This window comes from Lemur catta, chromosome 15 (genome assembly GCF_020740605.2).
Source record: "Lemur catta isolate mLemCat1 chromosome 15, mLemCat1.pri, whole genome shotgun sequence".
In the NCBI taxonomy this organism is placed as follows: Eukaryota; Metazoa; Chordata; class Mammalia; order Primates; family Lemuridae; genus Lemur; species Lemur catta.
This window is the reverse complement of record NC_059142.1, coordinates 56,579,740-56,643,326: the sequence shown is the minus strand read 5'-3', so window position 1 is coordinate 56,643,326 and position 63,587 is coordinate 56,579,740. Positions and strand designations below refer to the sequence as shown.

Genomic DNA, 63,587 nt, shown 5'->3' with positions numbered 1-63,587 from the left:
CAGGTCTGGAGGGTAAGAGGCAGGAGCCTCGTGGACACTGGGGAGGCAGAGCAGAGCGACTGCTCAGGCCCTGAGGTGGGAATGCACTTGGGGAGCTCAGGAGCAAGCCAGGACCCCAGCGTGGCGCGGGTGAGGGACAGGCTACCTGGAGCCTTTGTCTCTGGCCTCTGCAGGGCCGTGAAGGAGGGAACCTGCTGGCACAGCAGCCGGAGGTGCGTCTGCCCTGGGAAAGAGCAGCAAGGGAGGGAGGCAGGGCCCGGGGCAGAGGATGGCCAGGGCCCAGCATGAGGGGCTTGGTTGTAGGTGACAGTCACATAGTGGCCAAAACAGGCAGAGCCGTGGAGTAGACTGTATTTTGTTTTAATACAGTGTATGGAATATGAAGTGCTTTTTAAAGAAAGTAGGTTTTTTTTAGTAGGAAAAGTAACAATCAGCTGGAAAGGGTGAGGATACAGACCAGATCGCCCTCCCAGCACCCTCCAGGGGGCCCTTGTTCCTTACTCACTGCAGGGTTGTCTGGAATAAGAGCTTTACTGAGATGTTCTGACATAAAAGAAAGTTCGCCCGCTTAGCGGAAGTGCACGGTTCAGGGGCTTTCTGTGTATTGGCAGAGTCACACATCTGCCACCACTGTCAGTTTCCAGAGCATTTCCATCACCAGAAAGAAACCTGTACCCACTGGCAGTCGCCCTCTAGCCCTGGCACCCGCTGATGTGCATTCTGTCTCTGTGGTCTGCACATGTCCTATGGGACTGGCTGGCTCCTGTGACTTAGCATAACGTTTCCGAGGTTCATCTGTGTGGCGGCGCGTCAGAGCTTCGTTCTGTGTGTGGATACTCGGGTGGTTTCTACTTTGTGACTATTAGAATGGTGGTACTGTCAGCTTTTATGTATACATTTCTGCATGAACGTAGTTTTCACTTCTCGTGGAGTAGATTTGCTGGGTCCCAGGGTAACTATGCTTAACTTTTTGAGGAACTGCCAAACTTCTCCGAAGCAGCTGCGGCATTTTACATTCCCACCGGCAACGTGTGGGGTCACAATTTCTCCACATTCTCGACAACCTTGTTATTAACATCTGTCTTTTTTAGTTGGCTGCCCTCCTGGGTGTGAAGTGCGCTCTCGTGGTTTTGCCTGCGGTTTCTTCTTTATAATCTTTTATCTATGTCTGAATCCAATAGAAGTTGTCAAGGATAAGACTTTCTTCATGATCCAACTACACTTAGAGGCGTGTTTTTCCTCGTCCATGTCCACCCTGCTGCTTTAGTCATCTTTGACTCCTAGTGCATCAGCCTTTCTTGGTCTTTCGTGACCTTGATCCTTTTGAAGGGCACTGTCAGCTGTTTTGTGGGATGTCCCCCAGTGGGGAGTGTCTGACCTTTTATTATTTTTTTCACAAACAAGTTGTGAAAGATGACCTTTCTTACGATTAGACTAGGGTCGTATGTTTTAGGCGTGGATGCCACAGCTAGGATGTTCCCTCCTTGGTGCATTGTGCCGGGACACCTGCTGTCATTCCGTCTGCCTCCTGGTCCTGCTGCCTTGCTCACGCAGTGCAGGTGGTGGCTGCCTGGTTTCGTCATTGTAAAGTTGCTGTTTTCCCCTTTGTAATCTATAAATATCTTGGGGAGATACTTAGGTACTAAGAGAATATCTTTTCAAAGTTACACCCACCAGTTTTAGCGTCTGTTGGTAGATCCAGTAATTATTACTGTGGTATTATTCAATGGTGATTTTTGCATTTCCCTTATTTATTTCGAGTTTTTTGTTTTCTTTTTCAGAGACAGAGTCTCGCTCTGTCTCCCAGGCTGGAGTGCTGTGTGGTGCAGTCATAGCTCACTGCAGCCTCCAACTCCTGGGCTCAAGTGATCCTCCTGCCTGAGCCTCCTGAGTCGCTGGGACTACAGGTGCCACCATGCCCAGCTCTTTGACATTTATTAATTTGAATTCTTTAAAAAAACGCAGTCCCTTCTCCACCATTTATTTAGTTGTTTGTATCAGTATGGACTCGGGAATTTATTCTATAAATTATAATCTGATGCTGTTATTGTTTTGTTGCTCAATTCTTTGAGCTTTGACCTCGGAAGCTCTGCAAGGTGGTGTCCTGTACCCTTGCGTGCCCATCCTTCCTTTTTGAGACAGAGTCTCACTTTGTTGCTCGGGCTAGAGTGAGTGCCATGGCATCAGCCTCGCTCACAGCAACCTCAAACTCCTGGGCTCAAGCGATCCTCTTGCCTCAGCCTCCCGAGTAGCTGGGACTACAGGCATACGCCACCATGCCTGGCTAATTTTTTCTATATATTTTTAGTTGTCCAGCTAATTTCTTTCTTTCTTTCTTTCTTTTTTTTTTTTTAGTAGAGACAGGATCTTGCTCTTGCTCAGGCTGGTCTCGAACTCCTGAGCTCAAATGATCCTCCTGCCTCGGCCTCCCAGAGTGCTAGGATTATAGGAGTGAGCCACCGAGCCTGGCCTCATCTTTCCTTAAGCACCAACTTCATTTCCAGCTCCATGAAAGGCTCTAGGTTTGCTTCTGTTGTCCCTGCCCTGACTCTGGAATCCCCCAGTTCTCCAAGGAGCCCTCCCTTTCACTGGAGACTGGTATGCTGGTGGCTTCTGGGCCCCCTCGGGACAGCGCTAGGAAGTACATACGTGTGCACTAGCTCACGCACACACACTTACATGTTTATATCTGTAGCTATCTAGCTGTATATATACTTCTGAAAAACCATGAGTTCAAACTGTCATCTCTGACTCCAGCCCAACAGCTGGGTTCATTCTCCCCCTTCTCTCCTTGTTTGTAGTATCTTCCTGTAACAGGGAGAGAACCCGGCCCTCGAGTAACTGCTGTGACGTCGGGGCTTTAGGTAGACACCTAAACCTGCTCCAGGATTGCTGGCCCTGTACCCTTGTGAGAAACATTTGCTAACTAGGTGCAGTATTTGTGTCCTGCTGTTTTTGTGTTTAGCCCTGTCAGAGCTGCCCGGGTGAGCAGTCTGTGTTAGGTCCCCCTGTCCACCGTGTTCCCTGTGGCCTCCCCACATGCTAGTTGATTTTTCCTTGTTTTTTTCTGTAAGTTACATATGTTGTTATGGAATTATATAAGGTTGTATGATTTTCATAAATTATGTTTATATGATTTAAATTCTTTCTTTGGCTGTTAGTTATTAACAAGTCACCCTGGGATTGACTGGCCAGCCATTTGGTGGAAAATAGCAATAAATAATACATCATTAAAGATTTTAATGTAAAAATAAAGCCATGAGAATACCAAGAGGTAAATCTCTTTCATTTTAAATACATCAGCTTGTCTGTGATCGTGTAGCCTAAGCTAGGCCAAAGTTAATCTTGATGTTATCTCTGCAGGCTGTAGAAACATAAAACGTTCTATCATGTTAATTTCTTATAAATTAATATCTATATACAAAAATGTTAGCATACGAGTTTTATTTGTATATAAATCCTTCATAAATAAGTCATTCAAGTTAATTTTGATGATATCATAGACTTAATATCTGTTTTTTAAAAGAAATTTATGTTGAATTGTATAAACACCCAAGAGTTCATAATGATGCTTAAGAAGAAACATCTAATGTTTACTTTTGGAGGTTGCCAGGACACTAACACATTCAAAAAACTGGCAAATAAAAGGAAAGAATCAGGCGTTTAATTTGTCTTTTCTGTCCAAACTGATTTGGGGGGAATTAAGTGGTGACAGGAGGTTGGAGAGTCTTTCCTTCTTTCAAAGAATTCCAGCTAATTAATGGAAAAATAATTAGAAAATCACTGTTTTCCAATGCCTGCTAAATTGACGCAAGTTGGAAACGATAACAATTGAGGGCCATCGATAATGGATGGAGCGGCCCAACTTCCTGGAACCTACTGCACCTGAGTACAGGTAGAAGCAGAAGACATGTCCCTGAGGTGACACTGTAGGAAGCCCATGGCACCACCTCTGAAACTGGAGCTGGAGCTCATCCTGTCTGAGGAGCTCGGGGATGGATGGAAGGGGCGACCACGGGACACCTGCAGGATTCAGCTGGCAAGTCCAGAACCCAGGACGTTCTCCCCAGGCTGCCTGGACTCGTGGGCACCTAAGTGGCACGAGGCACAGAAAAGGAGATGAAGGTGGGCACCAGGGATCGTCCATGTGGACTCTGCCCAGGCCTCGGTGTGGGCAAACAACCAGAACAAGACAGCTTTGAGACTGGGGAGAAGGGGTACTAAGAAAGCACTGTCGGTTCTGTAGGTGTGTTGATGGTATCATTAGATGAAAAATAAGAGCCCCTGTCTTTGCAGAGCAGGAAGAGCTTTTAACAACTTCTGTAAATCCAGCAGTACCAAGAAAATCAAGACAAACAGAACACTGGGAAACATTTACATACAAGGATATGAATGGGCAGTTCACAAAAATACTTCCAGCTCTAATCCTAGCTACTCAAGAACGTTGCTTGAGCTTAGGAGTTTGAGTCCAGCCTGGGCAAAAGTCAACAACATCCTATCTGAGAAAGGGTGAAGCCGGTTGTTTTTCATCCTGATGAAATAATTCTACATGTAGAAAACCTTAAGGAATCCCACAAACTAGTAAATGAATTTTCAGAGTTGTAGAATACAAGATCAATACACAAAAATCCGATATATTTTGTATATTAGGAATCAATAACCCAAAATGACATGAAGAAAATTCCATTCACGTTAGCATCAAAAACAATAAAATACTTAGGAACAAATTTAACAATAAAGTGCCAGACCCATACACTAAAAAGTATAAAATACTGAGAAACTAAGAAGATCAAATAAATGCACAAAAATTCTTTGATGTATTAGAAGACTCAAGATGGCAATTTCTCCCCAAATTGTTCTATAGATTCAACATAATCCTTATCAAATCCCCAGCAGGACTTTTTGTAGGAATTTAGAGCTGATCTCAAAATTTATATGGAAATTCACAGGACCTAGGGTAGGCAAGACAATTTTGAAAAAGAATTTAAGACTTATACTAGCTGATTTCAAATTTTCCTGCAAAACTACAGTAATTGAGAAATTACAATATTAAGGACAAGCGTGTCAATGGAACAGAAGAATCCAGCAATAAACTCTTAAATTTATGGTGAAAAATTTTCAAGAAAGGTGCCAAGACATCTCAATGGGGGAAATTACTATCTTTTCAACAGGTGGTGCGGAGACAAATGGATGTCCTTACACAGCAAAGATCTTTGACTTAACTCCTGCCATACACAAAGATCAACCCAAATGGATTGTAGACCTGAATGTAAGCTGAAATTGTAATACGCCATTAAGAAAATGAAAGACAAGTCACAGAATATTTAGAAATCATATAGGGCCGGGCGCGGTGACTCACGCCTGTAATCCTAGCACTCTGGGAGGCCGAAGCGGGTGGATTGCTCGAGGTCAGGAGTTTGAGACCAGCCTCAGCAAGAGCGAGACCCCGTCTCTACTAAAAATAGAAACAAATTATCTGGCCAACTAAAAAATATATATAGAAAAAATTAGCCAGGCATGGTGGCGCATGCCTGTAGTCCCAGCTACCTGGGAGGCTGAGGCAGGAGGATCACTTAAGCCCAGGAGTTTGAGGTTGCTGTGAGCTAGGCTGACGCCACGGCACTCACTCTAGCCCGGGCAACACAGCGAGACTCTCTCCAAAAAAAAAAAAAAAAAAAAAAATCATATATCTGATAAAGGGCTTGTGTACAGGATATATAAGTACTCATAATAAGACAATCCAATTAAAGATAGGCAAAAGACTTAAATAGGTTTTTTCTTTTTGAGACAGGGTCTTGCTCCATCACCCAGACTGGAGTACGGTGATGAGATCACAGCTCACTGCAGCCTCCAACTCCTGGGCTCAAGTGATCCTCCTGCCTCAGCCTCCTGAGTAGCTGGGACTACAGGCACCTGCCACCACACCTGGGTCATTTTTAAATTTTTTGTAGTGATGGAGTCTCAGCTGTGTTGCCCAGGCTGAACTTTATCCTGAGCTCAAGTTATGCTCCTGCCTTGGCCTCCCATAGTGCTGAGATTACAGGTGTGAGCCACTGCGCCTGACCTTAAATAGGTTTTTGGTTTTTTTTTTTTTTGACACAGAGTCTCACTGTTGCCCAAGTCTCGCTCTGTTGCCCAGGCTACAGTGCTGTGGCGTCAGCCTAGCTCACAGCAACCTCAAACTCCTGGGCTTAAGCGATCCTTACTGCCTCAGCCTCCCGAGTAGCTGGGACAACAGGCATGTGGCATCATGCTTGGCTAATTTTTTCTACATATATATTTTAGTTGGCCAGATAATTTGTTTCTATTTTTAGTAGAGACGAGGTCTCGCTCTTGCTTAGGCTGTTCTCGAACTCCTGACCTTGAGCAATCCTCCCCCCTCGGCCTCCCAGAGTGCTAGGATTACCACACCCAGCCCTTAAATAGGTTTTTACCAAGGAAAAATCTTCATCAGGGAAATGCCAATTGAACCCACAATGAGATACAGTTGTGTTAATTTTTGTGCATAGAGTGAGTTGAAGATTTTTTGTGTGTAAGGATATCCATTTGTCCCAGCATCACATGTGGAAAAGATGCTTACTAGGATAGCACGAATCAAAAAGACAGACAATAGCAAGTGTTGGCAAGAGTGTTGCCAACAGGAATGTTCACATAGGTTGCATCCTGTTGGAAACGTAAAATGGCACGTGCATTTTGGAAAACATTTGGGGAGTTCCACTCTGGAATCTACCCAAGAGAAATTAAAACATACATTCCCATAAAGGCTAAGTACAATGTTTATAATGGTCATAAATATTTATAGAACCATTACTCATAATGGACTAAAGGGAACCATCCAATGTCCATTAACTGGTGATTAGATACATGTGGTATACTCACACAATACAATACAATAAAGGACAAAATTCTCTACAACATGGATGAACCTCAGCAACATTCCGCTAGGTGACATCAGCAAACATGAAAGGCTAAGTGTTGTGCAATTCCACTCACGTGAACCATTCAGAAAAGGCAAATTTCTAGGCATAGAAGGCAGGTCTCTGGTTGCCTGAGCCTGGGGTGGAGGGGTGGGTGGAAGGAGTAGGCGTCACTACAAACCACTCAAAAGAAAATCTGGGGTGATGACTGCACAACTCCACCATTTTACTAGAAATAATGGTAAACTTTCAGCAAGTGAATTTTGTAAATTATTCCTCAAAAAACTTTAAAAAATTGTCTTTCTAAAAACAGAAAATTGTCCTTTTATGTCATTAAATATTTCTATTGAATAGGTCGGGTACAGGGTACAGTGGCTCACGGCTGTAATCCCAGCATTTTGGAGAACAAGACCCTATCTCTAAAAGGGAAAAAAAAAAAAAAAAAGGATAATGTGACAAGTTTTCATTAAACAAAGGGTTGTTTTTTGTTTGTTTGTTTTTGAGACAGAGTCTGACTCTCACCCTGGGTATAGTGCAGTGGCATGATCATAGCTCACAGCAACCTCAAACTCCTGGGCTCAAGGGATCCTCCTGCCTCAGCCTCCCGAGTAGCTGGGACTACAGGCATGCGCCACCACACTCGGCTAATTTTTTTTTCTATTTTTAGTAGTGACAGGGTCTCGCTCTTGGTCAGGCTGGTCTCGAACTCGTGAGCTCAACGATCTTCCCGCCTCGGCCTTCCAGAGTGCTAGGATTACAGGTGTGAGCCACCGCGCCCAGCCAACATTTTTGATATTATAAAAATGCTGCAATAAACATGTTCCTGTGACCAAACCTTTACACATATCCAAGGTTATTTCCACAGCATACAGTCCTAAAAGTGACCTCACTGAGCCAAAATGTCTGAATACTGTGAGGTGTGGTTCTCATGGTTTTCTCTCTTCTGCTGGGCTGCTCCTGGGTTCAGTATGGCCGTTCCTGTGTCCTGCACTCACATCTCTAGAGCTGTTTTTCTGTTTTGATAAAGAGTTCAGAATAACATTAACCTTCCCTTGCCATGGTACAAAAAAACTAAAGGAAGCCAACCTCTGGGGAGGCTGAGGCGGGAGGATTGCTTGAGCTGGGATTTCGAGGCTGCAGTGAGCAACGACCGCGCCACTGCCCTCCAGCCGGGGCAACAGAGAGACCCTGTCTCTGAAATTAAATAAACAGGCAAGAGTCCATCATGACGTTACTACCATCCCAACAAATGCTGCAGGGCACGGACTGGGGCAGGCACAGCACCCTCATATCTCGTGTGGAGCCTTTAGGGACTGGGACCCCAGCAGGGGAGAGGAGCGGCAGTATGGCTGGGCCCGGCCACCCATGTTTCTTGTGGCCTCTCCTGATGCTCCACAATGCTCTTTGCTTTGGACGAATGTCTGAAATCTCATCAACTGGAGCAAAGGAGGTGGGAATTCTGGGGGCCTGGGGTGACCCGCAGGCTGAAGCAGCCCCGTCATCTGCTCATGGTGGCAGGAGCACCCTCCATATTGAAAGCGCCCAGGATGGCACAGGGACAGGAGTTTCTCTGGCGTGGTTCTTGTGTGGCGTGTCCACGCGGGCTGCTCCCCACGAATCCTGGGACTCCGTCTGGAAGGAGAAGCCCTGGCTGTGCCCCCAGCCGGCCTGAGGCAGGGGCCAGGTTCCCAGGACCGCCGGAGTGAGAGGCTCCGCCCCACCATACACGACCTGTCCACATGCGGGGACACTCGGGACGGCAATGTGCTGGGGGACAGGCACTGAGGAGGACAGCCATGGGGGGCACATCCGTGGGGGACAGTCATTGGGGAGCACAGCCGCGCAGGGAGGGGCCGCCCGCGCACCCCCGCCGGTCTCCACAGCCCCCGCGGGCCTGGAGCGGGCGCGCGCGGACGACCCGCGGCGAGAGGCCTGACCAAGAGGCCCGGCGGGACGGAGGGGCGCGGCGGGCTCGAGTGACGGGATGTCTCATTTACAAAGACGACGGCTAAAGGTATTTCCAAGTGAAGTGCGACGACGTCACTCCCCACGGGGAACGCGCCCACCGGCCTCAGCCCCGCAAGATGGCGGCGGCGCGCCCTCGCCCGCCGCGCATGCGCGCCGGCCGGCCCCTCCCGGCCAGCGGAAGTCGCGTGACCCCGGAAGTGACAGGCCGGCGGGCGGCGGCCGACGACGTTCGTCACTCGGTGCGGGAGGGAGGGAGTGAGAGCCGCGCGGCCGACCCTCCGGTGAGCGGTTCTGCGGGGCGGGGGCCGCGGCGCGGCGGGGGCGGGGGCCGCGCGGGAGGGCTGCGGGGCCGCCTTTGTCCGCGCCCCGCCTGCGCCCGCGGCCGGGTCTCGCGGGCGGGGCGGGGACGGCGGCGCCGCGGCCGGGGCGGGGCGCGGGCGGGCGGCGGCCCCACGTGCGGGCCCGGGGCGGACGGCGCGCCGCGGGCGGGGGCTGCGGAGCGCGGGCGGCCCGCGGCGGGCGTCTCGCGTGGCGCCGCGGGGCCGGGGCCTGGCCGGGCGCGCCCTTCTCGGGGATGGAGGCGCCGGGTGGGGCCGCCGCGGTCATCGCGCCCCGGGCGGACAGGGGTGGGGCGCCATCCGCCCAGCATTCGGATTTCGGGCCCTGCGGAAGTGTGGGCCGCGCCCCGAGTTGGGTCGCCTGCGGCCGTTTTCGGGGGCGTCGGGGCGGCAGCGCCCGGAGGAAGCAGCGGAGCTTGGGCGGGTGGCGGAGGAAGGTCTGGGGCGTAGGCGGGTTCCTCCGCTGGGGTGGGCTGCGCCCCGACCCACCTCCCACGCCGCCCAGAAGGATCAGGGCGTGAAGAAGCCCCGCCGCTGCGTTGCGCCGAGGTCTCTGCTGGGTCAGTGCTGCCCTGGGCACTTTTGGGTCTACAAAGAGGGTCCTGAGAATACTGAGTGGGTGCAGTATTGCTAGGGTCTGGGTGACAGACTCTCACAACTCGAGGGAACCTCAAAACACTTAGGGTCCCTGTGTCTCTTTGGACCTTTTTGGGACCCTGGCTGGCCCCTGACTTCTGAGCTCTAGGAGCATCCTGTGTTTGCAGGTTGAGCCAGAACAGACTTGTGTTCCTGACTGGCCCAAGGAGCATCCCTTGTCTGGGACACCCTACTCTGGTACCCACTAGGGGGGTCCCTTGGGGCAAGGGGACTAGAGCAGCTCAGAGCAGCAGGGCTCTAGAGACCAAGGGACCTGCCAATTGGGTCTGGGGCCAGGTATCCACCGCCCCCCCTGCACGCCTTCTGCTTGGTGGAGGAGGTGTGACCTGTATTTTTGGTGATGGGCTGCAGTTCCCACATAGTTCTGGATGCCATAGCTGGGCTGGGGCCCTCAGACTGCCCCAAGGGCACCCGCAAGGTAGGCGGGCGTGGAGGGAGGCAAGTGTAGCCCCCTAAGTCGCAGGAAACTGTCCTCTGGGCCCTTTGTGAAGCTCTCCCCAAGCCAACCTTCCTGCACCTCCCTTTGGGGCCCAGGTTCCAAGGCCTGCCTGCCACCTGCTGAAGCTCTGCTAGCATAACCTGCCCCCTCAGGCTGCCATAGCCCCGCCTCGCCCGCAGGTGTCACAGACCCAGGCTAGAGGTGAGCATGGCGGAGCAGGAGCCCACTGCAGAGCAGCTGGCGCAGATTGCCGCTGAGAACGAGGAGGATGAGCACTCGGTCAACTACAAGCCCCCAGCCCAGAAGAGCATCCAGGAGATCCAGGAGCTGGACAAGGACGACGAGAGCCTGCGCAAGTACAAGGAGGCCCTGCTGGGCCGCGTGGCCGTCTCTGCAGGTGAGCCTGGGGCAGCAGGAAGCGCTGTGGCTGGTCCCTGCCCTTCCCCCACTGGTGGCAGAGGGCAGAGCAAGGGGTGGGCTCTCACTTGCTGTTACTCCCCAGACCCCAACGTCCCCAACGTCATCGTGACCCGCCTGACCCTGGTGTGCAGCTCAGCCCCAGGCCCCCTGGAGCTGGACCTGACAGGTGAGTGGGGGGAGGCCCTGGGTGGGGCTCGCTGCCCCTAAAAATAACTTCCTGGAGCACCTGCGCCCTCTGGTGGGCAGCACTGGAGGTGCGGCCAAGCGTTGTTTGGAGGCTCTGGCTTTGTGTGGGACTGGGGGCGTCCCTGGAGGCAGCTGGGTGACCCTGAGCCTCCTCCCTAACACAGGTGATCTGGAGAGCTTCAAGAAGCAGTCTTTTGTGCTGAAGGAGGGTGTGGAATACCGGATAAAAATTTCCTTCCGGGTAAGGTGGTGGCTTTTGGAGGCAGTGTGGGGCTGGGGCTGGAGACCGTGGCTGACTCTAACTTCGGGTCCCCCCAGGTGAACAGAGAGATCGTGTCGGGCATGAAGTACATCCAGCACACGTACAGGAAAGGCGTCAAGAGTAAGTGAGGCCCCAGGAGGTGGGGCAGGGGCAGCCCAGGTGTGCCTGCTCTAGGGCCGATGAGCAGCGCTGGTGACCTTCCCTTCCCTGTGGCCCGCAGTCGACAAGACCGACTACATGGTGGGGAGCTACGGGCCCCGGGCCGAGGAGTATGAGTTCCTGACCCCCATGGAGGAGGCGCCCAAGGGCATGCTGGCTCGCGGCAGCTACAACATCAAGTCCCGCTTCACAGACGATGACAAGACTGACCACCTGTCCTGGGAGTGGAATCTCACCATCAAAAAGGAGTGGAAGGACTGAGCCCCAGCCTGGGAGGCGGGCAGGGCGGACGGACAGGCAGACGGACGGACGTGCCCCATCTCTACCCCAGCCCCTACCCACCCCATACCAAAGTGCTGACAGGGCCCCTCCCCGGCCGTCACCTCACCCTGGTCTGCCTCTGGGTCTGGCTCAGCCGGAGCTCCTCCACCTGCCCCTCCTCAGCCCTCCAGCCCGCAGGCCCCCAGCCTCCTCGGTGGTCTCGTGTCTTGTTGCTGCTTTTGCCTGTGCTGTGGGGGAGAGAGGCTCCGGCCCCAGCCTCTGCTGCCCTTTCTGTGTCCCTCTGGGTCCCCTCTACCTGTCATGCCTGAGGCCCTGGCGCTCAGAGGGAGCAGAGCATCGTGCGGGGTCTCACAGGCACACACCCTTCCACCCGGTGTGGAGCTGGGCAGCCAGGGCAGGGCCCCCGGGCGGTGCTCTCCAGCCCCACACTCCGCCAGTTCATCCATCGCTGTCAGTTCTGTCTAACCATGATGCCTTAACACGTGGAACGTGCCGTGGGGGCCGCACTAACCTCTAACCCTGTGTCTGCATGAGCATGTGGTCTCCCTGTCCTTGCCTTGTCCACGACTCCGGTGGCCTGGGGAGGTGGGGTGGGGTGCGCTGCCTTGGCTTCCCAGCCTGCTGGGCCTGGCCAGCCCCCCCCCTCCCCCAGCCAGGGCTGTCGGGAGGGCTCCAGCCACTTGGGGAAAGCCAAATTGCCAAAACTCAAATAGCCTCCAGTCCCACCTGGGAGGCCGCGTGTCCTCACACCTCTGCCTTCTCTGTGCCAGTGGGGTGCTCAGAGCCACCTCCCCCACAGAGAGCCCAGACAAAGCCAGTGGCCGAGCCTTATCGTCCCGCCTGGAATTGCGTGCCTGGCCTGTCAGTATTTATTGCCTCCAAATGTGCCGTCCTCTGGGCCAGCTGGCCTGCCACCTCTGCCCCCAGGCTCTCAGTGCCACCCTCCGCGGGCAGGCCCTCCCTGGATCCAGCCAAGACAAATGGGACCAAGTGCACACAGTTGGGAGCCATCTCCTGTGCCTCCCTCCCCTCCCCGGTCTTCGTGTAGCGTCTGCCAGGCTCAGGCCTCAACAGGCAGAGGTGCCTGTCCCTGCTTCTCCTCTGACCGGGAAATAAATGCCCCTGAAGGAGCCGGGGGTGTTTGTGCTGCTTGGCATCTCAGGGTCTGGGCGGGAGGTTGGGGGGCAGATGGGGTGTGATTCCTCTGCTGCCTCTCAGGCACAAAGAGATGGAGACGGGATCCGGGGTCCTGGGGTTGGGATTTAAGTCCCCAGCTGGCTGGAGGGGCCCTCGCCTCCCATCCCTGAGGTGCGGTAGCCACTGGCCCACTGCAGCTATTTGATGAGAAAGGAATGTGAAACCCTTTGTCACACCAGCACCCCCACCCTCCACCCCGTGTGGCATGGCTCCCGGCTACCATCAGTGGTGCATTTCTAGAACCGTGCAGCTGGTGGTGCTGCTCTGCAGAGGGAATGTTGGGCCAAAGGTCAGTGTTGGCCCTGGAGCAGGGTCCTGGGATTCAGACAGGTGCAGAGGGCCTGAGGGGTGGGGGTGGGGGGGCTCCAGAACTGGCCTTACAGTAGGCGTGCCATCTAGTGCCCGCCGCAGGCCTTGAGTGCAGCCCACGCGTGGGCACAGTCCAGGAGCCTCACCAGAGACGGTACTGGAGGGAATGGGAGGACTGGATCTGCGGCCCCAAGCTGTGGGGCAGCCGTGGGAGAAGTGGCCGGAGTGCGCCTGGGCAAATCCTTGGCTGGGGCAGGAGTCGGAGGGAGAGGGGCACCAAGAAGCTCCAAGGGCATCAGCTCTTCACAGCCCCAGCCCGGCACACCCCCCACCCTGGGACCGGGCAGGGCCAGATGTCGATAAGGGGGACGGGAAAGAAGGCCAAGGGTGAGTACGAGGAGACGGAGAGGGCCCTCACTGCGGTGGGGAACAGGCAGTCACAGGCGCACTGCAAGCTGCTGCGGAGCCGGCCAGCCCAGCACCTCCTCGTCTGCAGGGGCCTCTCTGAAAACCACCCCCAAGAGCCCCCACTAACTTCAAACCACCGTCCCCGCCCCACCTGCCCTGGATGGGGGAGGGGCAGATGAGCAGCCCCAGCACAAGATGAAGGGTCTGTCCCAGGAACTCCCCCTTTTCTGGCTTAATGTCAGTTTCAAAACCTGCTTTTCTCTATTGTCTGAGCCTTTTAGAAAGTGGTTGTATTTCATGCTTGGGCAGCTGTATCCTACATGGGCCACCTCTGTCCCGGTGCTTGCCAGCAGGGTGGACCCTGCCAGGGACTTAGCAGCTGGGGTGGGACAGGAGATGCCCCCTTGCGTCCTAGGCCACTGACACACACTTGTGCCAGGAAGGCTCCCAAAGGCACAGCTGCTGCCCCAGCCATCCTTACCAGGTTCCTATGGGAGACAGAGGCTGATCCCGGAGCCTGCCCAGTGCTGGGAGCCCAGACAGAATGGCGCCTTCCTGTCACAGCTGGCCCAGAGGCGGATCAGAGCACCCCGGGAAGGCTGGGCCAGCCCCTAGGGCTCTGACTCTGCGGGAGACGAAGACCCTAACCAGCCTCTCGCTGGAGCTGGTCAGGCTGGGTCCTCAGCCCTGAGCCTCTGTCCTGAGCAGACCCACTTCCTCTGCTGGGGACAGGTGGGCTTGGAGGCCGCAACTGGGGCGGAGCCAGCCAGTCCCTCCGCTCTCCCGGCTCGCCTCCTTGAGGGCCCAGGGAAACCTCCAAACCCAGGGTCAGTCTGTGTCGTCAGTGGTTTGGTTTGCAGGGCAAGGGCCTTCTAAGGCACACGTTGAGCCAAAAGCTTAACCTCTTGCACTCAGGTTTCCCCAGCTTTAGTTAGACACGTGAACTCAGACCCCAACTGCCAGCAGCCAGGACTTTGTTCTGGCTCCTCCCCTGGTGCAGGGTAACATGAGGTGGCACCTGTCGAATGTGCCTGACGTGTTTATCAGGTCCCAAGTCTAACCTGAGCCTCTTGGTCCCACCCAGACCTGTTTGTACAGCCTGGTGCCCCGGAGCCTGGCCTCCCCACCCCCATGAGCCAGTGCCTGTGGCTCCCAGTGACCCTCAAGCTTCCACCTCCTCAGCCACCCCCAGATGGACCCTTCTTCCACTGAGGATGACCAGTTGCAGCTAGTGCCAGCCGAGGCAAGGTCAGAGTCTGTGACATGACCACCTGATCACCAGCTATGATTTCCGAGAATCTTCCCTGTGCTCAGCACTGTCTTGCCCACCTCCACCAGCTCAGCAGGGCTGCTGTTTGGCAGCAGGAACTGCAGGGAGGGCCTTGAGAGCACTTCCCAGGTGGCTGCTAGCCTGCTGTTAACCCCTCAACACCTCTGATCAGACTGTGGGCTGAAGGGGAGTTGTTCTGAGAACTCTATTTTTAAAAATAGTATTAATCAGGCTGGGCGCAGTGGCTCACACCTGTAATCCCAGCACTTTGGGAGGCTGAGGCAGGAAGATCACTTGAGCCCAGGAGCTCAAGACCAGCCTGGGTAACATAAGGAGACCTTGTCCCTACCAAAAAATAGAAAAATTAGCTGGCCGTGGTACCATGCACCTGTAGTCCCAGCTAGCTACTCAGGAGGCTGAGGCAGGAGAATCCCAGGAATTCAAGGTTATAGTGAGCTGTGATGGCACCACTGCACCCCAGCCTGGGTAATAGAGCAACACCTTGACTCTAAGGAAAAAAAAGACTAATATTAAACATTTGATTACTCAACAGTTCAATGAATATTTAATGGACTTCTCCAAGCATGAGCCTCCCTGGAGAATGTCCTGAAGCATCTGTGATGGTCCAAAGAAATGCCAGAGTCACGGCCACTGGGTAGGCCCTGACCCCTAAGGGCACACTCCTCACAGGGCTGGGCATGAGAGTGAATATGACCCTACCTCCTCTCCCTAGGGTTGCTCTTGGAAGACGTGAGCAGGCCTTAGAAGGAGTCACACACCAGCCCTCCTCTCAGGCTGAGGCCTACAAAGGTTTTTGGATGAACTAGCCTACATTAGAGGGGGCAGGACACCTTATCCAGCTCTTAAACAACCCCAGGAGACAGGCGATCTTTCAGGCCATCCCCAAACCAGGCCTCCTCCCTCCAGCTTTACAAGAACCTAACTTTGCTGCTCCTGCATGGGTTGGCACAGGAGGCCAATTCAAGGAGGGCAGAAGCACCTTGAGAAACATGATGGGCAACCCAGGCATCAGTTTAAAACACTGTGATCCACCTAAGCCAGAGTCCTGGTTGGGCATCCTGGTTGTCACAGAAACATGTCAACTCAGCCACCGCCCAAACCATCACAAGCAAATCAACATTATGCTGCAAAATCCCTTCACTCTGTCCCCATCAGTGGACAAAACACAATCCCCAACATTTAGGCATCTAAACTCTGACCTCATACCTGATACCTACAAGTGGTACAAATGTCTTGTCTTGGGCCCCAAATCGTGGTTTGTGAAACAGGTCATGGCAATCACAAAAACAGTGGGAGACGGTGTAGCAGACCCGAAACAATCTCTGCCCGTCCAGACAGTAGAAGGCACTGTGCCTTCGGTGAAAACTGCTTATGAAGAGCTGCCATTCACTGGGTGAGCTCCAGGCCAGGGTCCTGCCAAGCTGGGTTGAAGCACAGTGCCTGCACATTCACAGACCTCCTAGGACTGCATGTAGAGTCACTGCTGGGAAGCAGACAGGTCTCCCCAAAGGGGACAAGGAACACCTCTGACTGACCCTTGCTCTACTGGCACTGGGGGAGGGGTAGAGGGCCTAGTCTTCTTGATCACAAGGAACTCATACTCTAATTGAGAGAGTTTCATATAGGAAAGATAAGAAATATGCTCTCAAGAACGATATAACAAATACAAACCCTCAAAAACACAAAAACATTTTTCTGTATTTTACCATTTCTGAAATTAGGATGTTGTTACAATGTGTACATTTAACGTGGGAGTGTTTCCCCTTTTCCCTGCCAAGTTATTATTACAAATTGATGGTTAGCTTTAAAAATCGGTGGTGGCGTTTCGCAGGGGAAGAAAGTGATGAGAAATGGAGAGGAAGGTTGTCTGAGAAGGGGGTGGGAAGGGGCTCAGGGAGGTGAAGGTGGTGGCAGGCTTAGAGCACTGTGCGGGGGGCATTCAATAGAAATAAAGTGCGGGTCTCGGGTGCAATTTTAGTTTCCAGAGGCCACGTTAAAACGTAAAAAGGAATCAAGTAAAACTACTTACGTAGCTCAATGTATACAAAACATCATTTCAACATGTAGTCAACATGAAGCTACTAACCAAATACTGTATCTTTGAAGCCTAATGAGTATTTCACACTCGTAACCGTCTCAGATGGACTGGCCACAACTCAAGTGCTGGGGAGCCCGGTGGGGCCGGGTCTGGAGGGAGACGCAGAGCCCCGGGTATCCCGCAGCCGTGCGGGAGCCGGGAGGTCTGAGGCTGCTACCAAGGCACCGGAAAGCACAGGCGGGAGGGCGGCTTCAGAGGATTGGCAGCCAGTGGGGAGAGACGAAAGAAAGGGGAGGCCTAGCGCTGGGCCCTGGGCGCAGCGGTCACCGCTTCCTAACGCCTGCCCTTCCCCGGCGACGGCGCCCACCCGGCCTCTCCCAGGCCGCCCACGCGGAGTCCCGATCTTCTCGGTCTCCCTCCTCGGGCCTTTAGGCGCCTTGCGTGACCTCACGCAGCGCCCCGGGCAAAAGCGAGGCCTAACCCGGGGTCCCCGGGCCCCGGCTGCACCGGCAGCGGCCTCACGCACTACACGCGCGCCGGAAGTTGCGGGACCCGAGCTTCCGGCCCGCGACCCGGGGGCGGTGCCAGGCACGGACACGCGGTCCAGTCAGAATGCAACACGAGGAGTTTAGGAGGCGCAGGCGTAGCTCCTCCCCTTGCCTGAGGACCCCGCCCCAATGCCACGTTCGACGAAGGAATGCTCAGGGTGCGCGCATCCCTTGGCCAATCAGGTACTGCGAACTCCGGGCTAACGCAAGTAGTAGCCATTCCAGACCCGCGGAAGGTGTGGGAGGACGCCACCAATCACAAGCCGAAGGAGAATAAATTCTCCTCCGGGAGCCAATGAGAGGCTGGGGAACAGTGGGAGCGCGAGGTCCTCGACCAATTCTGAGCTAGACCCAAGGAGGCCTCCGTAGAGTTTCCGAATCCGAGGCTAGGTATACTGTGGGCGTCCAATCAGAGCGTGGCGAAAGCGGGCCTCGGGGTCTGCCGGCCAATCGGAGGCGGGCCCGAGGGCGCGTGCGCGCAGCGGCCGGCGCGCGAGGGCGGGGCCCGGGCGCGCCTTGGGCTCGGATTTATAAAGGCGAGGCCAGGGACGACGCGCGCTCTCGTCGCCTCCGCTGTCCCGGCGGCGCCAACCGAACGACCCGCTGCCGCCGCCCGACATGCTGAGCCGCGCTCTGCTGTGCCTGGCCCTGGCCCTGGCGGCCCGGGTGGGCGCCGACGCCCCCGAGGAGGAGGACCACGTCCTGGTGCTGAGGAAGAGCAACTTCGCGGAGGCGCTGGCGGCCCACAAGTACCTGCTCGTGGAGTTCTGTGAGTGCCGCGCGACCAGGCCCCTCTGCACCGCGGGGCCCGAGCGGCGCGCGCCGGCTGTCAGCGCGCCGGGCCGCCGGCTGAAGGGCATCCTTCCTGCCCGGCCCCAGGCGCTTGTGCCCGGGGCGCCCGCGGGCCGCGGGCCAGGGAGGGTCTTTGTGCCTGCCGTTGCGTGGCGCGGCTCCTCCGTAGCGTGGGAGCAGGACCGATGTGTGAGCCGCGCAGACGCCAGAGCGCGAGCCGGGTCCAGCCCTGCCCGCACCACCTGTAACGAAGGTGTTGCAGGCTGGAACTCGGACCCTTGCTTGTGTGTAAGGCCTGAGCTCTGTCTCCGGAGGGTGCTCTTTGCCCAGCACAGCTGCCAGCCTTCCTTGCAGACAGTCTTATTCGCACACTGTAAAGAACCAGCTTTAAATTCAAGTCTCAGGACGTGTGTCACATACTCACAGCCAGTTATTGCTAGGTCGCGGACCACGGCATTAACTTACTCACTTTTTTCTGGCTTGTTAATTCTTAAAGGGAATTTCCAGGAACACATTTGCTCTAATTGCCTGCAGGTAGTAGGAAGTTATGATTCATTAAAGGATTTGTCTTCCTGTGCTGATGGTAATGTGGGGGGGTGTGTGTGTTGGTTTTTCACTGGTGGCCTCTGTCCTCATATTGCTAAGAGCCCCAAGCTGTCAGCTCAGCCTTGTGCATTCAGAGGGGTGTCGCTGTGAGCAGACAAGGTTTTGTGAAGAGAAGCCTTGAAGGAGAAGGAAAGGGAAGGAGTGGGCCTGCGTCAAGTGCTGTGTTTTACTGTCTGTGTTCTTTTTCAGATGCCCCGTGGTGTGGCCACTGCAAAGCCCTGGCCCCTGAGTATGCCAAAGCTGCTGGGAAGCTAAAGGCAGAAGGTTCTGAGATCAGACTGGCAAAGGTAGACGCCACCGAAGAGTCTGACCTGGCCCAGCAATATGGCGTCCGCGGCTACCCCACAATCAAATTCTTCAAGAATGGAGATACGGCTTCCCCCAAAGAATATACAGGTGTGGCTGCGGCACTGCCCTTTCGTTGCCTCTGTGGAGGAATTTGCCTTGCAGGCCTTGGAAGATAACTGAAAACCCAAGCAGTAACATAACTGAGTGGTGGGCAGGGAACCTGTTCCCAAATTGGGTTCTCTGTCCAGCTCCACCCCTGAGGGTCCTGTGAGGAAGTTTCTCTCATCCTGGAAGAGCCTTTCCAGGTGGAAAGTGTGTTGGGTCTGTGTCTGGTGATGTCCTGGTTGGCTGGGGCCTGTCTGGAGATTGGCCAGTGAGGAGAGGGAGGCTGGTGCCCTTCTGACCACACGGGGCTCTTGGAGCTGTCCCTGTGTCTCGGATCAGCCAGGTAGCTATATCACTTAGGGTGACATGTAACTGTGCCGTAGCGTGCCGCCTGCTAGGCCTGGTGCCTGTGTGATTGCCCATTGGATCCAGAGGTGGCCTTTCACAGATGAAAGCTGGGGCTTAGAGCAGCTGAGTTATGGCCACTCCTGTCAGAGGTGGACCTCAGTTCAAGCCAGCTCCACCCGTAGCACGAGCTCTCAGCTACTCTCAGGCCGCCTCTGAAGCTGTTCTTGTGGAGTCTGGGCCCCTTTGTAGCCAAATCAGTTACTAGTGGCAAAAGAAGTCTCTTGGGTCTATAAAACCCGTTCCGTGGCACATGCCTCAGCCCCGGGTGCTGGGCAGCCTGAAACCAGCGCATCCTGGCGTTAGCAGCGGTGTCCCCTTAAGCAACCATGTCCTGTTCTAGTGTCACCAGCTTCCGTGGTTGTCTCTCTCTCTGTTGTTCGATGTTCCTGTTTTTTACTTGCATTCACTTTTGGGATGGGAGGTGCTTTGTCCAAAGTCACTGTGGTTCTGTTGCTAGCACTTAGGTTTCATAGGTGAGATAAGTACTGCTAAATCCACCTGTAACCGGATGACTCAAAAAAGTGACTCAGCTTTTTGTTACCACTTGTCAGAATCCTTTTAAATCTGAGAATCACAACCTTTCCCAAGTTGGACCAGATAGTCAAGCTCTAGGAGGGAAAAAGAATAATTCTTTAATTATCCATTTTAGCCTCACCTCTTAGGAGAAGCAGGTTTCCTGTCATTTTGTCTGTTTTTGGTGGCATGCCAGTGTGTGACCTTTACTCCCTACTGGTCTGGGAGGTGTATAGGGTGTGCCACGAGCAAGAGTGCCTGACTCACCTAGAGTAAGTTTTGAGGCCTAGGAGTGTTTAGTAGGGTAGATTTTGGCCTGTTTTCTCAGGGGGGGAAACTGGCGTGAAGATTAACTTAGGAACCACCCCTCTAATAAGATGAGGACTGGGGTGAGACCATTGGGGGACGATGTGTGTGTTACTGAATTTAACATATTAACTGCCATGTGAGTTGTATTTAACTCATGCTAGTTTTGAGCCTGGGGCCTCATGAGGCACATGTAACTCACACATCTCTTCATTTTGGGAGCTGTGAGAACTATTTTTCAAGTTGCATATAACTCATGCACAGAAAATAATAAAAAATAACTTTTATTTTTTTATTTTCATTTTTTTCATTCTTTTTTCCTGTCTATAATTACATGAAACATTTTTTATTAAATTAGAAATGATAATTTTGTTTTCAAAGTTTTTATTCTATTTTTATACTAAAACACCATGACCCCAAGGAAAAACACTTTTTTCTAGAGTGACAGGTAATGTGTTAGATGTCAAAATTTAGAAGATGTGGAAGGATTAGAGAAGAAAACTGGTTTTTTTGTTTGTTTGTTTTGTTTTGAGACAGAGGCTCTCTCTGTTGCCCGGGCTAGAGTGCCGTGGCGTCAGCCCAGCTCACAGCAACCTCAAACTCCTGGGCTCAAGCGATCCTCCTGCCTCAGCCTCCCAAGTAGCTGGGACTGCAGGCGTGCCATCATGCCTGGCTAATTTTTTCTATATATTTTTAGTTGTCCAGATCATTTCTTTCTATTTTTTAGTAGAGAGTGGGTCTCGCTCTTGTTCAGGCTGGTCTCGAACTCCTGACCTCAGGTGATCCTCCCGCCTTGGCCTCCCAGAGTGCTAGGATTACAGGCGTGAGCCACCGCGCTCGGCCAAAAACTGGTTTGTGATCCAATAACTCTGGGATGACCCAGTCCCACACACTGGAGAGTGGGAGGTGGGCAGGTGTCGGGCTCTCCCGTGGCGAGAACGTCCTGCTCTAGGTGCTTGGTCAGGTGTCCCCAGCCCATTTGGCAGAGAGCTGAGATGGGAATGGCCACGGAGGTTGGGCAGCACTCCCTGTTTGAGATTGGAACCTCTGTTTGTTTGTGTAGCTGGCAGAGAAGCCGACGACATTGTGAACTGGCTGAAGAAGCGCACTGGCCCGGCTGCCACCATCCTGTCTGACGGTGCAGCCGCGGAGTCCTTTGTGGAGTCCAGTGAGGTGGCCGTCATCGGGTTCTTCAAGGTAGAGGCTTTAGAACTTCATGTTGACCTTGTCTTCTGTCACTGTCTGAGGACAGGTCCTCATGGCCTGTGGCCAGCAGTTCTGCATGTGTCCCCTGAGCCTGGTGTCCTGGTGCCCACCCAGCTTTCCCAGGCCGGGGTCTTGGGGGTGCACATGGCTCCCTCTGGTTTTCCCTCTTCCAGGACGTGGAGTCGGACTTTGCCAAGCAGTTCTTGCAGGCAGCAGAGGCCGTCGATGACATACCGTTCGGGATCACGTCCAACAGTGATGTGTTCTCCAAGTACCAGCTGGACACAGATGGGGTTGTCCTCTTTAAGAAGGTGAGTCGCCGTGCAGCTCCGCCCAGGGCAATTCAGGGCTTGGTCTGCAGGGGGTGGTGTTGCTCTCCCTGGTGCGGGAGGACCTTGCCCTGCAGCCTCCGACTGACCAGATTGTTACCGAGGGCTGTCATTGGGCTGTCATCAGGGCTGTCGTGGCAGTTTTGCAGTCAGACTGCAGGAGCTGCTGGAGACGGTGGCCTCAGACCTTAGATGGGAGCTGCTCTTGGCTGTCAGTTTTTTCTCCAGTTGTGGTAAAACATATGTAACAAAGTTTACCACCGTAATCACTTCTAAGCATGTGATTCAGCGGTATTAATTACATTCAGTGTCATGCAACTGTCACTCGTCTGTTTCCAGAACTTTTTTGTCACGCGACACAGAAGCTCTGAAGGGTTAGCTCCCTGGGGCATGTTCCCACCCCACTGGCAAAGCCACACCCATGCCCCCGACCCCCAAGGGCACCACAACCCCTAAGGATCCGGGCTTTGAAGGCCACCGACCCTGGTCCTATTGTCCTTCCTCTTGGGAAAAGGGCTGCTGGAAAGCCTGGTGCTCAACCGCGTGTGCCCTAACCACGTGTCCCTCTCAGGACACACAGGAACCACGTTTGCGCAGCTTATGGACAGGGCTCGTGGTTTGTCTTCCGTCTTAGTCACCAGAGGGTGGGTTGGGGCTGAGGAGCCGTGCTCTTGGGACACGGCTGTGCCTGGACGCAGGTGATTGGGGTTAGTGCCTTCCGGCACTGCGACGCAGCCCGACAGGCTGGGACGGAGTGTTCTTGGAGACAGAAACAGAGTGTGAGTGGCCCAGGTACACCTGGGATGGCTTTGTTTCCCTGTCCTTGTCATTTGGCTTGTTGCTACAGCCCGTGCCTCAGAATTACTCAAGATACCACACACTACTCAATAGAAATTCCTGCAGTGTTCCCCAAAGGGAACAGAGCTACTAAATTAGCCACTTGTCATTGCACAGGTGCCTAGGACCCTGGACACTTGACCAGGGAAGAACTGGTGTGTGGATAGGGTGGAGTGAACTGGTTCTGGGGCCTTAGACAGTCCTGAGCTTCGTCCTGAACCGTGGGCTGTGAGGGAGATTCTCCAAGGCCCAGGGAAACTCAAAGCCTGGTTTGCGGTTCGGCCACACGGCTCCTTCCCATTGCCCTTTGTGTCCGGAGAGGCTGTTTTAACGTGGGCAGGTAGTCTGGTGATCGCACGTCCCTGAAGGTTAGGATCGTTGCCCGTTCCTACCTGCGAGGGACTGAGCACGTGGCAGGTTCGTGTGGGCTCCCTTCGTGTCCTCTTTTTTCTGCCTCAATTCTCTGGTGTCTGCTCAGGGCTGGGCCCCAGCCAGTCCCCCGTGGGTCCTGTGCCAGGGGGCAGCGCTTTCTTGTTCACTCAGGGTGTCCCGCGTGTGGCAGGCAGCTTCCAGCAGAAGCCTGGCCATCTGGGGACATGTTTGAAGTCAGAGCTCCCTCCAACTACGAGAGGAGGCGACTCTAGGGTTTCCGGCTGCTCCTGTGCCACCAGGCCCCGTGTTCTCCTTTGCTGAATTAGCCTTTACATGTCCCTTTTCCTTCATGCTGTTAACCCCTGTCTTCATGGGGAGCTGGGTCCTCCTGTCTGCCCAGGGACCCCCTGTGGGCAGCCTGGCTAAGCCTGGACTTCCCACACGGGACCAGGCAGGCCGGCTCCCAGGAGTGGCCAGTGCTGTTCGCTTTCCCCCTTCCCTAGGAAGGACGGGGCCCGGTCAAGTCTTAGCTGGGGTCACTGGCCACTGATGATGGGACCACTGGTTTCAGAGCCACTTGTCCTGTGTCTGTCTTGATTCTGATACTTGCTGCATGTTTCCGTCTCCGGCTCCAGCCTGCGGCGTGGCTGCCTTCTGACGTTCATTGTTGTGGCCTGAAACAGCGGTGACCTCTGCCCAAGGCCTCTCGGCCTCCTGCAGCTGCCCCTGCTAAATGGGGCTGTCTGTTTTTCACCAAAGCACACAGTGCTTGAGTGTGATGTGACAACACTACCAAAAAGATTGCTGCCCTGGGACAGGAATGGCTGCAGCATTCTTGGGACTTGGAATTGTGCAGACAGTGCTCGGTGCCCTGGAGGGAGCCAGAGCTATCATTCTGTCCACCTGTAATTGTGGCTCAGCACCGTTCCCCGGGGCTGGGCCTGGGCCCTGCCGTGTGCCTGATGGAGCCAGGCCGGGACCAGCAGTTCGATTTCCAAAAGGTGCTCTCCACGGTGCCCTGGCCTTGGCGTCTCTGCCCTTTTCCTTTCCACGTTCTCCACGTTTACCAGCGTGGGGGTGATGGATCAGGCTCAGAGGTGGGCTTGGTGGGGGACGTGGCTCGCAGCGGGGGACCATCCGTGGCCTAGTTTTAGCATCAGGTCACCTTAGCTGAGCTGGAGCGTCCGTCTGGCCCAGGCGCTCCAGGGGCGCTGCGCATGAGAGCGGGACGTGGCAGCTGCTGTGCGAGGGTTTGGGAAGTGTGAAGGGAAATGGCCAGTAAGTAAAGATGAGTCATTTCTCCAAGTATCACTGAAGACGTTTGAGGGGGCGGGGCACATAAGCTCACCCCTGTAGTCCCAGAACTTTGGGAGGCTGAGGTGGGAGGGTCGCTTACGGTCAGGAATTCGAGACCAGCCTGAGCAAGAGTGAGACCCCATCTCTATAAAATAAAGTTAAAAATTAGCCGGGCATGGTGGTGGCATCTGTAGTCCCAGCCAGTCGGGAGGCTGAGGCAGGAGGATCGCCTGAGCCCAGGAGTTGGAGGCTGCAGCAGGCTATGATGACGCCACTGCACTCTAGCCCGGGGGACAGAGTAAGACTGTCTCAAAAAACAAAACCACAATTCAGTGACAAGAGTGTGTTTTAGATTTCTGCCAGTCTCTTTCATGTCTGGCTTAATGGGAGACAGCTAGGTTCGGCCCCTCTCCTGCCATCTGTGGTGACACCGTGCATCTGGCAGCCTCTGTGGGACTGTCTCCTGAGAGACAGAATGAAAAGGCAGACACTGTCCTCCAAGTGTGACTACAAAGACGGTTTTGACCATGTGGACGCCTTGAAGGGTCTGGGGCCCCAGCTTGTGGACCACACTTTGAGGGCTGCTGTTTTAGGAACTTGGGGATGAGGAAGGTAATTTACATGAAACCCAGATGCTTCCCTGGCACATGGGAGTGGAGGCTCTCGGGCCTGTGGGCAGAGACTGGTGTTGATTGTGGCGAAAGCTGTGGTCTGCAGCTGGCTGCTGCCCAGTCCCGGGGTTCTGTGCACCCTATGGGAGTCTGAGACCTGCTGCAGGTGCATGGGGGCTGCCCTGCGCCTCTGGGCAGTGGACCCCCTGTGTGACCTCACTGCCCTGTCCACGCTCAGAGGACACGGTGCCTGCCTTGCCCGGAGCTCTGTGGAGAGGCAGCAGCGAGATGGGGTCCGGTCACCTGAGACTGTCCCAGCCTTACTCAGCTGCAGCCAGGGCAGCTGGGGGGCCGTGCACACCAGGCTTGTATTGTGGGCAGGAGCCACTTTTGGGCTCAGCAGTGGCCGTAGGTGATACCTGCAGCCGCCCAGGCTGTCGAGGACCAGGTTCGCCCTGTCCTCACTGCTGGGGCCTGTGGCTTTAACTCCCAGGCAGGAGGGTGGGCTGCAGGCCACTGTTGGCCACATCTAGGGAGCTGTGCCCACGGCAGCAAGGCTCAGGGTCCCCTGTCTGCCCACAGTTTGACGAAGGCCGGAATAACTTTGAGGGGGAGGTCACCAAGGAGAACCTGCTGGACTTCATCAAGCACAACCAGCTGCCCCTGGTCATCGAGTTCACTGAGCAGGTGTGGTTCCACCGCTGTCCTGTGGCCCCGGGTGGGGGGATGGTGCAGGAGGGGCCCCAGGGTGGGCCAGGGACCCCTAGTCAGCACTGTTGTCCAAGTGTCTGGTGGCCTTGGGGGGCAGTGGGAGAATGTTCTGCATCGAGAGCTTAGTTTGTGGCTCAGACCTAGTAACTCGTGTTTGTAACACAGACAGCCCCGAAGATCTTTGGAGGCGAAATCAAGACACACATCCTGCTGTTCCTACCCAAGAGCGTGTCGGACTATGACGGCAAACTGAGCAACTTCAAAAAGGCAGCCGAGAGCTTCAAGGGCAAGGTGAGCTGTCCTCCCTCCCGGCTGGTGGGGTGGCGCCAGGGGACGGACGGCACGATGCTTCCTACAGTGGTGGAAGTGCCACCTTCCGAGGCTCCCCGAGGCCAGACCCTGTGCGCCCAGCCACCTGCGGGTCTGTCTGGGCGCCCCAGAGTCCGAGCTGGAGGAGCACGAGCTGCTTCCGAGTGAAGTGAGGAGGGCAGAGCGGAGGGCAGCCTCGGCCGGCCTGCTCCCGCCGGGCGCGTCTCAGTGTGCCTTTTCTCCCCAAGATCCTGTTTATCTTCATCGACAGCGACTACACCGACAACCAGCGCATCCTCGAGTTCTTCGGCCTGAAGAAGGAAGAGTGCCCGGCCGTGCGCCTCATCACCCTGGAGGAGGAGATGACCAAGTACAAGCCCGAGTCGGACGAGCTCACGGCAGAGACCATCTCAGAGTTCTGCCACCACTTCCTGGAGGGCAAGATCAAGGTGTGGGCGGCCGTGTGCTCCAGCCCTGGCCAGGGAGGGGGCCGGGGCTCTGCGGGCCCCCAGGCAGCACCATCCTCACCGCGGTCTGTCTCTCCAGCCCCACCTGATGAGCCAGGAGCTGCCTGAGGACTGGGACAAGCAGCCCGTCAAGGTGCTAGTTGGGAAGAACTTTGAAGAGGTCGCCTTTGATGAGAAAAAGAATGTCTTTGTGGAATTCTGTAAGTGGAGCCTCCCTCAGCTTGGATCCTCCTGCCCCGCCAGATGGCTTGCGGAGCTGTGGCGCCGCATGGGCCAGGCCAGGCCTCAGAGCTGCTTTCTTTTCAGATGCCCCGTGGTGTGGTCACTGCAAGCAGTTGGCTCCCATCTGGGATAAGCTGGGAGAGAGCTACAAGGACCACGAAAATATTGTCATCGCCAAGATGGACTCGACGGCCAACGAGGTGGAGGCGGTGAAAGTGCACAGCTTCCCCACGCTGAAGTTCTTCCCCGCCAGCCCGGACAGGACGGTGCGCCTGCAGGGGGGCCGGGGCGGGCTCTGGGCAGAGCGGTCCCCCTCACTAGCTGGGGGCAGAAAGGAGTTGGGGCAGAGCCGGGGGAAGGAAAACCTGCTGCCAGGGACGGGACGGGGCGGGACAGGGCGGGGGCCAGCCCCAGGCTCATCCCCTCTCCCCAGGTCATCGATTACAGCGGAGAGCGGACGCTGGAGGGCTTCAAGAAGTTCCTGGAGAGTGGTGGCCAGGATGGGGCAGGGGATGACGACGTAAGTGGCTGCCACACAGCCTGCTGGGCTCTGACGTGGTGGCTGGCGGGTGCCACCAGAGGTCCATCGGGGCTCTGGGGCCCCAGACCTTGGCTGGGGGGACGAGGGACATGCTCTCCAATGCCCTGCTGAAGTGGCTCTCCCTGATTTTGAAGTTGTCTTTAACAACCGGAAAGTTACTTAGGAAATCTTCTCAGACACGTCCCACAGGGTCCAGCTGGCCTGGACCTGAGCGTCCGTCTCCAGCCCACGGGCTGAAGTTGCTGATACGAGTGCCTGCTGGGCGCTGGGAGGCACCAGGAGCACAGGCCTGGCTGTGTCCTCGTGGCCAGCCTGTGGCCAGAGATGGGGTGACAGTCATGCTTGGGGAATTGGCGGGGGCCGGAGGGTGGGGGTTGGCAACCGTAGCGGGACACCTGAGGCCGGGAGTCGAGGGAACAGCCAGTGCGGGCCAGCAGGGCCCGCAGGAAGTGGGACGTAGCGACAGGCCTGCTGGGATCGAGGGAGGATGGCCTGGCGTAGGTGGGGAAGCTGGCGGCCGGCAGGCCTGAGCACCACACCCAGCGCTTACCGTGCTCTGACTCGGGCGGGGCTGTTGTCTGACCAAGCTGGGGACATGCCCCTCCACACCCGCCGGAAGGGTCTGAGGACCAGGCTCTGGGGTTCCCGGGGTTCCCGACGGAGAGCGCATCTGCCCCACCCTCTTCCCAGGACCTCGAGGATCTGGAAGAAGCAGAAGAGCCGGATGTGGAGGAAGACGACGACCAGAAAGCTGTGAAAGACGAGCTATAACGCGGAGCAGGCCGGGCTCCCCAGACGTGGTGCCTCGCGGGGCTGCACTCCCAGCAGCTCGCGCCCCAACGCCGCACACTGCGCGGCAGGAGGGCCTCGTGGAAATCCAGGGAACCTCTCTGAAGAGACGCTTCATCCTGACATGCGGAAACAAACCCGTCTCCTCCTTTTGCTTTTCAATTTTTGGAAAGGGATGGATCTCCAGACCAGCCCATCTTGATGGGCTAGTTTTTCCTTTTTTTAAATTGTGACGTACTTTTTTGTACATGGTTTTGTCCAGAGTGCGCGCTAAAATGTTTTGGAATCTCACGCTGGTAATGGTTCCTTCCTGTTAAAGAGGTTTGTACTATCACTTAAAATCAGTCCATCTGTGGGATTTTTAGACATTTCTGACATCAGGGTATTTGTTCCACCTTGGCCAGGCCTCGTTGGAGAAGCCTGTCCCCTGTGCAGGGAGGGACAGAGCCAGTCTGGACATGGTCACTCTGCACCTGGTACCAGTGTGGCCATGACTGAGCACAGCTCTTGCACACCTGGGCCAGGTGGAGACTCTGGGCCCTATCAGGGCAGCCCCACGCTTGGAGGCAGCCAGGCGATGGCCGGCCCCAGGGCCCAGACCCCAGGCCGGGCTGGGCGTTCCTCCTCCTCAAGCCGGGTTCCTCGTCCTGTCCTGGGCTCACTGCTCTGTGGCTGCCGGACTCTCCAGCATGGCCTGGGGCCTGCTCCAGGTGGAACCAGGACCTGGCCCAGGCTGGGGGCTGACGCCCAGGAGGAAGCCGGGTCAGACGCTGGCACTTCTTCGGGCATTTCTATCACAATATGGAATTGGACACATTGGCCAAATAAAGTTGATTTTACTGCCCATCCTTGCATCTGCTCTGTGTTCTCTGCAAGCTCTGGGGTGGGAGGTTCTGATGCCAGAGCCCAGGCAGGCCCCTGGGGATGCTGTCGGCGAGACGGCTCCACCGAAGCACGATGCCAGCGCAGGCATGGGCTCTGCACACGGCCCTGGTGCACGCGGGGCTGGCAGGTGCGCACTCAGTTCCCAGCTGGCAGGTGTTCACGCGGTGGGGTACAGGCTTACCTAGACTGCTTGGGACAGGTGGCATTGACATCCTTGGGGATCTGGTGACTGCGGTGACCCTGGATGTGGACACGTTTGGTGCCACTCCAGCCACAGGCGTGAGGCTCACGGGCTCAGGCTGTTTCCCTCTGATATCTGCAGGGGGCTGTGGAGAAAGCAGGTGTGTTCCTGCTTCCTCAGTGGTGAAGTGAACAGGTGTGTGCCTGTCACCAAACCTTCTATGAAAAAGGATCTGACGTGTTAGGAAGTCTTCTGGTTTTTCAGATGCCATTGGACGTGGAGAGCCCCAGCTGGCTTGCTCAGGCTTCCCGTGGAGAATCGACTTTGCAGACGTGACACTGCCAGCCTGTTTCAAGGTTTGGGGTGATGCTGCTCGGCCGGGTTTGTCCTGTCCCCGCCCGGGTGTGGCTGCCTTGGGAGCTCTGCGGTGCACCCCCCTGCCCCCCAGGGCAGAGTGAGGCCCGGCGGGCGCCAGGTGGGGCAGAGATGCGGCACACCCTTCTCAAGGTTAGAACAGCCACCGCCAGGTGTCCGTGAGCCGGCCAGGCCCTTCAGCCCTTCGTGCTGGGAGCAGCCCCACTGGACTCCAGCCCCCGCCTCCCGGTCCTGGTGCTCACACGCTGGGCCTCGGAGCGCTGGCCACCGCTGCCGGTGCCCGGCTGGCAGGCCACACGAGGCTCGCCGCGAGCCCGGTTCTCTCCTGGGCGGCAGCCCACAGGAAGGGTGGTGGCCATCTCCCTGCCACTGCCCTTGTCTGCCCTACAGGCCTTGGCATACCCAAGGATGTGCCATTTCTGCCTTTGTGGCGTCAGCGCCTTGGGCAGCACCGACCAGCCCGGCTTGCCCGTGCTGTGGCCTGAGGCTGCCCCAGCTCAGCAGCCCCCCATGCTTCCTTGGCCTGTGCTGGGACTGGTTTCAGGCTAGCTCAGTTCCAGGCCCCAGCGGGGTTTGTGTGTCTCGCCTAGGTCTTACGGCACAATGAGACGTGTATTCACGGAAAAGGCGTGGGCATCTGGAGGTGGGACAATGTTCACTCTGTCCCCTAAAATGTGAGCTGAGGTGCAAGCGCTGTGGTCCCTCCCAGGGTCTCTGAGGAGGGCGGCCAGCACGGGCTGAGCACAGGGGGCAGTCTCGAGTCACAGCTGAAAGAGGTGGGCTGTGCCCGGGCCTCTGCCCTGCTGACCAGCTGTGCTGGGAACCGGTACAGCTGCCCGGAGCACTGCCGTCATGTGCTCCTGGGGCGGGAGGCACCGATACCTTTCCCCTCTGCGGAGGCAGCTGGCAAGCACATTCTGGGCCGGGGTTTGGCCGGAGTCTGTGGCGCGTGTCCAAAGCCTCTCTGGCTGGGCTGGTGGATTAGCAAGGCAACTCTGAAGGCCCTGGGGGAGGCAGTGAAGGCTTAGCAGGCTGGGACTTCCCCATCTCTCGCTCTCCTCTCTCTCCAGGTGCCAGGAAGCCACTGGCCTGGAATCTAAAAAAGCCACTGCTGGGCCAGTGCCCTGTACCCGCGGGCCTCTGGCTCAGCCTCAGCCTGCCCAGGAGGGAAGGGGCCTTCTCTGGCCCTGGCTGGCCCTGCAGCGGAGATTTCCTGATGGGCCCTCCGGTTTTGTGTTGTGTGCAGAGCACTGCTGGTTGCATTCCTTGGCCTTTAAAAAGTTGGATGGTAAACTTTTTGCATTAGATGTTTTAGTTTGTTCTCCAGAGGTAGAAACTTAAAATCATGCAAACCAGGTCAATTCACAAGTTCGTACAGACTGAGAAGAATCAGGGACAATACTACATAAATACAGGTTGGTTTTGCTCTGATGTCACCCGTGGAATGGGCTGTTTCCCACTGTGTGGCAGGTTGGACTGCTGACGGCCGATTTCTCATGAAACACTTCAAAGGGGAGATGACACTTCAGGTAGTTTCCATGGCTTAGAACACAGGTCCCCATGTCCTTGCTAGAATAAAGGGACATAAATACCTTTCAGGGGGACCTGTTGTGACTGGGACAGCTTCGGGCAACAGTCCCTTCTCTGATCTAAATGGAAACCCCAAAGCCAGAAACTCCAAGCCCTGTCAGCTCAGCTGTAGCAGCATGGACAAAGGGTCCCCTGGGGCTCAGCTGGTGGGCTTGCCCCGACCTGGGCTCTAGCCGAGGCCCGTCTCTCCTGGAAAGGGCTGTCCTTCCGGTCCTCCTGGTCACGCTGCTGGTGGCAGCTTCATCCAGCAAGCTTTCACAACATGAGCAAACGCAATCTTGACATCAAAGGAGACTTCTCTCTCCCGTCCACAGTGCAGAACATTCAGTCTCTGGGCTTCACGTAAACAACAGAAAAAGCTACCCTACTCGTCCCAGGGGACCCGGAGTCACGACTGACCAGCACTCGGGAAATGTAGGGATGCTGGGAGCCACCCCCGCAGGGTCCCCGCAGACCTGGGCCTGGCCCGAGGCTCATGGTGCTACAGTGTGCAGCCCGTGGAGGGGGCAGCTAGGAGAGGGGCTGTGCCCAGGGCGTGAGGCCGAGGGGCCAGGCTGGGGGTGTACCGGGCACTGAGGCAGGTCGAGAACACCCCGTCAGGCAGGGAGCCCTTAGTGGACACCGTGTCTCCTATAGCATTTGGCCCAAGGCCTTGTGCCTGGAGCTGTCTGATACAGTTGATCTGATTCCGCTGGATCCAGAGTGGCCTGCTGGTGACCTTGCTGCCTCCACGTCCCTGAAGGGGGCTGCTGGCCTGTCTTGGTTCTGTCCTCACTATGGCCTTTCGTGACCACCTGGAGGGTCTTGCCAGCATCATGGGCTGAACTGTGTTCCCCCCAGATTCACGATTCACATGGAAGTTCTAACCCCCAGGACCTCAGAACTCTACTCTACCTTGTTTGGAAATGGTCACAACACTGGAGTGGGGACTCCGGTGTGATGGCATCCTCGTAAGCAGGGGAGCTTTGAACAGAAACTTCCAGGAGAGCCCCACGCAGACGAAGGCAGGGATCAGGGTGATGCTGCTACAAGCCAAGGGCACCAAAGTTGCTGGTAATCACCCGAAGCCAAAGAGAGGCCTGGAACCAACCCTCCCTCAGAGGCTCAGAAGGAGCCGGCCCTGCCGACACTTTGACCTCGGACTTTGGCCTCCAGAATTTTGAGGGCAACGACGACGTCTGTTGTTTAAGTCCCTCCCTCTGAGGTCTGGGATATTTTGTCACGGCAGCCTGAGCAGACACACAGCCAGCTTCAAGTGCTGCAAGGGAACGCCATACCATCAGTGGCCATCCCTGACCCCAAAGACAGGTTCCAGGGCAAACCCTGCTCCAGTGCCTGTCCCCTTCTCCTGCCTCTTCTCATGTCCTGCAATCTGAGCTGCATCTCGGACCCTGGCTGCGGCAGCAGTCAGCAAAGATCAGCCTGCTGGAACACATTTTTCTTAAAAGCCTACTGGTTGTGTCCCTAGAGGTAGGGCCCCAAGGGGCTGTGGCAGAGGGAATGCACCACCCAGGATGTGATGGTTCCGTCTCTGGGGAGCAGACTGGACACTGCCACGTGTCCTGCAACCTACGACCCAGAGACACTGTGGAGGGCAGGAGTATGTGTGTGGGGACCCCTGGTGGGAAAGGCCACTCGCTTGGGGACTGGCTGAGCAAGAGGGAAGCCCGGCGGGGTCTCTGAGCAGGAGGCAGTGCCCTCGAGGCAGTTTGGGGAAAACCGCTGAGAGTGATGCAAGCCTGTGGGAAGGTGGAAATGGCGGGTAGGGAGGTGGGGGGCCTTGGACCTCCTCTACAGCTTGGCCGACCTGTGCTGCTTCAGACATGGGGGAGGCCCCTGGCTTTCCCGGAGGTGGACAGCAGGCCCTCCCCATGACCTTGGGACTTGCTTTGCCCCTGATCCCATCCCCTGGCCATCCTCAGGGGCTCTGTCCGGGTGGTTCTGCCTGTCCTCTTTAAGGCACCTTCTAGGTCCAGCTGTGGGGCTGGGAGGGGAGCCAGGAAGATCTGACCCCTTTGGCTGGGCAGGGTGACAGGTGGGCTGAAAGATGAGTCACTAAACATGATCCTGGCCGCAGGGGGTGGGGAGCAGCTCAGTTTCAGACCCTCTTGAGGGTGAGCATGACCGTGCAGCTTTATATAGCTCCCTGCGCCCTATATAAGTTACAAGCAAGGTCTCATCAGACAGAACTCTCATGCTGATCTGGTCTGGGCCAGGCACATCCCTCACCTTGGTGCAGTAGGGTCCCAGAGGGACAGCCAACCCCATAGCCCCCAGAATGCCCAGCAGAACTGCTCGCTATGCCCGCTACAGCCCACGGCAGCGGCGCCGGAGGTTGTTGGCCGATCGCAGTGTGCGTTTCCCCAACGATGTCCTGTTCTTGGACCACATCCGTCAGGGTGACCTGGAGCAGGTGGGGCGCTTCCTCCGGGCCCGGAAGGTCTCCCTGGCCACCATCCACCCCTCAGGTAAGCAGGCCCCAGAGGGACTGGCTGAGGGTCTGTTGGGGGAGGGGAAGGCCAGCCAGGGGGCTCAGGCCTCTGCCTCGACCTTGACCCCCACCCTGTCCCGGCCCAGGCCTGGCTGCCCTGCATGAAGCTGTGCTCTCTGGAAACCTGGACTGCGTGAAGCTGCTGGTCAAATACGGGGCCGACATTCACCAGCGGGACGAGGTGGGCTGGACGCCCCTGCACATTGCCTGCAGCGACGGGTACCCTGACATAGCCAGGTGAGAGGGGCTGGGGCTGTGCAGGCTGTGTCCCCATCCCTCCAGGCCTCAAATGGCCTCCCCAAAAGGTGGCCCAGGCAGTGTCCGAAAGAACTCTCAAGGCTTCTGGAACGGTTCTGCCCAGTTGTCCACACTGGAGCATGCTGGAAAAGCCGGCCACCACTTCCAGAGGCTCAGATTTCCTTCTCCTCACATTCCCTGGAGAAAACAAACAGGTGACCCCAGGCAGCTAGCCATCTACCCTGGGGTGGAGGTGAACACCTCCGGGCCACCTCCCCGCTGCAGCCAGCTGCCCTTTGCGCCCAGGTACCTCATCTCCCTGGGGGCAGACAGAGATGCAGCCAACAACGATGGCGACCTGCCCTCTGACCTCATCGACCCGGACTTCAAGGACCTGGTGGAGCTCTTCAAAGGGACCAAGATGGACTGAGCCAGCTCTGCCCTTGGGGTCGCCTCCCTGGAGAAGCCGGCGCCGCCCCCAGGCGCCAGGACCCTGCCCCACACCCAGGACCCTGCCCCACACCCACCTTTCTGGCCTGGCTTTTTCTCCAGGTGAATTTTTATTGTGACACTTTTTACTTTTTCAATAAAAGTGATTCCCAAGCCCGTAGTGGTGGCCCCATTACTGGGCTCTGGCCGCTTCCAGGGTGGGCGGGCTGGGGAAGCGCAGGCTGCCAGAGCCTTCCAGCCCCGACCCCGGGCCCTCCCGCGACGCCCCTGACCCCACACACGCCAGCCCTGCCGCGACGCCCCGGACCCCGCCCACCCGGCCCTGCCGCGACGCCCCGGACCCCGGGGACCCCGGACCCCGCCTACCCGGCCCTCCCGCGACGCCCCCCGACCCCGCCCACCCGGCCTTCCTGTGTCGCCCCGCCCCCCCGCGCCGGGTGGTCACGTGGTTCGCGCTCCGCCTGCGCCTGCGCGCCGGCTGTGGCGTCACTTCCGGCGGGGCCTCCCAGCTGGAAGAGGCGGCGGCGGCGATACAGGGCTAGGTGAGGCGGGCGCGGCGCCGGGCGGCGGGTCGGGGCGGGCGTGGCTGGGCCCCGCCCTGGTGTCGCCGCGCGGCCGCGGGAGCCCAGGTGGGCCGGGCGGGAACGCCGTGAGGGGGAGTGACCGGGCGGGAGGCCGGGCCGGCTGGGCTTCGCGGAGGGCCTCCCGCGCTCCGCCTCCCGCCTGCCGGGCGGCGCCGGGGCTCCCGTGTCCTGCAGGCGGCGCGGCCCGTCGCACGCCCTGAGGCCGGGTGGGACTTCGAAGGGACAAGCCGGGGACTTGCCGGCGCCGGACGCTTGCTAGGGGCCCGCCCTTTTGCGCTGTCTAAAGCTCTTGCCGCTGAGGTGGACACACGTCCTGCTGCCCCCATTTTCCAAAGGGAGTGTTTCTGGGGATGCCTCGTGGTTGGTGGCGCGCAGCCTTCCACGCCCTTCCTCAGTTCTTCCTTCCGTCTGTTATCCTGTTTTCCCCGCGTTCCCGGGCTCCCAGTGTCGTGGTGCTGCGCTGGGTGCGGGGCCCACGGGGTAGGACCGGCTGCTGCGTGCCCCACGGAGCTCACTGGGCATAGCCGCGGAGCACGACCGTGGGCTGGGGCGCCGCTGGGATGGCGCCGCAGGTGTCGTGTCTCTAGTTACTAAAGCAGTCCAGGTTGTCCTTCTCCCCATCCTGCCCCAGAATAGCCTCCCCCAGAGAAGGTGGTCTTTCAAGCCAAGGATGATGAGTAGGGTCGTTTTGGGCAGAGGGGACAGCTTGGGCAACGACTGGGCGTGGGAATCAATGAGAGGACTTCCGGATGGAAAGTGTTGCGAATGTTTAGATAAGGTGGGAGGTGGGTTGCAAAGGAAGCAGGAGCTGTCTTCCCTAAAGGATGTGGCTGGATTTGGGGTGAGTCAGGGGATGTTGTGGTTTCCACGTAGGACAGAGATGCAGAGGCAGGTACAGGGCCTCCGGGCTGTAGCTCTGCAGCTGGCCCCCAGGAAGGAGGGTGAGGGGTTGGGGCAGTGCCTAGAGGCTCTGCCTGGGTCTCTTCAGGAACCAGCAGCCCTTTGGTGGCTGTAGCAGCAGTAATGTGGTGCTATCTCCTTGGGTAGTAGAAGTTTTTTTAGAAGTCTCATTGGCTGAAAAAACACAACATGAAAAGAAAGGAATCTAAGAAAATTTGAATATTAGAAACTCCAAAGGAATACAGAACAGCAATGGCGTCATTGATTCTGGAACATCCATTGTCATTTTGCTGGAGAACAGGGTCTCACCTCGTGTCGTGTTCCTGGGTATATGGCTGTGTGGGGGAAGGAGTTTGAGACTAGGAGGCCAGAGACTGGGGTTCTGGCCCACCCTGCACCCTGTGTTCTCTGTCTCCCACCCCCTGCCTTCCCCCAGGGAGTCTCTGAAGCCGTTGGGTCCCATGGAAGAGGAAGATTTTGCACAGATCCATGCAGTGAGACTCTCCTCCATATCTGGAGTGGAGGGGTGAATCTCCAAGCAGAACCTCAGGGATGTCTGTGGGAGTGGGTGCTTCAGGGAGTCTGGGAACCTGCCGTGGGGTGCAGGCAAGAGCTGGGGCAGGCTCTGGAGAGGCTCAGGCCAGCTGGGGAATTTGGACTCAACTGCTATGGCCCTGGGAGGCCGTGGGAGGGGCAGGGGTTGGAAGTCACGTGGGGTCTGCCTCTACTCCGAGGGTCCTTCACCCTCTGAAATGGGGTTGTCAGGGCACCTTCCTGTTGCCCTAGGTGTGGGGACTGTGCACTGTGCGTCAGTGGCCCTGACGAGTGTGTGCTGGCTCTACATTCCAGTTGCCCTCCCGAAGGTGTTTGCTTTCAGTCCCCTGTATTTTCCTGGACCCCACCTCCCTGTGAGTGGGCTGGCTCTACATTCCAGTTGCCCAGGTCGCTCTGTTTCATGCTTAATAACCGACAGCGTCCCTTTCATTCTTAGAAGTGTCCAGTCAAATGATATAGTATACGATTGCTATGTCCATTGTCGTGTTGGGTAAGGAGCCACGGGAGACCTCCCTGAGGTGTGGCCCCACGTGGCTGTGCTTCCATCCTTGTTGGGGCAAGTGAGCGTCCCCTGGGGCTGCCTTGCCTTGGGTGAGGACGCTGATGCCCTGATGCTTAGAGGGGCTTGCCTGGGGGCAGCAGAGCAGGGTAGACGACCTCCAGTCACTGGGTAGTTCAGGCCCTACCGGCTAGACAGTCACAGGCAACAAGCAGTCAAGTCCACAGGATGCACGGACCTGAATGTCACCTGTAGTGAGGGAGAGCTGGCAGGAGGTGGTCCTGTGGCAAAGCCTGTGTTTGGGATTGGGGTGGGGTATAGCAGCAGGTGACACCTGACAAAATAGGTTGGGGCTGGAGGGTGGGCTTAATGGCAGCAGAGGGCCCAGGTGATGCCCTGCTGGGGTATGGCTTGGGGGAAGAGTGTCCCTGTGTCCCCTAGGCTGGGGGAAGTTCGGCATGGGGTGTGGTGTGGATGTCGGCGAGGGGAGGTGGTGGGAATGGGAAGCAGGGCCTGAGGAGTTGGTGCTGGAGGGAGGGCCCTGGGCCACGGACGGGGCTGTCGAGGAGTGTCAGCCCATTTGAGACCCAGCCATTGTGAGCCACACTGCATTTCGTGGTTCACTGAGAAAGAAGAAACACTGTCAGTTAAACATCCACGTTATCGATTGCCAGATGCAGCCCCGGTTTCAGAAATACTAAAACATGCAAACATTCTCTTAGAGGCCATCGGACTGAGCTGTGGAGGGACCAGTCACACTGGTGGTGACTGTGACTGACAGGGAAGGAAGGTGGGAGGGGCATCGCCTGACCCTCTATGCTCCAGCCCTGGTGGTGTCCCAGGTGGGAAGAAGGCTGGGGCTCACTCGGGACCTCCACAGCAGGGCCCCTCTGTCAGTGTGGAGCCACTCCCTCAGTCCCCACCTTTACCTGGGCTGCTCAGCAAACTGGTGTCCTGTCAGCTCTGAGGCTGCAGCCTCAGATGGCCTTCCACAGCTTGGTGATCCTCCAAGGGCTGGCAGTTCTTTTTAGGCATCTTTGGTGCTTCTCCAGGCCTGTGCCATCTCCCCAGCCCACGCACCACCTGCTGTGGTCCCCTGGGACCCTCTTCATGGGGCATTGTGCTTCCCACACCTGTGACACGCTCATGTTTCCTGCTGCTTAGCCAAACACGAACACACCGTGCTGCCCCTGGCTCTGCTTCTGCCTGCAGCTTAGCCTTCTGCAGGCTGCACCCGGCCCACGTGGGCCCCCAGGTCCTGTCCCCATCCTTCCTGGTCCTGCGTCTTGTGCTCAACATCAGTTGTACAATTTGTCTTGAGATTGCTGTGGTTGGAGTTTGCAGCTGTCGTTGCCCGTGGTGGGAATGGGCCCGGCATGCACTGTCGCCTTCAGGGGGTGTTTCTTCTCTCTGGGTAATTGCAAGTGCAAGTCCCCAGCCGTCCTCATGCACTTCTTGGGGGTACACACCCAGGAGTGTGTTTTTAATGGGGATTGCCTTCTGGGTCAGAATTGGGGCCCAGGAGGTGGTACGTGCGAGTGGGCTGCAGAGCTGTCCCTTCTGCTTCCCAGGCAGCAGCAGGTGCCTGCTAGGAGAAGCCTGCGTCTCCAGTCTGTCTCTGTGGGTGCAGGGCAGGGCCAGCACGAGCCCCTGGGGACCTCAGACGGAGGGATAATTGGGGAGGAGTCATTGGGGCTCCTTGTGTCTGGAGTCACGCCTGCAGGACCATCGGTGTCAGGCCTGGGGGGCGCATGTCCTCTCCCATCGAGAGCAGGCAGACGGGGCTCCTTTTTGAGATGTTTCATTTGTCCTTCAAGTCCCAAGGGTGTGAGAGCCTCCTGTACGGCGTGATAGGACACCCACGTGGGACGTGCGCAGCCTGTGGGTGACAGGGCACATGCTTGTGAGACACGCTGGCCGCCTGGCCCTGTTAACAAGTGCAGCCTTCTGCTGCCTTCCAGAGGGGCCGTGGTGCCGTCCTCAGCAAGCCCCTTCTCTGGTCAGGAAGATGGGCCGGTGGGGGTAGCTTGGGGAGGGTCCCCAATGTCCAGACTGGGTGTCTCAGGGACTCTGGAGTGCAGGTCCCTGGTACAGTTCCCTGCAGACCAGCCGCCTGGGGCCAGCCTGGGCGCTAGAGGCGGAGGGGAGCAGGCACCCAGAGAACCCCCACCGGCAGGTGTGCACAGCAGGTGTGCGCAAAGGGAGCCTGGGAACGTGGTTACTTGGGAGGAGATGGGACCCTTGGTGGGAGCTGAGTGGAAGTGACACCTGAGCTGAGCCTGAGATGGGACCGAGCCTGAGGGTGTGGCATGCGTAAGAGCTGGGCAGCCTCTGGGAGCTGTGGCTGAGGAGGCAGGTGCCCTGAAGGAGCGGGCAGGGCCAGCCAGTCTGCCCGTCACCTAGCTTTGCCTTCCCCAGCATCTCTGTCCTTAGTGCATAGTGGCGGCTTCCTGACCTCATCCTGCCCCCATCAGCGTGTCCCCATGGGCCCCTCAGGCCAGAGAGGGCGTTTCCTCTGTGTTCTGGGGTCCCTGGGCTAGTGTCCCGGCAGGACTGTGTGCAGAGAGATCCTGGAGTCCAGGAAAGGAGAGTTTGCTTGGTGAGCAGGCTGCGTGCTGCCACAGGCTGGGAGCCGAGGCCACTGGCCCTGCCTCGGCCGTTCCTGGCCTGGGAGGGGCACAGGGTTCCACGTGCTCTGCTGGGGGCTGCTCTTACACTGTCTTGTTGTTCTTGCCCTTGGCTCATGGCCTGTGTTCACCAAGTGGGTATTTAGACACTGCTCGCTTATATGATGCTGAGTGGGCCAGGAAGGAAGAACCGGACAGCCTTGACACCCCTGGCCCTTTGTGAGGGGCTGCGGCTGTGCGCTCGGGCTGTCTGGAGCCCCCGGGCCCCAGGAATGGGTGGGCCAGGTGCTTGTACTGATAGCCCCCCGGACTCCTCTGCCCCCAGCACCTGGGGTTGCCCCTCTGGGTCAGCCCTGTAAGGCCAGCTTGCTCACCTTGGTGTTGTGTGTCCTCAGCTGGAGCGGGCACACTGTCCCCTGGCCGGTGTGAGAGTCTGAGCCTCGCGATAGACTCCTCTCCTCATTGTGCTGTAAACAGGCCACGGGCCAGGGTCACCCCTGCCCCACCCGCCGCCCTGGTTTGCTTCCGTCTCCAGGACAGTGACTGGGGCTCACGTCCCAGCCTGAGGAGCCCCAGCGCAGGTGACCAGGGGGCTGGGCCCAGGCTCTGCGACCGTGGGGAAGCTCATTCAGTCTCACAGGAAGGAAAATGCAGCTCAGCAGAAACAAGCCCAGCCCTGCAGCTGGCAAGGACAGCGCTCAGCTCACTGGGGACCGCTGGCCCTCAAGAGGCAGCCGCAGCTCTGGACACAGGAGTGTGGACGGAGCTGCCGGCTAACAGTGTGCCAAAGGGGCTCCAGGGCAGTGCCGGTCCAGGGGCTGGGGACACGGCCAAGCTCATGGCACTCAGGCCACGTGTGTCAGCTGGCTGACCCCACCTCCTGTGCCTTGGCCCCCGCCTGGCTGCCCCCATGCCATCCTTGCCTGCGTGGGGTTGCTGGGAGTCCCCTGGCTGCCTGGGTCTGAACCCTGCCTGTGGGGGGTCCCCAGGCAGCAGAATCACACGTTTTTTTCGCAGTTTATGGGGAGGGGGCAGCTGCTGCAGAGGGTGGCTCAGTCCCATTCCTCTGTTCTGGGACTTCCGTTTCAGAAGCAGAGGGGACCTGGCAGCGGAGTGCTAGGACCAGCGCCCCAGCGATGACCAGGTGGGTCTCAGGCAGGTGGGGTGGCCTCTGCCTGGGGGTGGGGTGTGGGCTCCCACCTGCTGAGCACCCCTGGCCCCGCTGTCACACGCCGGCTCCCCCCAGCTCCCCCGTCTCCAGAGTTGTCTACAACGGCAAGAGGAACAGCAGTCCCCGCTCTCCCAGCAGCAGCGAGATCTTCACGCCGGCCCACGAGGAGAACGTGCGCTTCATTTACGAAGGTGGGTGTGCCGGCCACGCCCGGCTCCTGCCGCCAGTCCCGGGAGCTTCCTGGAGCCCCTTTCTTGCCTCCATCACCCCTTCTGCAGCCCCCAGGGTCCCGGGTGGGTTGGCCTGACGGAGGGCCCTGGTGGGGAGACCTGGTTCTCATGGTGGGGGCCGGACAGGCGGCGCGGCGTGGGCAGCCCCGAGTGGGAGGCGGTGTCTGGAGCCCGGCCCTGGCCCTGGCGGTTTGCTGGGGAGAAGCGGGGCTGTGGGAGAGACAGAGGGTGCGCCCAGCTGGGAGCACGGCACACGCAGAGCAGAAGGGGCCGGGAGCAGGAGGTGGGGGGTTGAGGTTGGGCATGTGTATGCTCAGGGATAGGGACCCCAAGATGTGGCACTGCCCTGAGGGCCCCTGACCATGGCCCTGGTCGTTTACGGGGGAGGGACAGACCTACGGGGTGGGCGGGCGAGGCTGGGCGCTGGGGGGGACTGCCTGCCTTGCTCTGGGGAGAGGACGGGCCTGAGGGCGGACCCTCTCCTGGCCCGGCCAGTGGCCGCCGGGACTCTGCCGGACGTGGAGCCAGAGTGGGGGCTCTGACCACACCGCCCTCTGCCTGCCCTCAGCCTGGCAGGGTGTGGAGCGAGACCTTCGGAGCCAGATGTCGGGCAGCGAGCGGGGCCTGGTGGAGGAATATGTGGAGAAGGTCCCTAACCCCAGCCTGAAGAGTAAGTGGGGCTGCCCCGGGGGCAGGAAGGCCAGCCGCCTTTCCCGTCCCCTATCCGCTTCCCACTGTCCTGTTCTAAGACAGCCCAGTCCCAGGGCCAGAGGTGGGGGCTGGATGGGGACCTGTGCCCATGGCTGACCACGCTGTCCCCCGGCAGCCTTCAAACCCATCGACCTGAGCGACCTGAAGCGCCGGAACATGCAGGACGCCAAGAAGTCTTAGAGCGCCCGAGCCCCTCCCCCACCTCTGGAAGATCAGGGTGCACTTGACCTTGGTTACCTCCTGTCCCGTGGGCTGCTCCTGGTGGGGAGGGGCCTTGCCCCAGCGGGCTGCAAACCCAGGACCCCAGGACCTTGTGATTGATGGCTGGGGCTGCCCTTCCTCCCTGAGCTGCCTCCTTTCCTTTTTGGGGGGGGCTCTCAAGCTGCCTCTGTCACTGGGGATCGGGGACCTACCAAGCCCTGCCCTGCTCCCAACCTGGCTGCATCTTTGGAGCTGCCTGCCCCGCCTGCACCCTGGGGGGCCCCGGCCCCACTTCTCCCCACCCCTGCCCCATCTTGGCCTCTACCCCTGGCCAGAGAATCAGGAGGGAGAAGAGGGCACCTCTATTGTCTCCCAGGCTGGTGGCATTGGGCTGGTTTTGTCCTTGAGGTGGTCAGGACGCAGAACAAGGCCAGCCCCCACCCCACCCCGGGTCCAGCTTGGGTCCTCTGCAGACCCTGCTGCTCCTGTGGCCTGGCCCTGTCCAGCCTGGCACCTTCCCTGTGCCAGCTTTAGGGTGGAGCCAGCCTCAGGGCCTAGGACACTGCTGCCCCAGAGGGGTCCCCAGCACCAGGCCTGGCCTCCTGGTGTCTGGCCCTGTGGCCCCTTGGGCAGGGGCACCGAGGCTGACCCTGAGATGGTGGTGCTGCCAAGCCTGTCCTGGCTCTCTGGGGTGTGCTGGGAGGGTCACCAGGGGCCCTTTTTCTTTCTGTGCCCTCCAAAAGCCAAGTGTCTGTGTGGCTCTGGAGCCTGAGGGTCCGTGAATAAAGGCGGGTGGCACAGGATGGGCCTCATGGCAGTCTCTCTCCCCCCTGCCCCAAAGCCCACACGTGCCGCAACTCCCCGACATGGCTGGAGATCCCGGTCATGGCTAAGGCTCCTCAAGCCCAGGAATTCTCAGCCTAAGGTCCTGGGCCCCCTCCGGGCAGGGTGAGAGTGGGGCGGAGGGCGTCCCGGATGGGAGAGGCTGAGGCTACGGTGCACAGTCACTGCCCTTGTCCTAGTTACTGGGCTCCCATGTGGGGTGGGGGCCCCAGAGTCAGTCAGTGGGCACTTTTCTGCCACCCTGAACCCCCCCTAGGGCACTGACTGTGGACCCTCCAGACAGTCTGTCCTCTGCCGTCCAGATGAAGGGGTGGCTGCTGCCCGAGGAGAGACTCAATTTTACTTGACCTTCAAACCTGGAAGCAGCCCCAGCAGGCCTGACTGGAATTTGTTCCGGGAACACCCTTTCCCAGAAGAGTATTCCAGGGCCTGGGTGGCCCCATGGGCGCCTCCTGGCGGGTGGGTTAGGGCAGTAGATGCTGCCTTGGAACAGGAAGGAGTGTACGTCCCTGTGGTGAGACAGCAGCACTTGCTGCTGCCAGGCCCCGAGCCAGCTCCTGTGGACAGGTGGCCTTTTTCAGGCCTGGGAGGTGTTTGCAGGGGGGTTGCATGCCCACCGGGTGGGGTCACCCAAGCTACCCCCCACTGTCTGGGGCTGCAGGGGTGGGCCAGGCCCAGTGAGGTGCAGCTCAAGGGTCAGCACGGCAGGTGAGCAGGCACTGGGCTCACAGCTCTGGCTCACGTCCTTGCCTCCCGGACCACCAGGGACAACACTAGCGGGGTGGAGGGGTAGAGGAGGGGCTGCAGGGTCTGCCCCGTGGCCTCCTGCCCAGCAGTGGCTGCCAGGGCCAGCAGAGGTCCTGCAAGGTGAGACCACCTGCACACGGTGCCTTCCCAGGCCCTAGGACCCAGCGAGAGGGCTCAGGCTGTGGCCAGGTTGCCGCACATGTGACTGAGCCATTGCTGTTTCTGCACTTGCTTCTTCAAGTGGCGGTTGCTGCCCAGTCTTGGTGCCTGCTGCCATTTAGTCACCTCACAGGCACTCTTGACACGGTGCTCAGTCTCAAATGAACCAGAGCCACCCAGGTCCTCAGATGGGTGCGTGGATTCCGCAGTCTGGTGGCTGTGGTCATGGCCTTGCTGTGAGCCCTGGGGCACATCACACTGCCAGCCTGACTCGGTTTCCCCATATGTAAAGTGAGGGTGTGGGCCACAGTGGTCCAAAGGCCTGTCCTTTACAGGGCTGCTGGGACCAACAGGCAGCACACCTGGAGGTACCTAAGGGCAGCTTGCTGTGTTAAAGGGACTTGAGGCCTGGTGTGGTGGCTCACGCCTGAAATCCTAGCACTCTGGGAGCCTGAGGCAGGAGGATTGCTGGAGATCAGGAGTTCGAGACCAGCCTGAGCAAGAGTGAGACCCTGTCTCTGCTAAAAGGAAAAAGTAGCTGGGTGTGGCGGTGCCCCATGCCTGCCCCCACCCACCCTGGCCTGCTCCACACGCTGCTCCAGACTTCACCCCCTCTCCTTGCCCACGGGAGGCTCTGGACTTGGGGAGTCTTTCTGCCAAGATCACCTGGAGGAGAGGGGGATGGCCTGGTCAGGCCACCTGCTGGGAGAGGGCGGGAACCCTGACCCCTTGATGTTGGGGGGGGGGGCTTTAGGTCCCTGAGGGTGGGGAGAGGGCTGGCACGGGGGTGGAGCACAGCTTGTGGGGCCCACGCATCGCACCCCTGGAGTTGGACTGGGTTTAGTCACAAAGTAGGGGCAGATGCAGGGTGGGCGCGCCAGCCCACCGACTCAGGGGGCCCCTTGCCCAGCCCTGGGGGCTGCTGGGCTGGCTGCTCGCTGAGACTGCCCCCCCTTCCGCAGTGAGGCCCGTCCACACGTTGTTCCTATTTGCTTTCATTCACTGTTGGCAATTCTGTGGGGCAAGTTTTTACTGTCCTGACTTACAAGTAAGAAAACAGTGACCTCTTTCAAGACATTTTTGAGCTTTTATTTTTGTTAGAATTTTAACTGAATACTTATTGACCGTGTTCATGGTTTGTTTTGTTGTTTTGGGTTTTTTTTTTTTAAGACAGTTTCACTCCATTATCCCAGGTAGAGTACAGAGTCAGCCTAGCTCACAGCAGCTTCAAACTCCTGGGCACCAGCGATCCTCCTGCCTCAGCCTCCCGAGTAGCTGGGACTAAAGGCATGTAGACCATGATGCCTGGCTAATATTTCTGTTTTTAGTAGAGATGAGGTCTTGCTCTTGCTCAGGCTGGTCTCGAACTCCTGGCCTCAAGCTATCCTTCTGCCTCGGTCTCCCAGATTACAGGCATGAGCCACCACGCCCAGCCAGGACATGCTTATTGAGCATGAACAATAATTTCCTAATATCCCATATACCCAGTTCAAATTCCCTTAACCGGCCGGGCACAGTGGCTCACGCCTATAATCCTAGCACTCCAGGAGGCCGAGGCAGGAGGATTGAGCTCAGGAGTTCGAGACCAGCCTGAGCAAGAGGGAGTCCCCGTCTCTACTAAAAATAGAAAGAAATTAGCCAAACAACTAAAAATAGAAAAAATTAGCCAGGCCTGTAATCCCAGCTACCTGGGAGGCTGAGGCAGGAGGATCACTTGAGCCCAGGAGTTTGAGGTTGCTGTGAGCTGGCCCAGGCAAGAGAGTGAGACTCTGTCTCAAAAAAATAAAAATAAAATATTCCCTTAACCTCTAAAATAATTGTATTCTGGATGGGTTATTGACTTGGAATGGAAAGGAAAAGTGAATGTGTCCCCTAAGTCTCTCTGTGACAGTCCTCTCCTTTCCTTATATTTATGAATCAAAGACCCCCAGGGCATTTGGATGGAGCAACGCACATTCTGTGTGTGCCTGATTACGTCCCCTGTGGTGTTAAGAGGCTCCTCTGTCCCGTGCATTTCTGTAAACTGTGCTAAGATGTGGAGGCTTGATCGGAGTCATAGGAGACGTTGGCTGTCCAGGGACCCAGCTGTGGTGTGGAATGGCTGCAGGGCCCCGGACAGAAGCAGAGACCCAGTAGGCGGCTGTGCGGTGCACGGTGGGAGAAGGGAGCTGGGGCAGGAGAGAAGCTGTGCAACTGAACATGGTTGGGCGTCCAGCTGTACGTGTGGAGCTGGGAGCTGGGTCTAAACTGCAGGTTCGGAGCCGGGTGAGGCGGTGCACGCCTGTAGTCCTGGCTCCCTGGGAGGCTGCAGCAGCCTCTGATGATGCCACTGCATTCCTGCCTGGGCAACAGAGCAAGACCCCATCTCCAATAAAGTGTGGGTTTGGGAGGGCCACAGGGGCTGGGGATATAAATTAGGAGTTATCTAAACAGTGAATGTTTTTAAAGATTGACAAAGCAGGGAGGAGGGTGGGGCCTGGGCACAGCAGCCAGAGAGAGGAGGGGGCAGTAAGAGTGGGTGAGGGGGCACCCAGGGCCCCGGTGGCCACGGTGTCTGGGAGGCTGAGCCAGCTCAGAGTGAACCTACAGCCTCAGCCTTCTCCTCCCGTCCCCCTTGCCTAGAAACAACTCTCAGCTACTCAACTGATGCTGTGATTTGTGTTTTTATTTCTAAATAACATGTGGGTTGTTACTTACTGATTTTCCCATTTTGTCCCCCCCCAGTAGACACTTGGGCTGTTCCTGTCCACCGTCCCCCTAGATGGTTCTTTCTCCTGTGACTTTGATCACATCAATTTTGAGTTGATGTTATGATCTCTGTGTTTATATTCAGAACTGAACCATCTGATTGTTTTTTCTGTCCAACTTTCTGTTTTCCATGGAGTTACTAGTTGCCTTCTTTTTTCATTTGCTTAGTTTTCTGTGCACCAATCACTAATTAAGTCCTGAACTCTCCACCAGGTCATCCAAATCTCGTGTGTTCAGTCACTTTCTTCCCCTCCAGGGGCCTCTCCCAAGCCTTCTGCCTGGCTCGGGGCCCCGTACCCCAGTGGCCCACCCCTGACTCTCCCAAGTTAGACCCCTGATACTTCCTTTTTCTTGGTCTCCACCCTCATTTTAGTAGTATGCGTGTGCCCAGGGGTCGCACAGAAGTCATCTTGCTCCCAGCCACACACACATGCACAACTCCCTCGCAGACATTCCCTCTGGGACGCTGGATGTCCACACATCTCCCCCATCTAACACACGTGTGTGCATTTCCCTCCTTCCACAATTGCACACCCAGTTCCCCTCCCCTCAGAGCACGCACACGTGTGCACACTCCTGAGTGGTACCCACAGTTCCTCCAGGGGAGGGGACTGAAGTGCAGGCCTGAGCCAGAGGTGGGAGGGCTGTCACCATGGGGAAGAGGCAGAGGGCCTGAGAGCTGGAGAGTGATGCCATGTGGGCCAAGTCCGAAAGTGGCTCCTCCACCCACCTGAAGGCCTGGTCAGGGCCAGTGCTATTGGCTGGGTGAGTCCAGCCCCTGCCAGGCCCCGATTCCGCCCCTGACTGCACCAGCCTGCTCCAGTTCCCAGGGGTGGAGGAGGACAAGGGCAGAGGGACTCCAGATGGGGAGGGCAGTCAGGAGGCCCCAGGTGAGTGGCATTACCCCCCAAGGCAGTCACCAACCCTGAGCTCAGCTGGCGTGAAGGACTTACACCCTCCTGTGCTGACTCAGAGCAGCCCGTGCCCACATGGGCACCTGGTCTGAGCATCCAGGGCTTGGAGAGTCAGCAGCTGGGGCCTGGGACGTGAGTTGACCCAAAGCCTCAAGGTCAGGGGCCTGGGGCCTCCAGCAGGTGCAACTGGCCCAGCCTCGCCTCACCCGGCCTCCTGCCCGTGCCCTCTCCCTGTCCCTGCAGTGGGCGGCAGGGTGCGGGGCCCCCCAGGAGAGCCCCAGCACCTGGTGAGTAATTCTATTTACCTTTCCCGAGAGGCCTCATGTCCTTTCATTAGCTCTAATTAGCCTGGCTCTGCCTGAGCGGCTCCCGCCCACGCTGCCTGGGGGGCTGTGAGTACCCCCTCCTCAGGGCCCAGTGGTCACCTCCCACCAGCTCCTTGGAGTGAGGACACCTGGCTGGCCCCTTCCTCACCCCATGCACCCCTACCAGGTGTCACGGCAGCCACCCTGGCTCCTGGTCCTCGGAAGTGTGTCTGAACCCAGGACAGCAGCGCCTGCCCCAGACAACTGAGGCCCCCCCCCAAAGCACCCTCTGGCTCTTCCTGGGTCCAACACTCGGGAAGCAGCTCTCTGCTGGCCGGCGTCAGCCCCCCGGCCCGGCAGGCAGGGTGCCCACCCAGCACACGACGGCTTGGGCAGGGGCCTCTGCTAAGCGCAGGGGGCTGTGCTGCCACTCTCGTCTAGACTCGTCGCAGTTTTCGGGGTCCGTTTCTCACTGCTTCACCCTGCTGTGTGGCCTGCAAACTGCCGGGATGGCTGGAGCTGGGACGGAGTGGAGGCCAGGGGCTCCCAGGAAGGGCCTCACTGTTCCGGCTGCTTCCGGAGAGAGGGGATTCTAGAAGACGCCCTCTGGTACATCCGGCGTTCGTGGGGGTTGATGGGAGGTCTGTGATGCCTGTGCCTTCCCTTAGACACGATGGCCCCTTCATGTCTCTGCTGGAGAATGGTGACCCTCAGGGGGCTGAGGGCCAAAGCTCCCGGGGCCACCACCTGAGCCAGGGTGGGCGGGAGGCCTGGGGGTTCAGGCACTGCTGGCCACCTTGGGGGCCCCTCAGGGCTTCCAGCTCCAGCTCCCTGGGAAGCAGGCACCCTTCCGGGGCTGCGCCAGCACCAGTGCCACCACCTGCAGCTGGCACGGTCACCACCGCCTGTGCCCTCCAGGACGCGCACAGCCAGTACTCCGCTCTTTATTGGTGGAGAGCACACATTTTCACATGCACGGGACACACCAGCACACACGGGGACACAGGCATGCAACTCACGGCACGGCTGCCCCCACCCGGGACCCCTGTCCCCAGGGACAGACCGCCACATGGGCGGGAGAGGTGGACAGCAGGGGCCCTCCAGCCCCGCCGGGCACCCAGTTCTGGGCTGTGCAGCGATGCCCTCTCCGGGAGCCTGAGTCCAGCCCCCGCCTGGGGTTCATCAGGGGATCTCAGCCAACCCGGGGAGGCCACTGGCCAAGGGGGTCTCCGCAGAGGGGTGCTGGCCAACGCCGTTGCTGCTGCCACTGCTCACAAGCCGCAGGTTCTCCGTGGGGGTGCCGTGGCCAGGCCTGGCTGGGGCCGTGTGGCTGCCGGTGTGCTGCTGCCCGCGCAGCGCTTTGCCCAGGCGCCAACGGTGCCAGCGCCGCTGCAGCTCCGACTGCACCTGGGGGTGTGCAGCAGGTCGGGCCAGTCCCCAGACGCTCAAGCCCTCTGCCCTGGGGCACAGGGCATGCAGGCTCCTTGCTGGGCACAGGACTCCCCATGGCCACGAGGGCCGTGTCTGCGGATTTGGGAACTCCTCCCCTCACGTGCACACCCACGTCATAGCAACTATGCTCAAAAGCACGCAGGCGGAAGGGACAGGCATGGCGCGAGCTCGACCCCAGTTGGAGCTGGGCTGAGTGTCCTCGTGCCCTCTCTGACCCTGATCCCAGGGCCAAGGCCCACCCACCTCCTTGTTGAGGAAGCAGTAGAGGACGGCCACCAGCAGGCCCTGGAGGGAGAGAGCGGGTCAGTGCCAGCCCCAGCCTGGGGCGGGGGCAGGGGGTGGGGGCTGGGCCGGCGGGCACCTGGAAGGAGCTGAGGAAGAGGTCGAAGAACAGCTTGGCGGAGCGCAGGGTGCCCTGGGCATGCTCGTCGGTCACGAAGGCGAAGACCACCTCGTGGACCCCCAGCAGGGGGATGAGTGTCAGCGTGGACTTGGCCAGCCTGCAGGGGTGGGGCCTGAGCCACCCACGGCTGCCCGCCCACCTGCGCTTTGGCATGACCCCCCAGCCCCCTCTGGCCCTCCAGGGCCTCCTGGCCTCGACCCGCCAGCCCCACCGCCCACACCCACCGGAACTTGTAGTCCGCGTAGTGCATCTGGCGGGAGCTCAGCTTGGCCACAAGAAGACGAATGATGCGGACAAAGATGAAGAAATTGATCTGTGTGAGGAGGACACAGGTTGGGGCAGCCCTCGAGCCCCAGGGGACAGCTCTGTGTCCCTGGATGACTCCATCTGTCCCTCCTGCCAGTGGGCCCGGCAGCCAGACGGGCCCTGGGGCCGGCGGGCACCCTGCCGAGGAAGGGCAGCCTGGCCAGTGTCCTGGCTGAGTGTTGGGGCCTCCCTCCCATCCTCCCAGGCCAGGCCGGATGCAGTCTGTCCCCCGGGCTGCCTACGACCACCAAGGAAGGAGGGGCCTGGGTGTGCCACCTGCCAGCACCCCTCCCCCGGGGCCAGCAGGCACCTCAGCTCCTCACCAGCACGGCCAGGAAGACGGGGAAGCGCAGGATCCACCAGAAGCCCATGTTGTCGTTGCGGGTCCAGCACCTGCGGGGCGGGTGCTCGCGTCTTCAGGGACACAGCCCCCGCCCCCCGCCCGCCCCAGCCCCACAGTGGCTCCGCCAGGATCTAATCAGCGCTCGGGAAAGGAAGGCACGAGGTCACGAATGACCCCCCAGGCTCCAGGACTGCCACCCCCACTGCCTGAGGCCAGAGCCCCCACCCGCCACCCGCCGCCCCCACGGCCCCCTCGGAGGCCTGTCTGTTCAGGGTACTCACTGCACGTTCTCAAACAGACCCTTGACCACCGCCCAGGGGATGACGAACAGCATGGGGGCACCTGCAGGGGGCGGCAACTGTGGTCCCGAGGCCCTGGCCAGCCAGCCCCCCACAGCACCAGCCCACTCACCCCAGCCGATGCCCAGGTAGAGGGGGAAGAAGCTCCTCTCGGGGAAGGTGGCGAGGTCCAGCAGGCTGTGCAGGTACACACCCTCCACCAGCAGCCAGCAGTAGTTGGCCACCACGCCGTACTGCATGAACACCGCGGCCACGCGGCAGCCGGCCACCGCCTGGCACAGGTACAGCATGAGCAGGGTCACACCGCCACCGGCCCACCAGGCTGGGGCAGGCCGGGACGCTCACCCCGTCACTGAGCCAGACGCTGACACTGAGGTCGTTGCCGATCTTCTGGCTGTAGCGGGTCTTGAGCAGCTGGTCGATGACCAGCACGGAGCCGGCCCTCAGCACGAAGGACGCGAACAGGTTGGCGTGGATGTAGTTTCGGGTGCAATGCAGCTTGCTGCGGGGACGGCGAGTCAGCGCCCGCTGCCTTCCTCCCTGCCCCCACGGGGGCCCCGGGCACTGGCGGGCGCCTACCTGAGGCCCAGCAGCATGGCCAGGGCGAGGACCAGGGCCCCCAGGGACAGGCTGTAGCCCACCGTGTACATCTCCTGGAAGCTGCTGTACATCTTGGCCACCCCCTTCTGCGGATCACAGTGGCCGGTCAGGGCGGGGGACCGCCTCCTGCACCCCCACAGCCCTGCCAGTCCCGCCACTGGCTGACCTGGACCTCGAGCTCCTCGTCGTCCATCTGGCACTGGGAGGCGTTGCGCCACGGCTGTCCCCGGGGCCCACGCACCCACTGCCCGTCGGGCCCGCACCTCTTGAACACGAGGCGGTGCTGCACTGGGGGCGCGAGGGCAGCCTCCAGTCAGCCCCCGCCCAGGCCCGGCTCCTCGGCCGCCCCATGCCCTGTGGTTACCTTTGTGGTGCCAAGGCAGGTACCAGGGGCAGGAGATGTTGGCCGTGGTGTTGGGCGGGGTGTCAGGCCAGCAAGAGTACTTGTCGAAGGTTCTGTTACAGACCAGCTCTGCAGAGGCAGGGCCGGGGGCCCGGGGTTGTGGGGAAACGGGGCTCCCCAGGGCCTGGCCCGGCAAGAACCCTCCTTCTGGGAGCCCAAGCGTTGCCGTCCCCTCTCCCAGCAGGCAGCCCAGGGCCGCTCCCTCCCCACTTGGGCCTGGGACCAGGTGCCCCCGGCCATCGGCCTCCCCAGACCAGGTGTGCCCTCCCCCACCTCCAGCCCAGCCTGGCCCTGAGCTCCAGCTCCACCCAGGGCACCTTCCCAGGGAGACCCCCCCCCATCTCAAACGTGTCCCAAACCCATTCTGGGGTCTCCTTCTTGCAGCACTTCCTCTCTAGGGGCTGAACCCCAATTCCATCAGCACCCTTTCTTGGTGTGGTGCCGACCCTATGGCTCCCAGACCCGGCTCTCCTCTGCCCAGCCCAGGCACCTGCCTTGTCCAGGGAATGGCGGCCCCTGGGGGGTCCTGCTGCCTGTCTCTTCCTGTACCTGAGTGTCCAGAGCGCGACACCCAGACCCTGCCTGAGCCCTCCCCAGCCTGGGCACTGCCAGCTGCTAGGTCCCACCTCTCCCACACAATGTCTGCCCACACTGGGCTGCGTGGGGACAGCCAGCTTTGGGGCAGCTCTACCATTTCCGTCACTTCCTGGCCTCTCTGAGCTCGGTGACCTCACCTGTGAAGGGGGGTGGGACCTGAGGGGTGACAGGTCCCCCTGCAGGGCTGCTTGGAGGAAAGAGCCCTCCTGTGGAGGGAGCTCGAGGCCAGGAGGCTGGAAGGCTTTGGTGGGGGCTCACCGGTGGGGGGGGGCAACAGGCTCAGGTTGTGGTGACACTGGTCACTGTAGAGCTTCCACTTCTCAAACAGGAAGTCCATCACCTGAGCGGAGGGGACCTGCAGCTGGGGCAGGTGGAAGAGCAACCAGACAGACAGACAGACAGACAGACGACAGCCAGGACAGCGCGGGTCAGTGCAGGCTGTCCCCGCAGTGCCCACCCGCGGCAGGTGGGTGTGGGGCACTCACCCCGCAGGCCAGGAGCAGCAGCAGCAGCAGGTGGGGGCAGTGTGGCCGGGCAGGGGGCATGCCTCCAGGTAGCTGCCTCCCACATCTGGCGGGGGCTGCACATCGGGGGCAGCGAGGTCCTCGAGGGCGTGCGCTGCTCCACGGGCTGCTGGGTGGCAAAGTGGCAGAGTCTGGGGAGTCCTGCCGCCCTGGACCCTCCCCTGAGCCTCGGAGTCCTGACGAAGGGGGAGCTGAGGGCAGAAGACGTGCAGTGGCCGTCCCCTGCCAGCGTGGCAGCCTCTGTGGCTGGGAGGTCTTGTCCAGGGGCATGGGGGCTGCACGTCTCCCCTGGGGGGATGGGCTTTCCTGCTGCCTGGGGCTGTCTGTCTGGTGGCCCCTCTCCTCTGTGCTGGTGGCAGCCACCCTTCTGCCTGGTCACCCACCCCCAGCTCTTGGTGGGGGCCAGCCCCCCACCTGCTCTCAGCCCCGGGGAAGCTGCCTTGCCAGGGTGGCCGGCCAGGGAGCGAGTACAAGGGTGGTGGTGCCCGGGCCATCCATGACTTCGCCCCTAGGGCCACGGTGACTGAGCTGGCCAGGCCAGTTCATAGCTGCGCCAGGGGCCAGGTGTGTAGGGCACACGCTCAGGATGGTCTGCCACGCGCATGCTGCCTCACAGCACTGGGGTGCCGGGTGCGCCCAGGGGCCCACGCAAGGCTCAAGACGCAGCAACCCGGTCCCATGGGCACAGCAGGCCGGCTGGCAGGCGTCCCTTTCAGATTAGCACCGCTGGCTGCCCAGGTTGTGGGGGTCACAGTGCCTGGTCCCAGGCCAGAGCTAGCATCTGCGGTGGGAGTTAGGGGGCAGCAGCCTCTGAGTCAGCCCTTTGCCGCTGACAGTCTTTTGCTCCAACAGAGCCTCATGGGGAAGTGGGAGGGGCTTCTCTTGGGGTGGGTTTACAGGCGCTCTGAGCGACCCCAGGAGCCCCCAGGGCTGTGACAGGCCCTTCTGGGCACCCTCGAACAGGGTAAGTGTGGCCGGATGGCTGGACAGACTGAGGATGGAAGGCAGCGCCGGGGAGAACTCAGGACAGAGGTGGTGGGAGGCGGCAGGAGGGGGCACAGGCTGACGGTGGAGGGTTTCTTGGGGCTCCCCTGCACATCCACCCTCCCCTGGCGGGCCTGAGATGCGCCATGCAGGGACAGCAGAGTGACCGGGCAGGCACCTGGCTCACAGCTGCTATGGGGCTGCTGGCCCTGGGCTCACACTGGGCCTGGCTCGAGGCAGGGCCCAAAACCCCAGGTCCCCAGCCCCTGCACCGGGGAGGAGCCATCCAGGCTTGGAGCTGGGTAAGGGACCCACAGAGGGGGCTTTCTCTCCGGTGGAGAAGGCAGCAGGCAGGTGGGGGAGGAGGGGCAGTTCAGGTGTCCCCAGCCCTGGGGTCACCCACGGGGCCTTATCTTTCCTGATTCTGATCAAACAGCCCCATCTGCTCGCTGTCCTCAAGGCTCAGGCCAGGGGTTGGGCTGGGGGAGGAGCAGCTGTGCCCAGCCCCACCCAGAGGGGCTGCTGCACCCCCTGAGAGGCCCTGGAGGAAGAAGGGCAGTGGGTGGACAGTGCAGATGCTGGCGGGGACATGGGGAGGAAGGATGCTGGCTGGTAAGTGGCTCCCTGCCCAGGGCCCGCAGCCAGGGCAGAGGGGACAGGTGCTCGGGCTAGCTGGACATCTCTGTCGGGGATGGGGGCCTTTGACGCTGGCCTCGCTGGCCCCAGGGCTGCTAGGAGAAGAGATGGGTGGACACACTTGCCGGGCCTGCCTTGCAGCTGGGGCCCCCGTCAGAGGACCCCAGAGAGAAGCGGGGCCCAGGGCAGCGGGGCATAGGTGTGAGGAGGAGGAGGAGGAGGAAGGCGGCTTCCCACACAGCCCAGTGGCCACAGGCGGGTGCCAGTCTGGGCGCCCCTCGCCCCAGGTTGCTCAGGGTCGTAGGGGTGGCTCCCCACGGGGTCTCTGGGCATGGAGGGAACAGGGAACCCTCTGTCCCTTGTGCGCAGTAGGTGAGTGTGGGCAAGGAGATTTCTAGGCACTTCTCTGAACAGGGGGTCAGTCTGGGGTGGCTGTGTGCAAGGTGGAGGTTCTGGGGTCCCTGCCGGAGCATCCGCAGAAGAGGGCACACATGGTGGAGCCCCAGTTCTAGTCCTGGGACCAGGGGCAAATGACTGGGCTTCCCAGCAGGGATCCCCGAGCCCCCATCACTGAGAACTGAACGCACTCACGGGGGCCAGGGCTTTGCCACCCTGAGGGAAGAAGTGATGATGGATCCGTTCACCACATACAGCCCCCCCCAGGGGGACACTGACCCCCAGAGGCAGCCTCTGGCCCAAGATAGGTGTTTGTTGAGTGGGTGACTGCAACCCTGGGGTGAGAAGCAGTGGAATGCAGGTGGCACTCCGGCTCCACTGGCCGCAGCACCAGGCCTGGCCTCTCTCCACCTTACTACCCTCCCCTGCCACAGCTTCAGGGACCAGGTGTCTGAGCTCCCTTGTGGGCCCCCAAGGACTGGGGCTCCGCCAGGGCCCCCTGCCACACACCCCTCCTTTCCATTCTCTGCTCACAGCGAGCGCCCGGCCACACGGACCACACCAGTCACTGGGGCTTGGGGCCACCTGTCACAGCAGGGTGGCTGCTGAGCTGGTGCCTGTGCCAGCCCCGGAAGCACCCATGACTCAGGTGCTTGAGGCTGGGCCATGCCCCACAAATTTCCCCTGGGGGTGGCTGAGGGACCCCACAGGCCTGGAGCTGGGCAGGGCCCCAGGACGGGTGGATGGACTGCTGGCCAAGGCAGGCGGGGGCGGAGCTCCCCAAGCTCACCCCAGATCCCAGTGATTGGGGAAGGAGCCTCCCAGACGCTTTGGGGAGCCCCTGAGGGTTAAGAGGTGGGAGGGGGGCTGTTTGTGCGAAACCAGAGCAGGCAGCGGAAGGTCAGGCCCGGGGTGGAGAGTGGCCACAGGCTGTTGACAAAGCCTGATTCCTGCGTCCTCCCCCCGCGGGGGCGGGGCAGGCCTGGGATGCGGGCCAGGGTGCGCTCCGACCCCCAACCCTCACGCCCCCGACACAGGCGGACGGAAAAACAGCCCGGCTGGTCCGAGGATGCGGGCGCTGAGGGTCAGGGGTCAGTCGGTTGGGATCGGGGCTAAACCCCGGCGGCCGAGGTGGGGGCGCTGGAGAGGCCTGAGATGGCAGGGCAGTGACCAGCGCTCGCTGCGGGTCAAAGTCACAAGTGTGGGCCGCGGAAAAAGGGCCGGCCGGGCGGGGTGCAGACACCCCTCATCGCAGCCCGAGCAAACTCCGGGTACTACTGGGGGGCCCGTCGGAGCCGGGAGCAGGCACCTCTCGGCGCCCCCGCGGGCGGCCTGCGCGCACATGGGGAGGGGCGAGTCGCGCGCGGCGTGTGGCGGCGGGACAGCGCCGGCGGCCACCGACACCCCCTGCCGAGGCCGCGCTCCCGGGGACGTGAGGATGGGGGAGGGGCTGAGCCCCCCGAGTCTGCCCGACGTGCAGGACCAGGCGACCGTCCGAGCCAGGAGGGCACATCGCAGGGTTGGGAACGGAGGTTCCGACGGGGTGAGGACGGGGACACGCGGCCCCAGCCCGTCCGCGCAGCGCCGGGGCCCCCGCCAGCTCCCCGCTCCCCGTCTCGCCGGCCCCTGCCGCGCCCGCCCCGCCGTCTGCCCGGCCCGATCGGCTCCGGAGCGTCCTCTCCGGCCGCCGCCAGGTGCTCACCCTCAGCGCCGCTCCGCGCGCAGCTCGGCTCCCGGTCGGGTCGGCGCCGGCTCCGGCCCGCGTCCGCGCCAGCCGCGCGCAAACTTCCCGGCGGCGACGCTGCGCGGCGGGGGATGGGGAGGGGCGGGCGCGGGGGCGGCCCCGCGGCGGGGGGGGACAGCCGAGCCGAGGGTCCCCGCCCGGCCCTCGCGCAGCCGCCCCGCCCCGCCCCGGCCCCGCAGACCCCCGCGGGGAGCGTTCGCGAGCGCTTGGCGCCACTGCCGCGTCCCAGCAGACCCCGCCCGCGGACCCTGCCCCGCGGACCCTGCCCCGCGGACCCTGCCCCGCAGCCCCCTGACCCGTGGACCCTCGTCGTGGACCCTCGGCCCGGCAGATGGCGGTCACCCGGCCTCGGCTCCCCGCGGGGACGCGTTGGGTGTGCGGAGGGGGCGCGGCCGAGGGTGCGGGCGCCCCTTCCCCTCGCTGCCCCGCATTCCCGCCTCTTCCCCGCTGTCTTCCTGATGTTCTGGAAGGACGGACACCCCCACCCACCCTGGCCCCTGGGTGACAGGGCTTCCTCCCCTGCAGAGCGGTGGGGGCTGGGCTGCAGGCCGGGGAGTGGGGGTGGCCCGTCTTGGGCTGCCCCCTGGGGAGCCCTTTAGCCTTTCTGTGCCCCAGTCCCGGTCTCAGGCCGCTGGCTCTTGTCCACAAGCCCCCTCAGGCAAGCCCCCTCTTGCGTGCCATTAGACAGCCCCCTGCCCCCGGCTAGCTGCCGCTGTTCCTCCACCTGCTGGTCCTGTGGCCAAGAGGAGCGAGCACTCTACTGTCCCCGCTTCCAGGGGACCTTCCAGGGCACCAGGCAGGCCTGAGCCAGGATGCCCCACCCGCCCTCAGAAGGACACTCCCCCTCCCCTGCGGCCAGACCCCCAGGGAGCCTCTGCCAGCCCCTCACTGCCCCACCCCACACCCTCCCAGTCCCTGCTCTGCGCCAGTGACCGCAGGGCCACCAACCCCTTGCATGCCCTGGAGCCTGATCTTTCCTGGCCTCCCAGCATCCTGGGACACTGATGGTCATGCCCTCCTTCTAGAAAGTTCTCCCTGGAGATGTGACTTCCAGATGGACACTCTCCTCTTCTCCCCCACTCCCCTCCCCTCCCTCAGTCTTTCATCTGCACGTCCTGCCCCCATCCCCAGCCATCTCTCCACTGCCACCCGTGCTGTCCCTTCTGTTTTAGGGGCATTGGAACCTGTGGTGCCCCACAACTCGTGCCCCCACCCATGGGCCTCTCCCCCTCAATCCCCCAGAGCAGAGCTGAAGCTGGTCCGGCTGCCCCAACCCCAACCCGCCATGTCCCTCCCCTGCTGCCACCCCTCGAGGGCTCCAGTAGAGGGGTGCTCTGGGGGAGCATCTGCCTTCCAGATCCCCCTCTTACCAGCCCCTCCGAAACCCTGCAGGGTGGGGGGATGGGGTGCTGTTTTGGTTCAGGCAGTGGCCAGAGGCAAAGGTCAGAAAGCAAAGGTCATAGAAATCTGTTTCTGCCTGAGTAGGGGCTGCCCCCCGGCTCCCACCCTCTTTCCTTTCCACCACCCGGCCCCTCCCACTGCCCCTGCCCCCACCTCTGGGGGCACAGACAGGAGGGGGGGGTTGTGGTTTTGATGTCGGGAACTCCAGCCTCCGTCCCCTGCTGTGAACAGGGTGGAGGGGTGAGGGGTGGGCTAGGCTCTGCACGATGACCTGCTATGAGGGGCTGGGGGGAGACGGGGCTTCAGGCCCTCCTGCACCCCGGTAGTTTCAAGGAAAGGACAGGTTCTTCCCGGAGGTGGGGTGGAGAAAGGGGCGGTCCAGACCCATCTGTCCCAGTGTCCTTGTTTGCCTGAAGACAGTCCCTGGCTGGCAGAGGCCCAGCTGTCCCAGGTGGCGCTGGGAGGTGGGGGTCTGGGGCCAGCAGGAAGAGACTTGGAAGAACCAATTCAGGGTGCCGCGGGCGCTCTCCTGGGCTGGGCCGCCCCCAGCGACACAGCTGAACTCACAACCCGACCCGCAGGCTCTGAGCCTTCCCCAAGGCCCATTTGAACACCGCAGGAGCCTCCATATCTGATCACCCCCACTATCTGATCAGGCCCTGGCCTCCACCGCCCCCAGCACCCCCAGCCGTGCCTGCCCGGGGCCTGCCTTCCCAGGAACCCTGTCGGGTGGGTTTGGCCAGAACCCCTGACCCGGATGTTTCTTCTTGGTGATTTTCTATCACTGCCCCCACCTGCCCCTCGGCTATAAACCCCTACTTGTCTGTGCCGGGTTCAGAGTGATCCCGATCTCTGATCTCTGCGGAGGTCTGTTTCCCTGTGACAATGGTCCTGTTTTCACCAGCTGACTACTGCCCAGCTCGGGTTTTCCCTGACACTGGTGATGTCGAAACAGCAGAGCTGGGATGACAGGGGCTGGGCCTTCCCACGTAGCAGTCTGGGGGTCTGCCTTCCGTCTGTGCCAGGGTCCCCTGTGCTCGAGGGCAGGCTGCAGAAACCCTGGGATGCAGGTTTGTCTGCCGGGGACTCTGGGGACAAAACCAGAGGACATTAACCCAGGCATCCCTAAGCCACGGTGCGTCAGACATCCCCTCACACTCTGATGGGGGTGGCGCTGCGTAGGGAAGGGAGGGGTGGCCGGAAGCCAGGGCGGAGGGACCACGGGTGGGGGCTGCATCAGGGCCAGGAGATGTGCGACCAGGACAGCAGGCAGGAGGGGCGGCCTCCCCAGGGACAGCCATGCGAGGGGCATTCCCTGCCAGGTCTCCTTACTGTGTGTTAGTACATTTTTACTTTAGTTTTTTGTTTGTTTTTTGGTCTCGCTCTGTCACCCAGGCTAGAGTGCAGTGGTGTCATCACAGCTCAGTGCGACCTCACACTCCTGACCTCAAATGATCCTCCCGCCTGGGCCTCCCAGAGTGCTGGGATTGCAGGCGTGAGCCACCGTGCCCGGACCATTTTTACTTTTGAACAATCAAGTGAGATAACTCACTACCTTCGGACCAGCCCATTTTTACTTTTGATAGTTTTTTAACCAGCTTTTCTCACCACAACTGCGACAGACTGTTTCCCGGGTGAGTGAGGAGGCCTCCCGACATCGCGCCCACCGCGCGGGCACTCCGCACTCCGTGCCTGGGGCCGTCGGAGTTTACTCTGCCGTGGGCCCCAGGGTGCACCCAGGGCCTCGCTGTTCCTGAGCCAGGTGCTCCCAGGGCCTGACCCCGCCCGCTGCCACTCCCGGGGCATCAGCCGGTGGCGGGTCGGGCGGGAAACGCAGTGTTCTCCCTGCGGCCAGGCCTTGGCCAGCCCCTCCCGCTGGCCCTCCTGCCATCCTCCTACCAGTGGGTGGCCAGAGGCCCATCAGGCCCGTTTCAGGGAAGGTAAACTGAGGCACAGAGAAATTGAATAACTCAAGTTTGCCCAAGAACCCTCAGTTCAGGTGGGGGTGGTTGGCGGCCAGAGCCTGTGTGCTCGACCAGAGTGGACACCGTGCCCAGGGGCCTGTCACGGTGGAAGGCCAGGTCCCCACCCTGTTTTACAAATGGGGCACCCGAGGCCCTGGGGGTGAAGTGGCCTGACCAGAGTCACCCTCACCCCTGGAGCCTGGTCCCAGGGGACGGCTAGCATGTGCTACACAGCCTGGCCCCAGCTTGCAGGAAGCAGGGCTTCTCCCAGGGAAATGCAGTTCCCCCCACGGCCCCCGTCTGCTCCCTGAGTGACCCCACCCTCCCGCGAAGGGGGGGCCTGTGCCCCAGCCTCTGCCTGGCCAGCCGTGTCACGCCCCAAGCCATTGTCTGGGTCCTCATGCTCTGCAAAATCACATTAGGTGCCGTCCACCACGGCTAGATCACATCAGCCCACTTGGAGGGAGGCAGTGGCAGCAGGAAGGGGCCCCGGGGCCACCAGTCTGGATGGGGCCAGGCACCAGCCAGGAACCGAGTCGGGGGTGCAGGTGGCAGGGAGGTTCACAGCACCCACTGCTTCCCCAGGCAGCTCAGGGCTGTGGGGCGGACAAGCCCCAGCCGCCGCACCTGGGTCTTCAGGGCTGTACAGGAAGCGGGTGGCCGTGGGCCTTTGAGGACAGACACTGCTGTCCTGCTGTCCCTTCTGTGCGGCTGGAGCCAGGCCACTGGGAGGGGGCTGGGAGAAGGGAGGCAGCGGCCGGGCAGCCAGAAGGGTCCCGCAGGGAGGATCCCGCAGGGCAGGGAGGATCCCGCAGGGAGCCCTGGAAGGAGCTGTGCCTGGATTGGGCACAGCCTCCGGCTCTCATGGACCGTTCTCCTCCCTGGGCTCTGCCCACCAAGCCCACCCTCACTGGGGGCGTTTCCCCACCCGCTCTCCACCTGGGGGCTGCTGGCCAGGTGTGACTCCTCCCAGGGTGGGCTGGCCAGGGGCACGGCTGGACGGGGACTCACTGGCCAAGCCGTGTCTCTTGCATTTGAGGGACATGGGGACGATGTTACCTAAGGATTAGGCGTCGGCTGTCCGGAAGGCAGAAAGCCCCCGCACAGCAGGGCCTGTGGTGGGACCCAGAGGCCCCTGGCGTACGCTGTGTCCACTTAAAACTTGTGTATTGGCCCAGAGCTGTGGCTCATGCCTATAATCCCAAGGCAGGAGGATCGCTTGAGGCCAGGAGTTTGAGACTAGCCTGGGCAACATAGCAAGACCCTGTCTCAACAAAAAGATTTAAAAATTAGCCTGGTGTGGTGCCGTGCGCACCTGTAGGGCTGGTTACTCGGGAGGCGGAGGAGGGAGGATCGCTTGAGCTCAGGAGTGTGAGGCTGCAGCGAGCTGTGATGACACCACTGCGCTCCAGCCTGGGCAACAGAGCGAGACCCTGTCTCTAAAAAAAAAAAGTGTATGTCGAAGCCTTAATCCTCAGTCCTTTAGAATGTGTCTGCACTTGGTGATAGGTCCTTTAAAGAGGTGGCTAAGGACAGCCCCCATCTTCTTTGAGCGCCTAGGCCAGCCAGTGGCGCTGGGAGGTCCCGGCGTTGCTGCCGTGAGCCTGTGGTGTGGCTCTGGGGACCAGGGCCTCATGGTGGCCACAGTGGCTGAAAGTGGTGATAATGAAAAAATGGCTGCTCTGGAGGCCAAAGCCTGTCACCAAATTGAGTATTATTTTGGAGACTTCAATTTGCCAGGGGACACGTGTTTAAAGGAACAGATCAAATTGGATGAAGGCTGGGTATCTTTGGAGATCATAATAAAATTCAACAGGGTAAGCTGCCTCACACCAGACTTTAATGTAATTGTGGCGGCATTGAGCAAATCCAAGGCAGAGCTCGTGGAAATCAGTGAAGATAAAACTAAAGTCAGAAGGTCTCCAAGCAAACCCCTCCCTGAACTGACTGATGAGCATAAAAATGACATAAAACCAGATCTGTTTATAGTAAAAGCTTCCCCACGATGCAGCCCTTGATGACATAGAAGAATCGATAGAAGATAAAGGTCAACCCCTAAATATGCAGACGAGATCATTGCACACAGCACATAAGGGACAGTATTTGCTGTGTTTGATGGCACTGAATCTGCCAAGATGTCCATAGAGACCCCTGGCCAGAAGTACAAAGACATGGGCCAGGCTCGGTGGCTCACACCTGTAATCCCAGCACTCTGGGAGGCCAAGGTGGGAGGATTGCTTGAGCTCAGGAGTTCGAGACCAGCCTGAGCAAGAGCGAGACCCCATCTCTACTAAAAATAGAAAAATTAGCTGGGCTTGGTGGTGCACACCTGTACTTCCAGCTACTCGGGAGGCCGAGGCAGGAGGATGGTTTGAGCCCAGGAGTCTGAGGTTGCTGTGAGCTCAGCTGATGCCACGGCACTCTAGCCCAGGTGACAGAGCGAGACTCTCAAAAAAAAAAAAAAAATTATTTTGTACAAAGACACAGACCTGCTCATACTTTTCAAGGAAGATTACTTTGCCAAAAAAAAAAAATGGAGAAAGAAAACAAAATAAAGTGGAAGCTAAATTAAGAGCTAAACAAGAGTAAGAAGAAAAACAAAAGTTAGATGAAGATGCTGAAATGAAACCTCTAGAAGAAAAGGCTGGATGCATGCCGAAATTTGGGGGTGACTGTAGAGATCTTCACATCCTCTTCTCCAGTCCTGGCAGAAGCAGCGGTTGGACTTTGCCAGAGGCGCAAGGAGGGGCCAATCCTGTTTAGGGGAACAAACGGCGACCCACAGTCAGGGAGCAGCGGGAGACCCGGGGAGCGCCAGACGGAGGGTGGAGAAGCAGCCTTGAACAACCACAGAAGAGGAGCAAGACCCTCCAACCAGAGGAAGTCAGAGGTCAGAGACCTAAAGGGAAGGGGGCGGGGGCACAGCCCAGCCTGGCTCCGCTGACGCGAAAGCGCAGTTTCAGGGCAGGACACGGAAGTTCCACGGTGACGGCCATGTGACCAGACGGTGTGGCTGGACCATGAGCCGTGAACGCAGACTCGGACGAGGCCCTGCTCGGAACCGCAGAACACGGTGCCCGAGACCAGTTTAGTGAACACATTTTTTTATTCATTTTAGTTAGGTTTTAAACTGCCTTTGTTTTTTGAAGATTTTAAAATGAAAACCGAATTAGGTCCACTTCAGTGGCCACTTGTTAGAAAGGAAAAGTTTTTGTTGTTTAGCTTGTCTTCTTTTGTTGTTATCCAAATGAAGATTTTTTTTTTTTTTTGAGACAGAGTCTCACTCTGTTGCCCAGGCTAGAGTGAGTGCCGTGGCGTTAGCCTAGCTCACAGCAACCTCAAACTCCTGGGCTCAAGCAATCCTCCTGCCTCAGCCTCCTGAGTAGCTGAGACTACAGGCATGCACCACCATGCCCGGCTAATTTTTTCTATATATATTTTTAGTTGTCCATATAACTTCTTTCTATTTTTAGTAGAGACAGGGTCTCGCTCTTGCTCAGGTTGGTCTCGAACTCCTGAGCTCAAACGATCCACCCATCTCGGCCTCCCAGAGTGCTGGGATTACAGGCGTGAGCCACCGCACCCGGCCTATTCTGCTGTTTGAAAACCGAGTATCAGTGAAGATATTTTTGGTTGTAAGTTGTTGGAAATTCAACTCAAACTGTCTGGAAGCACAAACAGATCACACACGGAATGATTTGGAGTCCGGCTCCAGGAGAGGCTTGATCAGGGCTCCGACTCCATCTCCCTGGGATTCCCAGGGATTCTCTGTGCTCTGCCCACTCCGTGTGCTGCCGTCATCCTCAGGCAACTGTGCCAGCCTTGTCGTCTGCACCGCGGGCCACACACTTCCCCAGAAGCAGGGAGGTCTTCCCCTCCCCCAACCGTCAAACAAAAGTCCTGAGTTGCCCGAAGGAGACCAGCGGGGTCACATGCCCTCCGCTGACAGACACTGTGCGGAGACATCCCGGGGCCTGTCGGGCAGGAGGAAGGGGAAGTGGGTGA

General features: G+C 59.3%; 5 protein-coding genes and 1 pseudogene across 10 annotated transcripts; 5 read left to right on the top strand and 1 right to left on the bottom strand.

Moving 5' to 3' along the window:
- Positions 1-9,079: 9,079 nt before the first annotated feature.
- Positions 9,080-11,940, top strand: ARHGDIA (Rho GDP dissociation inhibitor alpha). Of its 2 annotated transcripts, none has more exons than XM_045569716.1 (6): positions 9,080-9,166; positions 10,499-10,716; positions 10,822-10,905; positions 11,090-11,166; positions 11,244-11,307; positions 11,408-11,940. In XM_045569716.1, exons 2-6 carry the CDS (start codon positions 10,527-10,529, stop codon positions 11,605-11,607), a joined length of 615 nt encoding a protein of 204 aa, XP_045425672.1. In that variant the 5' UTR covers positions 9,080-9,166; positions 10,499-10,526; the 3' UTR covers positions 11,608-11,940. The 2 variants fall into 2 exon arrangements, with proteins under 2 accessions (XP_045425672.1, XP_045425673.1); XM_045569717.1 differs by lacking the exon at positions 9,080-9,166 and adding an exon at positions 9,519-9,783 and having other exon boundaries at positions 11,408-11,692.
- A 5,887-nt stretch (positions 11,941-17,827) lies between these two features.
- On the top strand, positions 17,828-28,973 carry P4HB (prolyl 4-hydroxylase subunit beta). Its single transcript, XM_045569714.1, has 11 exons — positions 17,828-18,188; positions 19,007-19,213; positions 21,501-21,634; positions 21,817-21,954; positions 25,671-25,775; positions 25,965-26,090; positions 26,357-26,557; positions 26,655-26,775; positions 26,882-27,063; positions 27,231-27,317; positions 28,029-28,973. The coding sequence occupies exons 1-11, from the start codon at positions 18,038-18,040 to the stop codon at positions 28,107-28,109; spliced, it is 1,533 nt and encodes a 510-aa protein (XP_045425670.1). The 5' UTR covers positions 17,828-18,037; the 3' UTR covers positions 28,110-28,973.
- Positions 28,974-29,065: 92 nt separating this feature from the next.
- On the top strand, positions 29,066-34,473 carry PPP1R27 (protein phosphatase 1 regulatory subunit 27). Its single transcript, XM_045569715.1, has 3 exons — positions 29,066-33,626; positions 33,736-33,886; positions 34,193-34,473. The coding sequence occupies exons 1-3, from the start codon at positions 33,437-33,439 to the stop codon at positions 34,314-34,316; spliced, it is 465 nt and encodes a 154-aa protein (XP_045425671.1). The 5' UTR covers positions 29,066-33,436; the 3' UTR covers positions 34,317-34,473.
- Positions 34,474-34,784: 311 nt separating this feature from the next.
- On the top strand, positions 34,785-42,617 carry MCRIP1 (MAPK regulated corepressor interacting protein 1; the record flags this gene model as incomplete). Its single annotated transcript, XM_045527046.1, has 5 exons — positions 34,785-34,878; positions 40,591-40,645; positions 40,748-40,863; positions 41,471-41,572; positions 41,729-42,617. Coding segments are annotated over 5 exons (432 nt in total), but the record flags the coding sequence as incomplete, so codon positions are not given.
- Positions 42,618-48,458: 5,841 nt separating this feature from the next.
- On the bottom strand, positions 48,459-56,263 carry GCGR (glucagon receptor). 5 transcript variants are annotated; one of them, XM_045569709.1, is made up of 14 exons: positions 56,176-56,263; positions 52,419-52,563; positions 52,192-52,294; positions 51,298-51,405; positions 51,100-51,221; positions 50,913-51,019; positions 50,679-50,835; positions 50,446-50,605; positions 50,316-50,376; positions 50,015-50,084; positions 49,610-49,698; positions 49,344-49,482; positions 49,226-49,267; positions 48,459-48,937 (listed from the first exon to the last, which is right to left on the bottom strand). In XM_045569709.1, exons 2-14 carry the CDS (start codon positions 52,476-52,478, stop codon positions 48,713-48,715), a joined length of 1,443 nt encoding a protein of 480 aa, XP_045425665.1. In that variant the 5' UTR covers positions 52,479-52,563; positions 56,176-56,263; the 3' UTR covers positions 48,459-48,712. The 5 variants fall into 5 exon arrangements, with proteins under 5 accessions (XP_045425665.1, XP_045425666.1, XP_045425664.1 ...); XM_045569710.1 differs by having other exon boundaries at positions 52,419-52,566; positions 56,176-56,257; XM_045569708.1 differs by lacking the exons at positions 52,419-52,563; positions 56,176-56,263 and having other exon boundaries at positions 51,100-51,216; positions 51,298-52,284.
- A 4,806-nt stretch (positions 56,264-61,069) lies between these two features.
- LOC123621211 lies at positions 61,070-62,425 on the top strand (annotated as a pseudogene).
- Positions 62,426-63,587: the final 1,162 nt, after the last annotated feature.

Excerpts from the sequence above, each read along its gene's own strand:
- ARHGDIA (XM_045569716.1), top strand. The coding sequence starts at position 10,527 with ATGGCGGAGCAGGAGCCCACTGCAGAGCAGCTGGCGCAGATTGCCGCT. Across the intron at positions 10,717-10,821 it reads CCGCGTGGCCGTCTCTGCAG|ACCCCAACGTCCCCAACGTC; the intron begins GTGAGCCTGGGG and ends GTTACTCCCCAG. Across the intron at positions 11,167-11,243 it reads GGATAAAAATTTCCTTCCGG|GTGAACAGAGAGATCGTGTC; the intron begins GTAAGGTGGTGG and ends GGGTCCCCCCAG.
- P4HB (XM_045569714.1), top strand. The coding sequence starts at position 18,038 with ATGCTGAGCCGCGCTCTGCTGTGCCTGGCCCTGGCCCTGGCGGCCCGG. Across the intron at positions 21,635-21,816 it reads CCGTCATCGGGTTCTTCAAG|GACGTGGAGTCGGACTTTGC; the intron begins GTAGAGGCTTTA and ends TCCCTCTTCCAG. Across the intron at positions 26,776-26,881 it reads GAATGTCTTTGTGGAATTCT|ATGCCCCGTGGTGTGGTCAC; the intron begins GTAAGTGGAGCC and ends CTTTCTTTTCAG.
- GCGR (XM_045569708.1), bottom strand. The coding sequence starts at position 51,576 with ATGGCCGGGGGCACCTGGTCCCAGGCCCAAGTGGGGAGGGAGCGGCCC. Across the intron at positions 51,217-51,297 it reads CCTGCCTTGGCACCACAAAG|CACCGCCTCGTGTTCAAGAG; the intron begins GTAACCACAGGG and ends CCCCCAGTGCAG. Across the intron at positions 49,483-49,609 it reads TACGCGGACTACAAGTTCCG|GCTGGCCAAGTCCACGCTGA; the intron begins GTGGGTGTGGGC and ends CCACCCCTGCAG.
- PPP1R27 (XM_045569715.1), top strand. The coding sequence starts at position 33,437 with ATGCCCAGCAGAACTGCTCGCTATGCCCGCTACAGCCCACGGCAGCGG. Across the intron at positions 33,627-33,735 it reads GGCCACCATCCACCCCTCAG|GCCTGGCTGCCCTGCATGAA; the intron begins GTAAGCAGGCCC and ends GTCCCGGCCCAG. Across the intron at positions 33,887-34,192 it reads GGGTACCCTGACATAGCCAG|GTACCTCATCTCCCTGGGGG; the intron begins GTGAGAGGGGCT and ends CTTTGCGCCCAG.